A 72,089-nucleotide genomic window follows, 5' to 3' on the forward strand; every position below is an offset into this window, starting at 1 on the left:
GTGAACTAATAACAGGTTTTGACATAATCCAGGAGCATGATCTCGATATAAGTGAGGCAAAACCAACTCCCTTTAAGCCACCATCAACAATTCTGCCTATCACCATGAGCGATGCTATTGACACGTTCAAGGACTTAATTGTGGATGGAGTCAAAAAAATTAATGTAGAAGCAAATAGAAATGGCCCCAAGAAATCAGCTGCTGCCATGTAATACAAGAATTTTATAACAAAATTTCACAACAACAAGCACATTGTTGTGAGGAAATCAGAAACAAAGGAATAATGTGCTGTGGCCGATCAGCATGTACTTAAAAGAAGCTTACAATCAACTTAATGATAACAGCTGCTATTTAAGATGCAATCAGAACATATCATCCCAAGTGAAACAACAATACAAGGGTGATCTTAAAAGTTGGCGCAATGATGGCCTAATCACCCATAAAGAATATATGATCTTATGCAATGACAATTCCAAAACACCTGTGTTATACTTGATGCCGAAAGTGCATAAGAACCCAATGGCACCTCCAGGGCGGGCAATCTTATCCGCACAAGGAAGTTTACTGGAAAAGACGTCAAAATGTACTGACTACTTCTTACCGCAATGTGTAAACAAATTGCCATCCTTTGTAAAGGTATCCGTAATGGTGGACGAACAATAAAGAAATTGAAAATGCATGAGGTGTCTGCTTTAATCCTGTTGGAGGAGAGGGATTGCTCATTGATATTTATTTTTTCATTTACTTATTTTATAAAGCATGAATACAGATAAACAAGCATTTACAATGCAATTGTCTCGGCATTGTTAAAGTTAGAGCTATTGGCATTGCTCATGACATTATTTTTATTTATGTTTTTGTTTTTAAAACATAAATAAATGGCATTGTCATTTACAATGCCAATAGCTTAATCTCTCGCAAATGCGAGACCTATTGCATTTGCACCCACACACAGAGCCACACACAAGAAGCCACCCACACACACATACAGAGCCACCCACACAGAGCCACCCAAACACACACAGAGCCACCTACACACACACAGACAGAGCCACCCACACATAGAGCCACACACACAGAGAGCCACACACACACACACACAGCCACGCGCCACACACAGAGCCACACACAGAGCCACACACACACAGAGCCACACACACACACACAGAGCCACACACACACACACAGAGCCACACACACACACACACACACACATAGCCACACACACACACACAGAGAGCCACACACACACAGAGCCACACACACACACACAGAGCCACACACACACACACAGAGCCACACACATACACAGAGCCACACACACATACACAGAGCCACACATACACACAGAGCCACACACACACAGAGCCACACACACACAGAGCCACACACACACAGAGCCACATACACAAAGAGCCACACACACAGAGCCACACACACACAAACACACACAGAGCCACACACACACATACAGAGAGACACACACACAGATACACAGAGCCACACACACACATAGAGCCTCCCACACACAGAGGCCCCCACACACAGAGCCCCACACACACACACACAGAGCCCAACACACACACAGAGCCCCCCACACACACACAGACCCACCCACACACACAGAGCCACACACACACACAGAGCCCCCCCACACATGAGCCCCCCCACACACACAGAGCCCCCCACACACACACAGAGCCCTCCACACACACACACACACACACACACAGAGCCCAACACTCACACACAGACATCCCTCAGTCTAGATCAGCCACACGCCCATCTCCGCCCAGTAATGCCCCAGGGAACAGAGGCAAGAAAAAAACTATGACAAGCAGGGAACGATCAGAAGCAGGAAACAGAGGCAAGAAAAAAAACGATCAGAAGCAGGGAACAGAGGCAAGAAAAAAACGATCAGAAGCAGGGAACAGATGCAAGAAAAAAACGAGCAGAAGCAGGGAACAGAGGCAAGAAAATTGAGCACAAGCATGGAACAGAGGCAAGAAAATTTAGCAAAAGCAGGGAAGAGAGACCACAGAGCCCCACACACAGACACACAGAGCCCCCCACACACACACACAGAGACCCACACACACACCCCCACACACAGAGCCCCACCCCCACACACAGAGCCGCCCACACACAGAGCCCCCACACACAGAGCCCCACACACACAGAGCCCCCCCCACACACACACAGAGCCCCACACACACACGCACAGAGCCCCCCACACACACACAGCCCCACACACACATACACAAAGCCCAACACGCACACACAGAGCCACACACACAAACACACACAGAGCCCAACACACACACAGAGCCCAACACACACACACAGAGCCCAACACACACACAGAGCCCAACACCCACACACACAGAGCCACACACACAACCACACACAGATCCCAACACACACAGAGCCACACACACACATCCCTCAGTCTAGGTCAGCCACACGCCCATCTCTGCCCAGTAACGCCCCAGGGAACAGAGGCAAGAAAAAAACGATGACAAGCAGGAAACAATCAGAAGCAGGGAACAGAGGCAAGAAAATCGAGCACAAGCATGGAACAGAGGCAAGAAAATCGAGCAAAAGCAGGGAATAGAGGCAAGAAAAACACGAGCACAAGCAGGGAACAGAGGCAAGAAAACTTACTGGCTCAGGGGGGGGAGTCTCTCTCTGTTGCGCGGCCGGTCTCCCCTCCTCGCTGGTAGGCTCCCTCCGATACACCCCTGAAGTTCCTCAGTTCTGGAGACCGAGCTGTGCCTACCGTGGTGCTGCAGCGGCAACCCAAGTTGCTAGCAAGTGGACGCGGTGGCCTGCGAGGGATGCCATCTTGCCAGAGCAGTCCCTGCTCCTGACGAGTAGAATTAGACTGCAGATGACTTTTTCCGAGATGCGGTCCCGTTGGGTAACGGCTGCAAGGATGAAGGCAGGGAACGGGCACTTTGGGGAAAATGAGTGAGTCGTTTTGAGGCGCAGCCCGGAAACAGAAACGCTGTGCCCCTCAGCGCAGCGGAAAGTACCTCTAAAGCTGCGGTGTCGGAGTCCGTTCACCTTCCAGCGGGTTACGGGCTCTTCCGGCCGCTTTGGGAAGGCCGTTGGCACACTGACGGGGCCCGAGTCCCGGGACCTGCCCCCTGCATGAAGGCAGACACTTACCGGCGCTAGATGATCAATTGACTGACTCTAATACCAGCCTTTGCCGCCTGGCTGGTCTCACCAAGTTTATGGATTTTAAGTTATCTTTGATATATTGTGTCCGCACTAATCCGTCCACAGGGTCTAGGCACACTTCATGAACTTCATCTCGCTTAGCAAGTATTCTTGTTCCCTCTTGCTCTTCTACAGCGGCACGACAGGGATCTCTCGCCTCTGATTCGAACAGAAAGCACCTGGTGAACTCTTCAAAGCTGGCAGAAAGAACGGGAGAGGGAGGGGGAGAGGTGAGGTGAGCTCGCATGTAGAGCTGTCGCTGCAGTAGGGAGGGTAATACCGGGACCGGTGCAGGTCTCTTCTGCGTTTCGCGTTTCGCTCTGCCTCACCTTGTGTATGGTGTTGCTGCTGGACCTGGTTTATTACATCAGGAGCTCCGTAGGTGTTCTGCCATTTTCCGATTACGGCGGCCAGCTCCTCCCGCTCTGAGGTCCCTCTCCGATTTTATCACACCCTGGCGGCGCAATCCCCTCAAATTCGTCCCACTCACCACGTCGACCACTTCAGTCACCTTATTCTGTCTTTGTTTTTGAGAATCACTCGCTGCATGCTGTATTCATTAATTTGATAAACTACAAGTCTGCGAAGAAATTGTCTGTCTGACACCTTTCCAAAGCCCCCCTCGCCAGCCGGGTGCCCATCCCTGGGGCCCGCCACCTCCTGAGCGCTTCTTCAAAGCCGTCGCAAGCTGGCAGGATGCTGGAGTGGCCAGGGTCAGGGTGCTCTGGACAGGGTCGGCGGCCAGGGTGGAAAGTGAAACCACAACTGCACAGAGGTGCCGCCATTTTAAAAAATTAAAAAAGACGCTGCGAGCCAGGGCGACAACAGGCACTCACACAAAACAGTGCTTTGGCGGGCGTGCGAGGTACCCCCAGCAGAGCAGAAGGGGGGGCAACCGCCTCACTCCAAGTCTTGGTCCATCAAAACGAACGCTGACAAGCAGGGAACAGAGGCAAGAAACAGGGAACAGAGGCAAGAAAATCGAGCACAAGCACTTACCCTCGGTAGCTCCGGCAGGAAAGCGGACCACGCCATAACACCAACCATCTTTCTCCGAGGTCAAGAAGAAATGCCTCGGAGAAACCCCCGTCATTTTCAGATTCAGGTTTTTCTTCCTCTCCTGTAAAATTCCAGCCAATGGGAAGAGGAGAGAAAGAACCTAAAAAAACACGCCCCTCAATCCCAAAAACACGAGGTTTAAACGGACAGACGCCCCTCTCCTCCAATGGCTGGCCTCCGTTTAGGAAGCCAGCCAATGGAGAAGAGGGGCGGGTTCAAGCCCCACACTAAAAAGCATAAGATCTCTCCGGCGAGACTGCGCAAGCGCAGCCTACGCAGGCCGAGACCTAAAAAGGGCTTTATAGCAAAAACATATGAAAGGAAAATCAAATAAGACAAACTAAATGGAAGGTAAGGGAAACATCATGTTTATTGTATTTGTAAATTGGGGGAGGGGCGTGTGCTGGAATTATTCTGTATATTCCTAATCCTCTAAAATAGAAATATAGTGGTCATTATAATGGTAGAAGGTTACCGCCAGCAGTGCGGAGGCGGGCCTTTTTTATGGCCTGCCTTCTGCCATCGGAAAGCAATTTTCCCCCACCACATTACAATGGCGGGGGAACCTGACCATGACTGTGGCGGGTGCAAAGACCGCCCGCCACGGATCCGCCAGAGGCAAACATTACAATGGTGGCGTGCCTAGCAGGCACCGTCCGGCAGATTAGGATGCTGCCTTCAGCCAGCCTTTCCGTGGCGGGGATTGGTTTTGGGGGCCTGTTGCGAGCCCCCCATATGTTGGGGGAGGTGTCTGTGCACTGGAAAGGTGCCCATGGTACCCCCCTGCATTTCCCTGCACTGAGTGGCAGGCACCGCGTGGTGCCTGCCACATAGTGCAGGGAAAGGCATACATGCATTTTTACGATTGCAGCGTGTGCAACCGCAATGGTAAACATGGAAGATGCGACCAACACGGTGGCAGTTGCATCGTAATTTCACGTGCGGAACCACCACCAAACAGGTGGCCATTCCCACTCATCACCTCGATGGCTGGCAGATCTTGTCCGCCCGCCATTGAATGACCTCCATAGTTTGACTTTCTCGAGCCTCCTTTGAAGGACTTGCATTTGTGGAAGCTATTTTTACTTTAGTCTAATATGTTTCCATCTGGTCTTTTGTTTTTTGCCATCATTTGTTTAATCAAGCTTTTATTATGCTATGGTACAGGAATTTTTATGTTGCACAACGTACAGCATTTATACAGCCTCTTACTTTTTAGTCACAACAATTAACCCTCTTGGTGGATCAGTGTGTCTGGCCATGTCAATCTTCCACCAAAAGGGTGTGTGCATGGCCTGCTCTATAGATTAGCAAATATTCCATGAAGGCCTGGGAAAAATCTGGGTGACATGCCGAAAGGTTATACGAAATTACCAATTTTTAGCAAATTCCGGTCCAGTATGTTGAACTAATTTTTAGCATGAACTGCATCCGGGCAGATGAACTTTGTGATAAAAAAACCCTCACAATTGCATGTGACACAAAAAACAGCCACTTGCCCTGTTTCTGTTCGTTTGCATTATTTCTGTGCTCTCACAAGAGGATTTTTACATGCTTGAAATCTCAGTTATGCGGCATGGCACAATGGTGTAATCTCAGGCATTTTGCATTAGAAGCATAATGTGAAATGGGAAAAATTACACACAATTATGATGGCGTAAAAAAAAAAATTCCCTGTACTATTTTCCAAGGCAATGTTTTGCATATTCAGATGTTACGTTTAGAGGAGATTGGCAGGTCTAACAGAAAAGTGATAATGTCTCCATCATTTTGACTCATCTCTCAGAGCCCTTTGTCTCCTGGTGAGTTTGCCTCATGAACGATGGTGGAGAAGGTTAAGTCTTTCAGTCTTTCTTCTGACTCAGGTGAGCGTTGTGTGGGTCAATGGTGGTTGTCAATGGAATAGCTGTTGATTTTGTAGGTCAGTGGGACAGTGCAAGTCCCTTGTTAACAGGATGGTATGAGTGGGATATCAACACAGACTGAGGTTTAAAGATCATCCCTGCATTCTTTTAAATTACTTTGCTGCTCCATTGAGTCTGAAGCTAAGGTTTATGTGTCTAGTTTATCATTCATAAAAACACCGTGAGAAGGGGGCGTGCCTTAATCCTAAACTTTGTAAAGATATTGGTACATGGTCGGCTAGGGTAAGTTAGGTTAATATGTTTGTATATGGTATTTTTGTAGCTCAAACCCAGCCAAAGGATTGCAAAGTGCTGTACGTTATGAAAGACAAGCTTAAAGTAAAAGACTAATAGAAGAGGAAGCTAGGCTGTAAATGGTTAATGCATTGTGATATGGTGTTGTTTAAAGAGGTGATTCTTCAACTCTTTCCTAAATTAGAGCAGCTTTGGGGTAGTTGGGATGAGTACAGGGATCTTGTTCCAGATCATGGCTGCATAGATGGAAAAGGCCAGTTGTCTCCTTTTTTCTTTTTGACAGATAGTCTGGTGTGTGATGGTGTTCTGGCTGCGGGTGTTTCAAGATCCAGATAGATGGTGAGCTTGTCTGCAAGATAAACAGTTGTGAAGACTTTGTAAATGAGGCAGCTAGTTTCACTATGGAGAGGGTCAGCAAGTGAAGCCAATCTAGTTCCATTAAGATGGTGGTGATGTGATCATAATTCTTTAGGATGAAATGTGCTGCTGTGTGTTATATGACCCCATGGGCTGCCAATGTGGAGTCTGGGAGGCTATGGGGTAAGGCATTGCCATCATCCAGATGTGAGAGTAAGAAGGCTTGAACATCAGTTCTGTACTTACCTTCTGGAAAAATCGTTTTCCCTTTTTTTTAAAAGAGTGATCTGGTAACAGGCTGTATTTGTTTTCCTAGGCAAAGTATTCCTTGTGTGTGAGGATGGTGTCCAGGGTAAATCTAGGTGACTTGGCATTCATTGAGAGTTGGGGGTTGAATTAATCAAGGTTCATGTCATTGATCCTGGTTTGTACTATATCTTGTTTGTTGCTCTTATCAAATACCAGGAATTTTATCTTGAATGGTCATCCTGGTCTGGTTGATCTGCAAGCAGTGTTTGAGGCATTGGATGTCTGAAGTAGAGGACAGTTTCAAGTAGAGCTGTATATCATATGCATACTGATGAGTCTTGATGCTGTTATCTGTGATTAGAGCATCTAGCAGCTCCATATATATGTTGAAGAAGACAGGAGACATAAGGGAATAGTGAGGACTTCCACACATGATAAAGATCTTTTGTGACCTGGAGGTGCCCATGTGAACAAATGGTTAGAAAGGTAGGTGAACCAGTGAATGACATTGCTTTGAATCCTAGTTGAGGCTCGAGGGTGCGAATGAGGGTGGGATGTCGATTGTGCTGAAGACAGCTGAGGGAGCAGGCAATTTCATGTCACAGAAGCTTAGGTTAGGTTTAGTGGTTTTGTGGGGGAAAGTTAGGTTTTGGTCAGGTTAGTCTAAGCTAAGTTAGCTTATGTTAAATGATGGTAGTTTACAATATGATAGGCTTATTCCTTCCAGAATATGAGTTCAGGTTTCACATACAAGATTAGCCAAGCAAAAGTAACATAGCAATTATCCAGCTGATAAAGTTATTATGTGCAATCTTTCGTGATCAATTACCTCTTCATCAGGTTGTATGTTAATGAGATACTGAAACAATTGTTAAGAACATTTCTTTAACAAGCCTTATCTCTGTTCCCTTGAGTTCCTGTGAATTACAGTGACGAATTCTAGCCTACCAAGACTGGTTTAATAGGTTAATAGGGGGTTTATGGGAACATGTAACGTACAGCACCCACCTCTAACAGGAGACTTTGAAGAAAGCAAAATCTATTTGATACCAGATGGGTCGTAATAATTTTCAATAGTTCCTGCATCATTGGGATTTTCTTTTGGAGTGTACAAGGTTTATGTGTTCAAAGTCCGAGAATTGATATACCCACAGTTTACTACTTCCTCCACATAAATGCTCCGTCATAGTTTGTCTATGACACTGACAAAACTTTTTCATGCGTGATTGTTGCCTGGGAAAATGGATGGTCTGATTTCCTGTGAGTTAACTTTAAAACCATTTCCTTCAGGACTTTGAAACAGAAAGGATGCTGATAATAATTTTTCTCTCTAATCAACGTTACACACGTGTAAAAATTCGGGTTTTAAAATGAAAATTCACACTCAGAAAACTTTGCAAACTATGGCCAGTAATACAAGTTTCAAAGCCAGTTGGAGGGAGTTTGAAAGAGGAAAAAGGTTTCACCTTCACACCCCACCCTAGTTTTCGCATGCAATATGCACATGTCTCCAAAGAACATGTATGCATATTGCACACCAAAGCAGGTAAGGGAACATGGGGGAGATAAAAGAACAAATGAGGGCACTTTTGAGCACTAGTCTGATGGGTCTTGGGGCGCAGTCAGCTTTATAGTGTAGCCTTGGGTACAGTCATTTTGATGGTGTAGTCATCTAGATATTAAGGGTTGGAGCAAAGCAGCAAAACCATTAACATGTACATTTAACATCTGATTGGTCAGTAAGGGTGGGAAGAGTCAGTCATATGTCTTGCTGCACTGTCTGAATAGTCTGTAATTGCTAGGCCAGAGGGGATCTCTGAGGTGACACCAAGGCAAGTATCCTGTTAGCTAGTTGTAAGATTAAAAATGTGGGAGTAACTTGGATAGTACCAGTGATCAACCTGTATGATGTTTCATGAAGCTAGGACAGAATAGATGCTGCTGCTTTCGCATCACCAGTGGCGCTTTACGATCAAGTGGCAACCAACATGTAATATAATAATTTGCCAGGTCTTCTGCCTCCAGAAGGGCCAGAGTACGGTTAATGACATGTCCAGCCGGTGTCTCTTCAATGCTGGTAAGCTGTGCAAGAGCTGTTTACATGTCTTGTTGATGACTAGGCATATCCAGCAGGAGGGTAGGGAAGCGGTCAGACACGTTTCCGCCCAATTCTTGTGAACAACTGCTGAGGTTGGTCATGTGTTGATTCCTGAACCTCAGTAAGTGTTAAATGAAATCAGTTACTAATCAGGTCCATTTCTAATTAAAAGTGGCAGTTTGGGAAGGGGATCTTGGGTCCCGACAGTCACTTATTGGGTACTTGGCTCTGGTAGGCTGGAAAGGCTGCTGCACTTTTAGTTGTATTTTATGCTGGTGTCACTGGCGGGCTTGTAGGGAGGAGGTGACCCTCAATACTTGGATGTGGCAATATGCCACGTTACCTCGCATGCTTTTTTAACGCATGCCAATACAGCACAGTCATTACAACAACCACGTTGTAACAATGCATGCCATTACAACGCAAGTCAGAACAACGACTTTCTCTACCACAAATCCGCCTTTGTTCGGGTGTTGCCAGCAACCCGACAATGCAATCCGTGGTGGTGGGTGTCTTCAGTAAATGTAAAATACATTGAGAAGGACGTAAATTGTTCTTTCCCTCCATCCCGATCTTATGAAGAACCAGGGAATAACTCTGATTATGGTTTCTATTGACTCGTTCCAGTGAGCTGAACCTATGAAGACAAATTAGACTGGGCATTAGCTAATTTTGTTATGTTTACAGTTCAAGATGGGTCAATCACAGATAAATATAATTCCAATGTACACATGTAAGACCTTTCTGTCTACTTACGTCACCCCTCGCTGTAACAAAAGACAATATTTAGTCTCTTTTTTACTTCCAGGCCCAAATGATTGTTCATTTGAAGTTTCCAAGTTCTAGTAAATAGATTTTTGGGTATTGTCGAGCACTCTGGGATGCTTGCCATAGAGGGACCAGTTCTGCTGCAGAACATTCACTGCTGGAACTCCTCAATCTTCAGCGCACAGCCTGTGCCCAGACTCTGCCCAGTGAGCAAACGCAGAAGTTTATTCTGGTGCACATTTTTTCACCATGTTGTGCAGCTCGACACGTGCAAACTCTAGTGTTATATGTTTGCTTTCTTTCATTCCTTCGGCAGGGGGAAGTGGTTATTATTCACAACATCCGTCGAGAACCTCAGCTTCCTTCACGAGGTTGCAACAGGTGCGTTCGGGTCCCTGTTGTGAAGCCTCCCCCTTCCATTTCTGGCTTTGTAAAACTGGCCTACGGTTCTTTGTACACTGGGGCATTGCTGATACTGTCTTATTATACAGAACAATAGCAAGAGCAGTGTCTGCATGGCCCCGGAGAGTGAAGCACCATAGTCGGGCTACATTTCACAATGCCTCCAAATGTAAGGAGTATCCTTAATGCCCCAGCGTAGTGAAAGCACCATACCCAATCAGCAAATTCCCCAATAGGTAAAACGCATTGAGACAATACCCGACTGTCCATGGTGGTTTATATAATGCATTATTAGAGATTCTGGCTGCCTATGGTCAGATTGGGACAGAACAAACCTGGCTTTGGTGCTTTGCGATGACAGCAATACTAGCCCAGCACTGGAGCTGTGTGTTCTGAAATGCTGGACTGGCTGAGGTCTTTACATACCGGGGCATTATGAACATTGGCCTGGCCGGCTAGGATGTTCTGCATACTGGGCCTGTATGAAAAATATTCCGGCAATGGTGAGGGTCTGATTTAGAGATTGCCAGTTGGATTACTCTGTTAACAAACGTGATGGATATCCCGTCCGCCCTATTACAAGTGCATTATATCCTATGGCTCTTGTAATAAGATGCACAGGCCTCTGCCAAGTGTGTTTTAGATGTGGGACCATTGTGAAAACTCTCATGACCTTTTTGTTTTACTTATTGAGATCAGGCTGTGTGATGAAGGTGAAGAATGGTTGACCCTGAGCTCAGTTTGGCTTTTGGCACAAATCCTGCCCTTGTGCCTGGCTTTGTGCTCAAAGCTCCTACTCCAGGAGCCCACCTGGCACAGTCTTCAGCCATGTCAAATCTTTCCAGGATGCCAAGCCGGGCCCTCAGCCAAGCCTTTAGACTAATTGGTCTAAAGGCTTGGACTGCCTGCAGTGACATGTCTGAATCCGATGTAGACAGCACAATGTAATGTCATAGGGCCCAGGGCCGTCATGCATACAAGAAGACCACAGGTACACACGCATATATAATGTTGATCTGGCTACGGGCACTTGCGCCCGGCCCCTTTATTGTCAGAGCCACATGTACAGTGACGCCTGTGCTGGATGTGTGTGGGGTGAGTGTAAGCCATTACGCATGGAATGTCTGGTGCTGGCAATCACTTGAACATTGGACACCAGTGCAACGAAAACAGGAAACACATACATAACAGAGTCAACTGCTGAGCAACGTGGAGTGAGCCGGAGAAAGTCCAGAGGACAGCCAACATGCAAACAGAAGTGTCCATGAGTTGCAGTGCACTATGGTTGGGACACTAGAGATAAGCGTGCTCATGTGAAGAAAAAGTCTCGGATTGTGTCCCTTCGATATATTCCTGATGCAGATACAGTGCGGTGTGTTAGACCTGCATCATCTTTCCCATCAACGTCTCGGGGCTCCCACACTGTTCCACAATATTCCTACATTATATTATTATTTTATATTATTATTTTTGGGGAGATGTCAACACCCGCAAGACTCTGGCGAGAGCAGGAGCACCCAAACGCCTGCATCTACCCGTATACTGAGTATGACTCTAGCAAAAGTCTTGCAAGCTGAAACACTTAACATACATCTCATGGATAACAGTCCTGTATTTTTAGGTGTGGGTAGTAGAGCATGAAAACACATGAGCCTTTCTACTGAGACATCTGTCTTCAGATATATTTTCTCTATCCCTCCTTACTTTTGTATGATCCCGCGAGAGTCGTGCAAGATTGTAATTCTTTTTTAGGGGATAGAATTTACACTTTGCTTGATTGCAGTATTTATACTTTATAGTTCCCTCTACCAGGGTATAGGGAGAAAGTGCCTCTCCACTCAGAGCTTTCCAGAGTATGACAGGAATGTATAGTAGTTGCATCAAGGTGACCATTGTGCAGAGCAGGGTGTAAAGAGACCCTGCTTCTCCACTCACATCTTTCTCCAGGGTCAGCGGTATGCATAGTAGGGTGCACAAGATACTAACCTCACATGTAAGATCTCTGTATTGCATAGCAAGTATTAGAGGTACTAGCCTCTCCATTGAGAACTCCCCCAAAGGTAAACACTACTTTCTATATTAGGATGCAGGAATGGATTTGCCTGCCCAATGACATATCTCCCCAGAACGATACACATATGCAGTAGTGTGTAAGGAAACATTGCCCTTACCACTAACACCTATCTCAAGGACAACATGAATGTGCAGTACGGTGTGGACAACGAGTGGCTTCTCTGCTGACACCTCTTCCTAGAGCAATAGGGGTGCACAGTACTGTCTGTGAAGGAAGTAGCCTGTCCGTTAACACATCTCTCCAGGGGGACAAGTGTCTGTAGTACTCTTTGAGAAAAACTTACCCCTCTATTCATACCTCTTCCAATGCTGACAGGTACACTTAGTAGGCTGTAGGGACTAACTGACTTTTTTGCTGATGTATCTCTCTTGGATGATAAGTCTGCATAATAGAATGAGGAAAGACACTGGCCCCTCTCCTATGACTTGTCTCTTGGATGATGGGTGTGCAAATTAGGATATGAAAAAAGGTGCTTACCTCTCTGGTCACAGCTCTCCCCAAGATCAATCGATCAGTGGTTTGTAAAGTATGGCTACTCACCCGTGAGGCTCTCAAAGCACTGGGTGAGGGGGCTGCTGATCTGTCTGGACACTTGGGTTCAGTCGAAGAGCCAGAACTTGAGATCCTTCTTCAATTGGGTCAGCAACAGGGATTGCGTTGGGTCTTGGCAGTGAAATAGGAGAAAGATCTTCCTCCAGTTCTAGTCCTGTGGATCTGTGGGACACTGGCCAGGGCCAGTTGGGCAGAGTTGATGTGTCTGGTGGGTACGTGGAATGAGAGGCAGGGGTTCACATGTGCTGGTCCTGCGTCGTGGAGGGCTTTGTAGGTGTGTTTGAGGAGCTTGAAAGTGATTCTTTTGTTGACTGGGAATCAGTGTTGTTCTCGAAGGTTTTCAGTGATGTGGCTGAGCCGGGGATGTTGAAGACCAGTCTGGCTGTGGCATTTTGAACATACTGTAGTTCCCCGAGTTGTGTTTGCGTGACATCAGTGTACAGTGTGTTGCTGTAGTCGAGTCTGCTGCTGATGAGTGCGTGGGTGGCCGTCTTTCTGGATTCAGTCGAAATCTATCTGAATGTCTTTCAAAGTAGGCGAAGCATGTAGAAACATGAAGAGGATGTGACGTTGATCTGGTGGTTTATTGTGAGCAATGAGTCCAGTATGATGTTGTGGTTTTGTGGGAAGCCTGTGGGTGGCAGGGGGTTCCCAATGTGGCGGGCCACCAGGAGTTGTCCCAAGTTGAGGGGGTGGGTCCAAGGATGAGGACTTTGGGCTTGACAGATAACAGATGTACAAGTAAGGTGTGGGGGAGAAAGTATCTCTATGCTGAGAAGTCTATCTTGAATAACAACATTAGAGACTAAGGTATGGAGACACACTGCCCTGTCGTCAGGCATCTCCCCAGACTAACACATGTGCAAAGTAGTCTGTGGGTAGAGACTGTTCTCTCTCCTCATACCTTTCTTTATGGTGATGGATGTTATAGTTAGGGAATAAAATGGAGTTGCCTCTCTGCTGAGAACTGTCTATTGCATAACTGGTGTGTGTATTTGAATGAGAGGACACACACAGCTCTTCCTCAAACATCTCTCTATGAGGACAGGCTGTGTAGAAGGCTGCAGACAGAGATAAACCTCTCCACTGAAGCCTCTCTCTAGAGTCACAAACACATATAGTGAGATGTGCAAAGGAACTCTCCTCCCCACTATCACATCTGCAACAGCTGATAGCAATGTGCTGTACAGTATGAAGATGCACTTGCCTCTGTGCCAATACCTCTCTCGTGTATCAGAGGTCTCCATATTACAGTGAGGACAAGACCTGATCTCTCTACTGAGACCTCACTATTGCATGAAAAGTCTTCATACTATTTAAAAAAATGACTTCTTCATTACCAACTCTCTGCAGCATAAAAGATGTGCATAGTACTGTATAGAAACATATGTATGCAGGAGCCCTTTTGCGCTCTCTGAAGATGGAACTGCCAGATTTAGTCAACATTACAATACTGTAATAATAGTCAACTCTATAACAACTATTAAAGGAACAAATCCGTAGTAACTTTAAACTTTTTTTATTACAACAACATAATTTAACAACATAACAAAACTACAACTATATTCATAAAATATTTCAACAACTGTAAAACAAACAAAACAATCAACCTCAATAATTTATAATGTCTTCATCAGATTATTATGAGCAGCCTGGTGTAATTGCAGCACGTCAGCCTGCCAAAGATTCTTTGATAAGGCAGTATTTTTATATGAGGTCAGGTGGTAAAAAGAGCTCAGTACAGGTTTTCACATGTATTGTTTTTTAAAAGGAGTTCACAAAGGATAGTTCGGAGAGAGTTAGCTGATGCTGTTGAAATAGAGAGCTCTTCATGTGCTTCCACATCTTTTCAATATGGATACACTGTGCCTGCCCAGGTACTTACTGCTGAATAACACAATAATCCTGCTTCACTTATGACAAGGTTGTTATAGACCACAAATAAACCCCTGACAATAAGAACATAATCACTTCTCCAATTCATATTTTTTTCCTGATGTTCCACACAGTTATTCTTTTCTTTTTCTTCTCCTTATATTTTTGGACATGGAACTTTTCTTTTTTACAATCTGTGTATTCCATTTTCCTCCTACAAAATAACAAAATAACCAGAAAATTAAAACTTGCATACAGGTCAATTATTGATAACAGTGTTTTGTCACTACATCCTCTAAATATTTCTATATCTTTCACCTACAATCACATATTTATATTTAGTGTACCACTAAGATGTAATTCATTTCTCCTGATAACTTCCACACCCTCAACCAGTGCATTCTTTTTCCACAATTAAAATACAACATGTCATCAATGCTGGATCCATAAACGTTTATAAAGTAACACATTGCTCTTGACACACCTTTCCTAACAGTGAGCATAGGGTTGTACTCTAGAAATAGCAATTTCTCAACTCAAGCATCTCTTAGGGTGGAATATTGGTACAGTAAGGTTCATAAAACACTAGGGCTTGTTTTAACAGATTGCAGAGTATTTGTTATATAATTTGAGAAACACTACCTCTTTTACATAAAACTACATACAGATTGAACAGTTCATTTTTTAGCACAATGTGCAATACTTGCTGAAATCTCTGTACATTCTAATTTCTACTTCTTAAAAGCTATAGTTAGAAAGCTACACCTCTTCAAACAGCTTTTCACTCAGTAAACCTTCTGCACAATAAGTTTACCAACAGTAGTGTACTTACTGGCACTTCTATATAATATATATATTAATAAATACCTGAACTTGAGCAGTTTCTTAAATGCAGCTGAAAACACCAGTCTCTTTTAAGTCCATACTAAGTCAAATCTGCTGAGCACAACTCAAAGAGACCTCCTACTCCTCCAAAGCACCAAAGATAATCTGAACTATCTCTGGATCTGCAGCCAGTCACAGCACAGCATTTCTTCAACATGGAATAAGAATGTTAACTATTGGTTGATCTTGGCCCTTTTTTCTAACTTCTCCCCATGCGATCTTGCAAGACTCTTGCAAGTTCGTAAAACACCTCTTTGCAGACCCAGTAACTTTCCATGCAGGTCTCGCAAGAGTCTTGTGGGATCAAACGAGCCTCATGTAGCAAGCCCCTCCCCGAAACTTGTGTTCTACTCTTGCCACACTCGGGGACTGCGGGGGCCTGTGTTACGCCCCTGGACACCATGCCTTTCTGCAGCCCCCTTATATAGATTTTTCATTTCATTTCCACAACACCTGCAATTGTTCACAGTAAACAGTAATGGCAGACATTTCATTAAAAAAAATCCAACAGCCAGACAATCAGACTGCTCACTCTTGCAGACTCATGGGAGCCTCTTGCTCCAGCGACAGCATGAAGGCTCTTTTAAAAAAAGAGCCTCTCAACTAATCACAGGGCTCTATTTTCTCTTGCAGGATACTTGCAATCCCAAATATCTATATTTTTTTTACCTTTAATATTTCAAAAACTACTATATGGGCAGAGAAAAATGGAGTGCCAAAATGCAAAATACCCATGCATTTTCCATAGACTTCTTTAAGATGCAATACTTCAAAAATCTACTAAATGGAATTACATCACATTTGGCAGGAAGCTAGATTTTATTAAAAATGAGATGAGAGCATCGCTTCCTCCTTCCTGGAGCCATTAAAGGCCCCAGGGAGTCCGCCCCTGGGGCCAATTATTTTAAGAGAGGGGCACCGTGTGCTCCCCATCTTCCACCATTAACGGCATTGGGACCTCATCCCCTAGGTCGGCTCACTAGCTATGTTCTGGGGACCCAAACCCCAGGAAATAGCAGTTTTCCTGCCTGCACCAGAATGGGCAGGAAAGCCTGTTTTCGCTTCCTCTTGGCAGGAGCCTCCCACTTGGCACGAGAAAACACCAAGTCCTCTCCCAGAGGACTGGAGCTTAAAAAATGTTCCAGTCAGCTGGGAGACGACTTTTGATCTGTTTCCTGCAAGTACTGATGTGGGCAGAGATAAAGACCAAAATATTGTTCCCGCCTAGAAGGAGCAGCACTAATGGCTACTCCCACTGGGTGGGAGCAATGCTGGCTCCCGCTGCATGTGGGGAGCCGTCTGGGGGGCCTGGGAGCTCGCCCCACGGTACCCACAGGACATATAGTGGATGCTCTGGTTGGGCACCAGGGCACCCACCTTTAAGTGAAGCAGGCCCGGGGCGATGGCATTCCTGGGTCCGAAAAGGACTTGGGGAGGGGGCTGCACAGCCCCAATTTCCTTTTCTTGAGTTGCCATAGGGAAGGCTTTTAATTTTAGTAGCTACCCTGGAGGATGGGGTTCCCAGGGCCTAACAAGGTTCGGGAGGGGGGGCACGAGATCCCTTCCCTTCACTTTATAAAAAAGGCAAAGGGGGATGAGGTCCCCAGGGTCTAATAAGGCTCAGGGAGGGGCGCTAAGCAGGCCCCCTTCCTATTTAGAAAAATAAGTCTTTGGAGGATGGAGTTCCCAGTGTCTAATAAAGCTAATAAAGCTCCGATAGGAGGACGACATGGCCCCCTCCTCTTTAATTTAAAAAAACGGCCCTGAAAGATGGGGTCCACAGGGCCTAATGAGCCTCAGGGAAGGAGATCATGCAGCCCCTCTCTCCTTTCATAAAAAGAAATGCCCTGGGGGATGAGGTCGCCAGGGCCTAAGGCTCGAGGAGAGGGGTCACTTGGCTCCCCTTTCCTTTAAAAAACATATGTTTAATTAGGTTTGGGAAGGGGAGCCATGTGGCCTCACTCCCCTTTAAAAATCATAATTTAACGAGGAGCGCTGACACGTGCATCTCGGCCCCACACTGCCCGGGGCCTTGTCGGTGCCCTCTGTGCCGTGGACTACTCCCGCCGCTGCGATGTCTGGCAACCGAGGAGGTAAGAAAGGTGAACGCACCTTGCCTGATATGTTGAGCAGAGCGACCAACAGACAGGATAGGAACCAGCCCGCTCCGAGCCCTCCATCCAGCTCTCGAGGGGCTGAGGGAGGGGAGCCTCCAGTGACCCGATCGTTTCTGGAGTCGTTGTTCAGCACCCTCAGGGAGGACTTCCAAGCGCTGAAGCAGGAGGTGGCGGGGGAGGTCCGTGAAGTGCGAAGAGAGGTCGATTCCCTTGGTGAGCGAGTGACTGTTGTGGAGGAGGCTGGCCACACCCGAGACGATGAGATCACGCACCTGCAGCAGGAAGTTCTACGGCTCAGAGACCAGCAAATTGACCTCCAAGCCCACGCGGAAGATCTCGAGAACAGGTCCAGGCGCAACAACATTAGAGTCCGAGGCGTTCCTTCTGGAGAAGAGGGGGAGGACGTGGCTGCTTACCTGGGAGATATGTTCCGCGACATCTTAGGGGAACCTGGAGACTTCTCGTTGAGGATAGACAGAGCACACAGAGTGGGCCCGCAGCGACGGGCCTCTGCACCGGCCCCAGACATCTTGGCCTTCTTGCCGGATTTCCCCTTGAAGGAACGAATCCTATGCGAGGCTCGACGTCAGCAGCCGCTAAGTTTTCGGAATCATCAGGTAGCGCTGTTTCAGGACTTATCTACGGTCACCCTTCAGAAGCGCAAGTCCTTCAAGATTGCCACAGACTTCTTGAGGGAACAAGGCATACAGTACTCCTGGGGCCATCCTTTCCGGCTCATCTTCCGCTGGAACGGTACCCTACATCAGCTCAGGTCCCTTCAAGACACTTGCGAGGTGCTGGGGATCACGGCAACGGACGGCGACGCTCCCACACCCTCCCGCCGACGCGTCACCAGAGATGGGTGGCAGTCTGTCCGACGACGCCGGCCTACTGCCTTACCTACGCGACCGGACTCACCCACGGTTAGAGCTGAAATGGACGATGCGATAATGGTGGTGTCCAGAGACACATCATCTGGTGGTGTGGCCCTGACGGCCTGAGCACGCTCCGGGGGGAGATCTTGATGGCCTCATCTTCACAGCAGGTGCGGGAGTTCCGGGAGGGAGGGGGCGGCGGGGGGGTGCAGGAGGTGGCTGGACGTCCACTCGAATAACTTACCACAGACTTGTCCGATAAGGACCGGACTGGGACAATGTTCCTCGTTCAAGGGAAGTTGGGGAGGTGGGGACGTTGGGGTAACGGGTGGGTGGAGGGAGGTAGGGGGTTGGGATCGGGGGGGAGGTTCAGGGGGATGGCGGGTCCCGCAGTTTTGGGGTGGGGTGGTTGGGAGTTGGACTGGTTGGGGGTTGTTTGGGGGGGACTTTGGGACGTGTGCTGGGTTGTCATGTTTTACTGCTATTATTCCTATGGCTTCGCTCCGCACGTCTTGGGTTGCGGACATGGTGCTTTTGGGTCACTGCCTTTGCTCGGCTTCACGCCGTTGACCCTCACGAAGATCACTGCCGACGTAGCCTCGCTGATCGCTGTTCTTGAGACGATTATTCATGGCCCTTAAGATAGTCACCCTCAATGTGAAGGGTCTGAACAACCCGGTGAAGCGTAGAGCGATATTATCCCTCCTTGAGAACGCCCAGGCAGACATCTGTCTTTTACAGGAGACTCACCTCTTAGCCCGAGACTGCCTTAGGATGAGATCACCGAAATTCCCAGTACAGCTTTTTTCCTCAGGGCCCACTAAGACGGCAGGGGTCGCTATCTTAGTCTCTAGAAAGTTTAGGGGAGAGATCCTGCACAAGGTGGCGGAGCAGAAGGGGAGGCTCCTAGCTTACAGGGTCAAGCTGGGGGGTTTCTTGTTCACTGTGGGTTCTGTCTATAGCCCGAATGACCACCAGGACCAGTTCCTACACTCAGCCCTCGAACACATAGCGACTACACCGGACAGGCACATAGTCATTGGGGGGGACTTGAATATGGTCTTTGATTCGCTCCTGGACAGATCTGCGCAGCGACGCCCACACACCGGGGAGTTCTCGCAATTGAGTCACTCACGCCTAGGTGATCTCGATATGCATGATTTATGGAGGCGCCTGCACCCCACTACTCGGGCCTATTCCTATTACTCCCACGCGCATAGGAAATACGCGAGATTAGATCACATCCTAGTTACGGGCCCGATGGCTGCGCTTGCGACGGATTCCGACATAGGGGTTCTTACGTTGTCGGATCATGCCCCGGTGTCGGGTTCCTTTCAACTGCCGCCGGTATCACCCTCCCGGGGAGTTTGGCGCCTCAGAGACACCCTGTTGCATAAGCAAGCGGTGGTGAAGCAGATACGTGACGCGATTACTGAATATCGGTCCCATAATGATAATGGGGACACTACCCGGGCGACGCAGTGGGCCGCCTTGAAGGCAGTGCTCCGTGGGGAATTCATCGCCACCTCGTCTGCGGAGAATAGAGAGCGACAGCAAAAACGGGATGAGCTTACGACCCAGGTGAGGGAGCTGGAACAGATGCATCAGAGGACGGGAGCCCCCAGAATTTGGAGGCAGCTTAAGGCAACCTGGAAATTACTCTCCGCGCTGGACATGGACAGAGCGGAATATGCGGCGCTACGCTTGAAGCATGCATATTACACTGGCGGCGATAGGTGCGGCCGACTCCTCGCGAACAAACTCCGTATGAAACATCAGCGTCTGCGCGTCGCGGAGCTGTCGATTCCCGGCGAGGCGGTGGCTATGGAGGACCCTCAGATCGCGGAGGGATTCCGCCGATACTACGCTGACTTATACGCAGGCGAGCCTCCATCGGCGTTGGCTGAGGCTGCTTACCTCGAATCAGTCGAGCTCCCCGTTCTCGCCCCGGAGCAGGCGGAATACCTGGAGCGGGACATTCGACCGGAGGAGGTGATTGCGGCCATCTCCCGGCTTAAGCACGGGAAGGCCCCGGGACCCGACGGTTACACCCCACTTTTCTACAAGACGTTCTGCCAAGAACTGGTCCCTCTGTTGACGCGACTCTATAACTCCTTCGCGGAACCGGGAGCCATTCCTCCGGATTTGCTCTGGGCGACGGTATCGGTTATCCCCAAGCCGGGGAAAGACAAGACCGAGTGCGGCTCCTACCGGCCAATCTCGCTGTTGAACGTGGACCTCAAGCTCTACACGGGGATCCTGGCGACTTGTCTGGCGCAATATCTGCCGGGACTAGTGGACCCGGATCAAGCGGGGTTTGTCCCCGGCCGACAAACGGTAGACAACACTAAGAGAGTGGTGCACGTCCTGGAGAAAGCCTCCCGCATCCCCGGGGAACGCATGCTCTTGTCGGTCGACGCGGAGAAGGCGTTCGACCGTGTGCGTTGGTCTTACCTTGAAAGAGTGCTTTGCAAAATGGGTATAGGGGAGAAATTCCGCACCCTCGTATTTAACTGCTACAAACACCCGGCCGCGGTGGTGCGGGTGAATGGGTGCAGCTCCGACCACTTTGCAATTGAACGGGTAACCAGGCAGGGATGCCCACTGTCCCCGCTTCTTTTTGCCCTTTACATGGAGCCGTTTGCCCAGAGGATCCAACAGGACCCAAAGGTGACTGGCGTCCGAATGGGGGGCTACATTCACACCATCAGCCTGTACGCGGATGACGTGATCCTTATGCTTGAAGACCCAGGGGAGGCACTCCCGGCCTGCATCGCCGAGATGGACGCTTTCGCCACGGTAGCGGGCTTCAAAATGAATATGAGGAAATCGTCTGCCCTGGACCTTTCGCTGTCCGCTGCAACGAGACTTGAATTGCAGAGGCGCTTCCCCATGAGTTGGTCTAAAGACCTGATCCCATACTTGGGTGTCTGGTTGGCGCCCTCCTTGCCCACCATGGTGACGGCGAATTACACGGCATTGGGCAGAAAGATGAAGGAAGAATTGTCCCGCTGGAACAAGGGCACATTGTCGTTGTTGGGACGGATTGCTGCGGTAAAGATGACTCTCTTGCCGCAGGTCCTGTATTTGTTTCGGGCCCTACCGCTTCAGCCACCGAAGGGTTGGATCCGTCAGGCTCAGGCTGACATCGCCCGCTTTATCTGGCAGGGTCGCAAACCCAGGCTTAAGAGAGCCTTGTCTACTCTGGCTCCGGAATCCGGCGGCCTTGGCATACCGGATCTCCAAAAATACTTTCAAGCGGCGCAATTGCGGTACTTCGTGGAGTGGAGCAAGTGGGAATCTGACAGACATTGGCTGTTTCAGGACCAGGCTGTAGCGGGCAGGACCTTACAGGAGATACCCTTCATGCGCAGGGCTCATCGCCCCCCCCAACCTTTACGCGTCTTTGGTCACCCAAGTTCCGCTCAGAGTATGGGATTCAGTGAATGCTACACGGGAACTTACCACCTTCCCGTCGCCGCTTACGCCGTTGGTCGGGAACCCTGACTTTCAGCCCGGGATGGAACCTGGCGCGTTCTCACTCTGGCAGGCTGCCAGATGCTGCGCTTTGTTTCACATGTATGGCTCGGAAGGGACTGTGTCTTTCCAGGACCTCAGACGAGATTACCTTCTGCCTGAGACTGAACGTATGCGATATTTACAGGTTCGCCACTGGGCGCTGCAGCCGCAGGTGAGGGATCTGGCCGACCGGAAACTTACACCCTACGAGATGTGGCTAGCGACACACTCCTCGGATGCCAAGCTCGTTTCGGACCTGTACAAGCTTTTGCAGCCCCCCACCTTCCACATCCATAACCCCGGACGGGTGCGCTGGGAGCGAGAACTGGGGAGGGAATTAAGCCACAAAGAGTGGGATGACATTTCTTACCGCGCGCGTCACTCGGCTTACCACACTGGGCTCACTGAGACTTTCACTAAAATAACTACATACTGGTATTACACGCCTCAACGATTGCATGAAATGAACCATAACCTCCCAGATACCTGTTAGCGCGAGTGTGGACAGATTGGCACGCTCACACACATCCTATGGGACTGTCCGTTGCTGGGTCCCTACTGGAAGGAGGTCTTAGATGAAGTTGACCAGTGTTTTGACATTGAACTGCCTCGCTTCCCAGCTTATGTCCTGTTGGGGTTACCTAATGGGTTGATGTATCCTCTGAGGTCCAGGAGGGGTAGGCAGATAGCTATTGCATTAGGTTCAGCGATACAGAACATGCTCATATATTGGCGCACCACCACCACTCCCAACACTATAGGCTGGCTACACAGGTTATGGCACATTCTAGGTATGGAGAAATTGTCCCTTACGGTGGCGGGCGAGGTGGCAAAATTTGAAGATTTGTGGCAGCCCTTTCTCACCTTACTGCAGTCTGAATTCAAGGAAATTACTTGTCCCCGATACCTCAGGCTCATGCGATTAACATCCCTGACCGCTCCGCAGGCTTAGTCGCCCTGGCTGACATCTGTGAAGAAGAGGTGCAGTCCCATCGAAATGCTGTAGAGGGCACGTGGCATTTGCTCGGTACAACCCCGGGTGGGGGGGGAGGGCATACCGGAGGGGGGAACGGGGGGATGCAGGGGTTCGGGGGGGCGGGTAGGGGAGGGCAGTTGAGTTGAGGGGGGGTTGGTTTTGGGGTCAGTCGTCCTCGCTCTTCCGCCTGGCATGTGGCTCTATGCCGTGTTTTGAGTGTAATGTCTGAAATTCTGATGGCGCTCATGGGGTAGAGACTATGAATAGCATCTCTTTGACGACGAGTTTAAGTTGTATGTATTGTTTTCCTCCTTTATAACCTTGCAATAAAATACTTTAAACCTAAAAATCATAATTTCGTAATTGCATGTGGCCAACACACTGCTACACATGGTATAAGGCTGTGCATGGCCTGGGTTGGCTTTATGTATGGTAATAAAATATTACATTTCCTTAAAAAAAAAAGAAATTCCCTGAAAAAAATCACAAAGGTTAAAGTAACATTATAGTTAGGTGTAACAAATAGATCTGTTTTCGCTAAAAAAAAAACTTAGAAACCCACTGAAAAAACAAAGGCTAAAGTAATGTTATTATTAGATGAAGACAGCATTTAATGTTTTGAACTAAAAAAAACAACACAGAAATTATCCAGTTATAGTTAGCAGAGATCTTGCTGTATCTTGGTGTAGCACTTCATCAATCCCGGTTTTGTCGTCATACTGTTTCTTTCACTACATGCTCATCACAAGTCTTGCAATTCTCTCATTCCAGGTCTCTGTAATTCCATAGAACCTACCAAATTCCATTATTTGTGACCTCTTTCCTTTAAGGTGCAAATCCATTCTAACTATAACTGGTGTACTTGGCCCAGACAGAAATGGAATTTGTTATCCTTTGAGGACAAGCTTTGTTCTATCAAAAATAGGTAGTTGACAGTACATCTTTTCATCAATCTTGGATTGTGCAAGATAGTTGAGGGCCACTGTAAAATACAAATGTGAAAGAAGTGTAGCCCGAGGCCATGGGTCCTTCCAATAGCAACAAGGCTATGACTGTACTTAACTCAACCACTTGTAAGTTGTTCTGTTTTGTCATTCCCTGAGTATGTCATCTGGGGTCATTACAACGATCAATTTGTTGGGAACCTGCACAGTCGTGTCAGCTCAAGTCCCTTTTGAAAGAGACCATTCCCTCTCATGAGGTCTATTACAGCCTGGCTTTTACAAACTGCATACCAGTGTCACAGCCGTCTTGCTCCTCAGGATCAGGACGATACTCAACTGGGGTCCACTTCCTGACTTCCTCACACTCTGACTAATATTATACAGAGTGTAAAGGCGATCAAGCGAGGGATAGGGTAGGTGCTGCAGTCGAAAGTGGATAACCTGTAACAAAAAGCATAGCATTAATAACGTACAAATATCCTGACTACTCTCTTTTATCTCTCGCTAGAGTCAAAGCAATGCCTTAATAGGTTCTTCCCTGAAGAGTCTTCCTAAACACAGCGTAAGATACTTCTCTTACGATGAGGAAACACTATCCACCTAGAATACAAATATCTATTATGAGTAACCACCATATATCCACTCATAGATGTAAAATATCAATGCACATGCACACAATCATACTCACTTTCATTCCCCCTTGTATCCCATGAATAATAGGAGAAAAAATATGTAATCCAATAGAACAAAAACGGTAGTAAGCAAACACTGGGCAATCACAGTTTGGCAGAGGCTCCCAGCCAGGTAATAGTTTCTCTAAATCCATGAATAAAACACCAAGTTTCAAAACAAAAGAAATAGCAGGCAATCCAAGAATTGTTTCCTGATCCAATAAACAAGTTATAAGCACTCCCAAAGGACCTAATATAGTCTTGAACACAAAAAACAACAAACAAATGGATTCCCCACCCAGTTCGGGCTTTTCTTGATGTTGTAGTCACCAACGGTTAGTTAGGAGACTTCTTCAGTGCGTTCGCGCTCAGCCGAGCGAAACACTGGGGGGGACCATGCCACCGCAGCCGCGAGCGGGGAGAAAACATCGGGCAGAAGAATGAGACCCTGCCGCAGCCGTGCACGTGGAATTCTGGGTAGGAATTGGAGACGCAGCCGCGCGCGGGGAATTCCGATGTCAGGGAAAGGCGCGTCCTCACTCACCGAGTGAGACGCGGAAAACAGGAATCTCTGGGTCCGGCCAACGTCAGAGATTATCCAGGTACAGCGAAGAGGCAGAGCAGCCGCTCTGCAACCGACATCTAATCCAGAATCACGTACAGCGCTCCGAAGCGGAGTTAGCAGGGAAAGTCATAGATCCCCTATGGGTTCAGTTTGTCAGCAAATTTGCGCTAATTTGCTTACAAGAAACGTGGCTGGTGAATTGTGATGTCTCACTGGCAGGGTACAGAGCATTCTTTTGTCCCAGCGACTAGAGCTACCAGTGGCAGAGCTAAGCAAGGCCTCGCAATCTTTGTATCATTGGCTGTTCGTAGTAGTATTAAGACCATCTCCACGGCCAATAGAAATATTCAGGCTATCTCCCTGGGTCAAAAGGACAGATCCCTCCTGGTGATAAACTTTTATAACGCCATCAACAAGGAAGAAGGTTGTGGGCTAGCAAAACTGAATAGTTTTGTCAAACAAGAATGTGACCTTCATAGGAAGAATTTGCTTATTGTAGGAGATTTCAACACTCATCCGTGTGGCGACCCAAAGTTGAATGCCCGGGTGAAACTGGGTTGTCCATTTATAACGGGTCTCCACTTCGAGCACACCACACAGGGTAGTGTTCTAAATGCCATGCTCGATGAATACGATTTATTCTCTGCAATGAGCTTTGTTGCCCCATTCAGTAACTTTAGAGAGCCCACGTTTAAGGGTCGAGGCTGCGGGACTTTCATAGATCACATATTAGTATCCAGATCCATTTTACCCCTCCTTCAGGGTTTTTCCATCATTCCAAGTTCACACAGTGATCATAACCCTGTCTGTGTGACCTTAGGAGGGTGTCTGATGAAGATTAAAGAGAAAGTACGCAGCAGTAATAAACTACAACCCACAGAGGGAGGGTGTTGTATTAAATGGAGCCAGATACTCCCGTCCACCTTCCATGACTCCTTGAAGGCCGCTTGCGAGGCAGAATGTATTTGTTGCCTCAATCATGAATCCTCACCACCAGGCATTTTAAAATCATTTGAAGGTATCGCGTCCAAAGTAAGTGGCATGTTACTTGCCTATGGCAATACTAGTAGGCCCCGTGGACCGAAATGGTTCTGTCGCTTTTGTTCCAAAGCAGCGAGTGATCTTAAGGCTGGGTCGAAACAAACACCCAGAGACAGAGCTCTGATCTGTGCCCTTAAGAAAAACTACAAAATTGCCCTGGCTAATCGTAAGGCAACAGTTAAAGAAGAATTATGGAGGGAGCTCTTAGATCCTGTGACCCTATCTAGTAGTTCCAGATTTTGGAGCACCGTTAACCGATCACCTTTTTTAGCGGAAGGGGTCAGAGAAGTGGGCTCCAACATAACTGAGAATGAATGGGTGTCTCATTTTGTAGGAATATTTAAAAACACATCCAGCGAGCCAGATCCTTCTGACAGGTGCACGGACAAGGAAATACTGACGTTCTCCGTGAATGAAATTGAGGAGGGTATTGCTAACCTGACCAATATTTATTTATATATTTATTTATTTTTAACACTTGTAAAGCGCACTGTTACCGTACGGTGTCCTGGCGCTGTGGCACCAGGCCCGGATGGCATTCCCCCGGACCTTTTTAAATCAAAACCCTCGTTTTGGGCCGAGATCCTGACTGCTGTGGGCAATGCTGCAGCCAAAGGAGGATGCCCTGCCTCCTGGGGTGTTTTGACGATCGTCCCTATATACAAAAAAGGGGACCAAAACAGCACGCTGAATTACAGGCCAATCTCTTTGATTGACTCTGTTGTTAAGGTCATTGGGGGACAATCTTAAAAAGACTGTGTACCTGGGCGGAGGATAATAACATCATCTCAGATATCCAGTATGGGTTCCGCCCAGGACGCTCCACAATGGCACAGTGTTTAAACCTCTACTCTATCATAGCGAAGTGCACCAAGGCTCGCTCTGGCTCCGTCTACATGGCCTTCATGGACCTCTCATCCGCCTTCGATAGTGTCAATCGTGGAAGGCTGTGGTGGACCATGGAGGCCATGGGAGTGGATTGCGCCCTGGTTGACTTCTTGAGGGACCTCCACAGAGACACTAAGGTCAACATCAGATATTCCAATGACCTGAAGGTATCTAGGAACTTTGATATCGAAAAGGGGGTCAGGCAGGGGTGCATATTATCCCCCTTCCTTTTTAATTTATATATTAATGATTTGGAAGGTTCCTTGTTAGAAACTGGGGCCGATTTCCCGTATGTGGGAAAGCGAGGACTGTCCGTCTTGCTTTATGCGGACGACGCAGTCCTCTTGGCACGAACCCCCAAAGGGCTCCAAACCCTACTTGATGGTTTTCACGGCTTTATGGACAAGCGTGACCTGTCCATAAATAACACTAAATCTTATGTGATGCACGTAGGGCCGCGTCCTAAAAGAGAGCACTCCTTTGTGGTGAACGGAGTGAGGGTGCCGAACTGCACAACATTCTCCTTCTTGGGTGTCCTGCTAGACCATCGTCTTAACTGGGCTGCATTTTTAAACAAAAAAAAGGATCAGGTAACCAGGGCAAATGCGGCACTTTTTGGCTTTGCTGCCAAAATGGGTAATTGACCAGTGGCAGCGATGCTAAAAATTTACCGGGCAAAGTGTATATCCATAGCAAGCTATGGTAGCGATCTAGAGGGATATTGTAGCCTTGAAGGTCTTCAGGTGACAGAAAACAACTTTCTAAAACAACTATTGAGCGTCCCAAAGGGGACTGCGAATTTGTCTGTCCATGAAGAAACTGGCATGCCCTATTTAAGTGATATTTTGGCTTTACATCTGCTTACTTTTTGGTTGCAATGCTGGCTCAACAAGCACTTAAACCTTACCCATAATATCCTTAGAGAGGTCTTGAGTCTTGGCTATATGATAAACATTCCCTGATTCAAATATCTAAAAACCCGTTTTTATGAGCTGGGACGCTTGGACTTGTTTTTAAATCCTGATGCTATTAATAGATTGGACGTCACGCTCGTAAATCATTCCTTCACACAAATCAGGAAAATGGAACGAGAAGAGAAAGAACTGTTGAAATCTAGTATGAGGACACATTTGATACTCAAAACCACCCTAGATATAGAGCCGTATCTATTGTGGCCGTTGCCTGCATATGAGCGATTTCTATTAATTAGGTTTAGATTTAACCTTTTTCATTTCTTATTGGAAGTTCCAAGGGGCAGTCATAAAGGGGGTGTGTTGGCATCCTGTGGCTGCGACTCTAAGTCTCCACAGGATTTGCTTCACTTTATGTTTTTATGTAAATATTATGAAATGCCCAGGATTATCTATCTGAAATCTCTTTTAAAAAAGTAAAATTTTGTGCAAGTACGTCCCGCCTTGTTTTATTTACAACTGCTTAAACCTGACTGTATCCCGTTTGTGGCCGGTTTCCTTAAATGTGCAATGAACTACAGAAAATGTTTGGACTTTTAAAATTATTGTGTTTTAACGGTTTTTATTAATGGTCATTTTAGCTTCCTCCCATTTTCGTATTAACGCCGCCTTCAAATTGCTTCTATCATTGTTAAACACTGTATTTAATTCATTGTTTTTAAGTCATTCAATGTGCTGTATTTTAAAGTGTTACTTTTATGGTTCCTATGAAAGAATACCAAATAAAGTATTTGAACTGAACTGATTATATGTGATGACGTCATGTCCCAGAAGACCTTCTGGGTGTTATAGTTTCTTAGCGTTTCTCAGTGCATGAGGCAGGCGCCCAAGATATCAAACCCTGACAGTACGTCCTCCTCCCAACCGCCTCCTAGCACCAGGTTTTCCCGGATGGCGAGCGTGGAAAAGGCGCACAGCACGTGGAGCCTGAACACCAGAGCAAAGCTCCCAGGAATCGTCTTCACTGGAATAGCCTTTCCAGGACAAAAGATACCACAGGCATCCCCGGCGGTCCTTGGAATCAACTATATGCCGTACTTCGTATTCCTCCTGTCCATTTCGCATCACTGGAGGCGCAGCCATACGACGAGCGCACCTAGCAGGCTTCAATAGACTACAATGGAACACAGGATGTATCCTCAATGTGGCTGGAAGCTTCAGTTTGTAAGCCACAGAATTGATCCTTCGAAGAACGGGGTACGGACCGATGAACCGAGGATGGAAAATGCTGCGATAACAGAAGCATATGTGTTTAGTGCTAAGCCATAGCCTATCTCCCACTTGATACGTGGGGCCCACTTCTCGATGTAGATCAGCAAATTTTTTGTAAGATTATCTTGAATACGTTCATGTATTTTTAGAAGGTGTTTTACCTGCGCCATTACAGTAGGTTGATTCTGTACATCACTCGGGATGGATAAAGGGAGGGTGCGAGCATTAAATCCCGTATTAGCCCGGAAAGGTGTTTCTTTAATAGAGCTATGCCAAGCGTTATTGTATGAAAGTTCAGCCGGCCAAAGTAAGGACACCCAGGACTCAGACGCTTCTTTGGAGTAGCACCGCAAATACTTCTTCAGGGTTTGATTCAGCCGCTCCGTTTGCCCATCCGTCTGTGGATGGAAGCCCGTAGATAGGGCGGCTTCCACCTGTAGAGCCTTACACCAAGTATGCCAGAACCTGGTGATGAACTGTGGTCCCCTATCCGAAACGATAACCCTGGGGAGTCCGTGTAACCGCACTACATTATGCAGGAGCGATTGGACAGTATGCCTTGCTGTTGGGAGGTTTTTACAAGGGATAAAATGGCCCATTGTCATTAGACTGTAAATGACCACTAGTATGGCATCACATCCTTTGGTAAACCAAGAACAAAGTCAAGACTGATGGTTTGACACGGTTGAGATGGTGTGGGTAGTGGCATCAGTTGACCTCTGCTCTTGTTATGGTCTCCTTTTGCTCTAGCACATGTCTCACATTGCGCCACTGTGGGCTTGGGGTTTTGGCAGATCGGAATACCAGGCGTGGAGGCCGGATATAGTGTGCTATGACTTAGCGTAGTTTATTGTTTTACACAGTTAGTGGTTGGAGGGCAAGAATGTAGAGCGGAGAGATGAAGGAAAAGGATCTTTGTTTTGAGTCGTCGGGTGTCGGGTGGACGATGGTCAGCGTTGTTCTCTGGTATGCAGGATGTCTCGGGCTGTATCCTGTTCGTGGGCTGGTCCCGGTGGGTTCCTCGGAGGTATGAGGAAGAGAAAACAACAGGGCGGTTAGTCCTCGAGCGTAGGACCGATTGAGTCCTGTTACCAACACCCAGGATGTGTAGAGGGTAAAGCGAGCGTGAGGAGCGGGGCGGTAAGGAAAGGGGGATAGGAGATGAGATACGAAGAGCGGGAGGGAAGAGGGTGATAGCGGTTAGGGGTAGGTGCAAAGGTTCTCAATACAACAGTGCTCGTGACGTGATTCGGCTGTAGCGTATATACAGTGATTCGGCCATAAATACAGTGAGGTTTGCAACGTGAGGGGGCACTCTATATACACCTATGTACACCAATATACGAGTCAGCCTGGGGACAAGGACACACGGTACTCACATGCCCCACCGCAACTCTCCCGCGAGATGCGGCCACTCTCCAGCCACCTCCTGGGGACTCCTCTAGTCTTTGGTCCAGACGTCCTCCTCTTCTCCGGTCTTCCGTTCCTTGGTTTCTTCTTCGATCACGCTCCCTCCGCTCTCCGGTTCAGGTTCTCCGCACGCTGTCTCCTGCCACGAGTCTGCCGCATTGAACGCTTCTCCCCCGCTTCTGCCCGCTTTTCCGGGTTCTGGCTATGGTTGGAGGGAGGGACTTCCGGGGTCGCGGGAGGGTGCTTCCGGTTTTCTGCTAGCTGCCATAGGTTCCTGTAAGGGAGGACAGAGGGGTGGAGTCCGGGTTGCCAGGGACGCCGTAGAATCGGAATCTGGAAACCGGGATTGCATGCTATGGCGCCTCGTTGTTGAGGTAGGGGACGATTCCGTTCCACATCCCCTTCCCCTAGCTGTCCTTCTTGTGGGGGATGTTGGGGGAGGATATTGTGAGAGATAATCTGCGTTTCCCTGATCCACTCCCTTCCGGTGTAGGGTTTTGAACCTGTAGGCCTGTAGAGACAGGAACCACCGGAGTACACAGTCATTGTGGCCCTTGTTTCGGGCCATCCATTCCAATGGGGCATGGTCCGTATATAGGACAAACTCACGTCCTTGCTAAGGTCAAGGGTACTTATGTATTTGGCCTTGCCTATGCATTCCACCATCTCATCTACGCGGGGTAAGGGATAGGTGTCGAAGCTTGAGATCTTCTTGACCTCCCTGAAATCTATGCAAAATCTGATCGAACTGTTAGGTTTTGGTACCAAGAGAATGGGCGAATTCCAGCTGCTGATGGATGGCTCTATGATGCCCATGCACAGCATTTGATCCGTTTCCTCCTTGATAACGGCCCTGCGAGCCTCAGGGACCCGGTATTGGCGTTGTCTTACTATTCTGCCAGGTTCGGTTTGAATAGCATGTTCTATGATGGTGGTATGGCCGGGTAGGGACGAGAAGACCTGGTGTAGGGAAGACAAGGCATTCCGGAGGTCTTGTTTCTCTCTTTCCGTTAGATCCGGATCTAGACAGATCTCATAAGGGAGGGGGTTATGGGGTTTAATGCTGGACAGGACGGGTCGGGGTCCCTCCCACTTCTTTAGGGGGTTCACATGGTAGAGATGGGTGACGCCTCGAACGGGGTCCATTTCTACCTCATAAGTGACTGGGGTCACTTGTCGTAGGATCGTAAAGGGGCCTTGCCATTGACCCAGCAGCTTGTGGTCCGAGGACGGCATGAGCAGGAGCACGAGATCACCAGGGACAAAGGCTCGGGGTTTGGTTCCTTTGTCGTACTGACGTTTCTGGGTGGCTTGGGCGGTCACCATGTTTTGTCTCACAATCTCTCCTATCTGGCCTAGGTGGGTTTTGAGGTTGTCTATGTATTCGGGGAGGGGTTTGGTCCGATCTGGCTCAGCTTCCCAGGCCTCACGGGCAATGTCTAACAGTGTTCGGGGGGCCCTCCCATACAAGAGCTCATAGGGGGAATAGCCGGTGCTGCTTTGGACTTTGCAACGGATAGCGAATAGTGCCAGGGGTAACATGTCTTCCCACCTTTTGCTTTCTAATGCTAGTAGTTTCTTAAGGGTGGCTTTCAGGGTGGCGTTGTAGCGCTCGACCAGCCCGTCGGTTTGGGGGTGGTAAGCAGAGGTTCTTATCTGTTTGATGCCCAGTTGCGAGCATACCTGTCGCATGAGAGCGGAGACAAAAGGGGTTCCCTGATCCGTTAGAATCTCTCTGGGGAATCCTACACGTGAAAAGATTGAGATGAGTGCTTTGGCAATGTTCTGAGTGGTGGGTTGTCGCAGAGGAACAGCTTCAGGGAAGCGGGTGGCGTAGTCGACCAGGACTAGCGCGTACCTACACTCGCTTCTGGAGGGCAACATGGGGCCTCTGAGGTCCATCCCTACTCTGCTGAAGGGGACATCGATGAGGAGTAGCGGTTGAAGAGGCACTCTAGGGGGGGCGGTAACGGCTGTTTTTCTGGCAGACAGGGCATGTGCGGCAGTATTGTTTTATCTGTTGATGCACACCCGGCCAATAAAACTTGTCTAGGATGTCTTGTCCCGTTTTTTCATCACTGAAGTGGCCCCTAATAGGTGGCTATGGGCCAGGAATAGGACTTTGTCGTGAAAAGGTCCAGGGATTATCAACTGGGGGGATTGCTGTGGTCCGCCCTTTCTGTGTAACAGGCCTTTCTTTTTAAAAAAAAATAAGGACCTACTTGTAGTGGGTCTTCATTATCCAGGGCGCGACCCCATGCGTCCTGTAGGATGGGATCTTCTTGTTGGGCGATGCGGAATTCCCTATCCATTTCCCAGGGATGGTCGTCCAGCTGTACCGGAAAGGCAGTGGTGTGGTTCCTTTTCTCCTTCTTCTTTTGGGCTTTCGACTTATGGTGTGTAACGAGGGGGACCTGGACCCGCCAGGCTTACCTATGTCCTCTCTCTTTCTACAGCACACCGAGTCCTGGAAAATACCTGACGCCTCGCATATACAGGGACCTGTAGCAGTGTCGGAACCATGTTTCTTTAATTGAGCGGAGCTGGACCCGAACCACACCCTCTCGTCCATGCTAAAACCCAGCCCAGAGAACCAGCAGGTGTGTTTTACACCCGGAGGTGATTGGCGTGTGGAAGGAGCGGATTGGGAGTACGGGACAGGCGAAGAGAGCGGAGGAGAGGAGTTGAGTGGAGACCATCGGAGGGAGGAGGCGAGCGGAGGAGTGGAGTCGAGTGGAGACCATCGGAGGGAGGAGGCGAGCGGAGGAGCGGAGTTGAGTGGAGACCATCGGAGGACGGAGGAGGCGAACAGGGACAGGCGGGGAGACGAGGAGAAGAGCGGGGAAGAGCGGAGACCGGGACGAGACGTCTGCGACAAGCCAGGAGGCCAACGGAGAGGCGCTGCGCCCTGCCACACTTCCCGGGAAGTGTGGCTTGAGCAGGTACGGTCACGCTTTGAGGGCTGGGCAGTCGTAGATGGGCTAAGCCTCCCTGAAAACCGGTATATTTCCCAGTGCAAACCCCTACCCTCACATCACACTCACTGAGATCTGGGTTGTTTAATTGCACGTGTGTGTCACACCCCCTTTCCTGTGCACGAGCCACAGCCACATACTAACCCCATTCTCTTTCTTCCCCGGTACGCTGGACGGAACACCGAGATATTCGGAGGAGAGGCGGCAGTCCCAGAATCCACAGGGAACACCGAAGAGTAGGAGCACTGAAACGCCTAGATCGGCTCACGGAAGAGACGGAGACGCCACTGCCATACTACCGAAAGACAATACAGAAGAAACGTTCCTATAAGTTAATAAAGCCGTCTTTACCCCGAACTCCTGTGTCCGTGAGTCTCTTCGAAGGCCCACATGGCGTTTGGTTGGTGTATCCCAAGACTGACGGGTCTGGGAGAAAGGTGCTTCTGCCCACCACTTTTCTAGGGAGTCGGTTGTTTCATGGAGGAGGTGGGGCAATCCACTGTAATCGCTACCCAGGATCACTTGCTCTGGTAGGTTTGGTACCAGACCCACTGTCAGTAAGCTTCCTTGGTCTGTAGGGTGCTGAACATGCACCCTTGCTGTAGGATAACATTTGGTATCGCCATGCACGCACTATATAGCTACGGTACCAGTCACTGGTCCTACTGTGGTCGGCAGCTCCTGGGGTCGCAGGACGCTCTGTCGGCACCCTGTGTAGGCAAGGTCCAGTACCGGGTGTCCGTCAATCCGTACTGAACAATGAAAGGGAGGAGGGGCTGCTTCGGGATTGACACAAACGAAGTTCCTGGCCAGTCCCACCTCCATTGGCTCTTCCTATTGAGGGCATACTCGGGCGATGTGTCCATATCCTCCACAGTGGTAGCACTGATGTCCGGGAGGGGTTGGTCGGGGCATGACCGGGTAGGGCAAAAAAGGAACGGGGTCCGGTTTCCTGGGTAGGGAAGGTCTTAGTGGCCAGACGTGGCTGGCATGCTGTGATCGAGGAATGTGTTCTTCCTCCACCTTTTGGTAGTCTTGGGCTCGACTATAAGCGCTGGCAATCTCCACTGCACTTTCCAGTGTCAGTCGGGCATGTTGCCGTACCCATTTCTGTGTGGAGGGGTGTAGGGAAGCCAGGAACTGCTCTAAGTAGATCTTCGAAAGGATGTCGTCATTTGAGGATGTGGCAGGCTTCAGCCAACGGTTAGCCAAGTCTTTGATGCGGAAGGACAGAGCCTGGGGTGTCTCCTGTGGCCCTTATCGGGCTGGTCTAAGTCGCATCCTGTAGGTCTCATCAGCTATCCCCAGACGCTCGAGGATACAGGCCTTAATGTCTTCGTACGGTGTTTGATCTTGAATGTTGGCTTGTTGATAGGCCGCCTGCCATTCTCCGGTCAGGAGAGGGCCCAGATACTGACCCCATCGCTCAGGGGGCCAATTAGTGGCTTGGGCTAGCTGCTCAAAATTTGTGAAGAAGAAGTCCGGGTCTTCTCCCGGGACATACTTCTGTAGGACCACAGAGGGGAGGGAGGCTACCGGTCTTTGTTGTCCCAAGACATCCGTAAGCCTCCCCATAGCCTGGTCTTGCGCAGTGCCTTGGCCCTTAAGGATGTCATGCAATTGGCCCCGATCGTCCTCAGCCGTCTTGAGAAATTGTTCCATCAGTTTACCTAGTTGCTCCTGGGTTTCTGCCAACTTCTTAACCGCGGCCTCCATGCTTCCGAGAGATCCCACTTCTGACACCACCTGTGGGCTTGGGGTTTTGGCAGATCGGAATAACAGGCGTGGAGGCCGGATATAGTGTGCTATGACGTAGCATAGTTTATTGTTTTACACAGTTAGTGGTTGGAGGGCAAGAATGTAGAGCGGAGAAATGAAGGAAAAGGATCTTTGTTTTGAGTCGTCGGGTGTCGGGTGGACGATGGTCCGCGTTGTTCTCTGGTATGCAGGACGTCTCGGGCTGTATCCTGTTCGTGGGCTGGTCCTGGTGGTGTTCTCGGAGGTATGAGGAAGAGAAAACAACAGGGCGGTTAGTCCTCGAGCGTAGGACAGATTGAGTCCTGTTACCAACACCCGGGGTGTGTAGAGGTTAAAGCGAGCGTGAGGAGCGGGGCGGTAAGGAAAGGGGGATAGGAGATGAGATACAAAGAGCGCGAGGGAAGAGGGTGATAGCGGTGAGGGGTAGGTGCAAAGGTTCTCTATACAACAGTGCTTGTGACGTGATTCGACTGTAGCGTATATACAGTGATTTGGCTATAAATACAGTGAGGTTTGCAACGTGAGGGGGCACTCTATATACACCTATGTACACCAATATACGAGTCAGCCTGGGGACCAGGAGACAAGGAACTCACATGCCCCGCCGCAACTCTCCCATGAGTTGCAGCCGCTCTCCAGCCACCTCCTGGGGACTCCACCAGTCTTCGGTCCAGACGTCCTCCTCTTCTCCGGTCTTCCGTTCCTCGGTTTCTTCTTCGATCACGCTCCCTCCGATCTCCGGTTCAGGTTCTCCGCACGCTGTCTCCTGCCACGAGTCCGCCGCATTGAACGCTTCTCCCCCGCTTCTGCCGGCTTTTCCGGGTTCTGGCTCTGGTTGGAGGGAGGGACTTCCGGGGTCGCGGGAGGGTGCTTCCGGTCTTCTGCTAGCTGCCATAGGTTCCTGTAAGGGAGGAAAGAGGGGTGGAGTCCGGGTTGCCAGGGACGCCGTAGAATCGGGATCTGGGACCCGGGATTGCATGCTATGGCGCCTCGTTGTTGAGGTAGGGGACGATTCCATTCCAGAGCCACCCATTGACCCACATCTTTAGACATTCCATCCCACCAGAACTGTCGTTGAACCAAGTGTAATGTTTTCTTCAGTCCTGGGTGACTCGCCATCAAGGCACCATGACACCAGTTAAACGACTTCAACCGTAGAGCATGAGTTGGCAGGTCAGTTTGTTATCATACATATGTACACCATGTTTGAGATTGCGGTGAATGTCTTGACCCACCCAAAGATGCCATTGATTCGGTGTCCTATATGCTTTAACTTGATCAAGGAAATGTTCCACCGTAACCGCACATAGAACTCTTTCGGGACTCACAATGGCCTCCGAGGTTCTCTGTCGGAGTGTAGTGTCCTCTCCTTGTCTGGACAAAGAGTTGGCCTTTTTGTTGTCTGAACCAGGCCGAAAAGTAATCAAAAAGTTGTATTCCGCAAAAAACAACATCCACCGCATCTGTCTCTGTGATAGGTGTCGTGTGGTTTTCATAAACTGAAGGTTTTGGTGATCGGAGTATACAGTCACGGTGTGTAGGGCCCCGCTGAGATAGCGTCTCCACTCCTGGAAGGCTCGTTTTATGGCCAGAAGTTCTTTTTCGGCCACTGTATAATTGATCTCTGCAGGGTTCAGTTTCTTGGAAAGAAAAGCCACCGGGTGTAGTTGCCCTGTGTGTTTATCTCGTTGAGACAACACAGCTCCAATTGCTCCATCCGAGGCGTCAGCTTCAACTATGAACGGACTGTCTGTTTGAGGATGGCGCAAAAGGGGAGCAGTACAGAAAGCCTTCTTCATTAGGGTGAACGCTTTGGTGGCTTCAGGAGTCCAGAGAAAAGGAGTTCCTTTCCTCAACAACCTGGTGATGGGGAGGCCAACTGTGAGAAGTGGGAGATGAATCTTCGACAATAGTTAGAGAACCCCAAAAAACACTGCACATCCCTGACGTTCTTGGAAACAGGCCACTCTTGTACCACCTCTATTTTCCTCACAGCCATACCGAACCCCTGAGGATTCAAAATCACACCCATAAATTCAACTTCCGAAACACTGAACTCACATTTACTGAGTTTACAAAATAAGCTGTTTACCTGCAGTCTTTTAAGAACCAGAACTACATGACTTACATGTTGCTCTACTATGACTGAATAGACCAGGATATCATCGATGTACACGATAACAAACCGATCTATGTAGTCCTTCAGCACATCATTTAAAAAGTACTGGAATGCCGCTGGGGCGTTACACAAACCGAACGGCATCACCAGGTACTCGAACAGACCATACCGTGTTTTAAACGCGGTCTTCCACTCATCCCCTTCCCGAATCCGCACCAGATGATAGGCCCCTCTCAAGTGAAGACGGGTGTAGATGAGGGCCTCCCTCACCTGATCCAGTAACACAGGGATGAGTGGAAGTGGGTATTGATTCTTTATGGTATTTTTATTCAGCAAGCGGTAGTCAATGCATGTCCTCAATTCGCTATTAGCTTTCGCCGTGAAAAACAGAGGAGAAGCAGCTGGAGAACATGAAGGGCGAATTAATCAAATGGAACTGAAATGTTCCAGGTATTCCCGCAAATGCTTAGTCTCGGGGTCAGACAATGCATATAGCCTGCATGATGGAATAGAGGCCCCCTCTATCAGATCAATACGACAATCGTAGTCTCGGTGTGGGGGTAACTTTTCTGCCTTCACTTCGCTAAACAACTCACTGAACTGTCGATATTCTGTGGGTAACACTGTCTCTTTCTCAGCTGCGGTAGCAACCCGATACCCATGGGCTAGAGCCAACACGTGAGCGTTGTTGTTTTTAATACAATTAGCTACACATTCGGATGATTGAAAACAAATAGTCTTCGATCTCCAATCCATGGTTGGATTGTGTTGCCATAGCCATGGCATTCCTAATATGACCAAAAGTTATGAATGAGACTCGCACCACTATTGTATAATCTGGTTGTCCAGAATGGGTTAATTCATTTGCGTGCTTCCGGTGGAATCGCTGTCTGAACCTCACAGCGTTGATACTCAAAACAACTAATACAAAGCTCCCCCTATCCAAGGGGAAGACTCCTCTGTGCACTGCGTCAATTTTGAAGAAACATTAAGACTTTTTAGTCTCCAAAGCAGTGCACGGAGGAGTCTTCCCCTTGGATAGGGGGAGCTTTGTATTAATTCCTAATATGACCTCATATTGAGGCGCTTCGATGATGTTTAAGGTGATCTCCTCCATATGATTTTGGGGACTGCCCTCTAAAATCAGTACCAGTATCTCGGTGTGATCGGTGATGGGACCTGACTTCAATGGAGTGCCGTCTACCGCTAACACATTCTCCGGCTTGTCCCTAGGTACCCTAACCAATTCCAAGCGCTGTACCAACCCACTATCGATGAAGTTACCAGTAGCCCCCGAATCTATATTGGTCCAGACCTGATGTGTTTGCTGTCGAATTTTAAGGATCATGGACAGTACGATATGGGATTCTGTGCTTCTTATCTCCGTAAAAGCGAGGGACGAAGGTTTCCATTCCTTATTTAGGGACTTCACTCCAGGATTGTTTGTCATGGTCATCTCCCTTTTACCAGGAACCTCTACATTGGTAATAGCTACTTGTTTACCCGGGAAGAAGGCGTTCTTTCTTTTGGGTTTTACAGTACATGCCCTCACGTAATGCCCCTTCTTGCCACAATACTTGCAAAGGCCTTGGGCCCGTCGGCTCTCTCTCTCTGTCTTGGATAAAGGAGCCCTGACAGCACCTACATCCATAGGTTCCACCCCGGTTTCTTTCAAGTGAGGAGACGGACGGTGTTCGGGTTCCATTCCCCACATTGCTCTAACCCCCCTCCTACGGTCTCCTCCCCTCTCCGAGAGTCTATGGTCCATCCGTAAGGTAAGGTTTATGAGATCAGTACAGGTGGTGGGTTGCGGGTCTATTTGCGTCATTATGTCCTTCATTTCATCCTTCAGTCCCTGGTAGTAAAGAGACATACGTTTCCCTTCTGGCCAGGATGTTTCTACCACCAAACTATTGAAGGCCGTCATGTAGGTGACAAGGTCTTTCCTACCCTGACGTAATTCCAGAAGTTCCCTATCTGCACTCAGCATTGTGGCACGGCAGTCGAACACCCTTTCAAATTCCCTCCGGAATGCAGCCCAATCAGAAAGCATCTGATCGTCATTCCTCACCAGGGGGACTGCCCAGTTGGCAGCGTCTCCGGTCACCCTAGATAAATTAGTGGGGAACGATGCAGTTCGGCAGGAAAAGTGAAGCGTTATCTGTGTAGGAAAGGTCTGAATCTTTTGGGGATCACCAGCATAACTCTCCGGGCTAGCTAACGGAATCGGTGTTGGAACTGTCACTTGTATCTGAGTGGTACTAGTAGATGCATCGAAAGGGTTCCTGGTCTGCCTATCTAGCCTCTCCCTCAAGGAGGCGGTTTCTGCTCGGGAAGCAGCCAATTCTTGTTGCACTAGGACCAAAGCCTGTAAAACATCATCAAAGGACGCCATCTCCGAGGATGGTCCTGATCGGGAGGAGAATGTATTTCTTGGGTACGTGATTCTGTCACGGCCGTCTTGCTCCTCAGGATCGGGATGATGCTCAACAGGGGACCACATCCTGAATTCCTCACACTCTGAATATTATTATACAGAGTATAAAGGCGATCAAGCGAGGGATAGGGATAGGGTAGGTACAGCAGTGGAAAGGGGATAACTTGTAACAAAAAGCATAGCATTAATAACGTACAAATATCCTGACTACTCTATTTTATCTCTCGCTAGAGTCAAAGCAATACCTTAATAGGTTCTTCCCTGAAGAGTCTTCCTAAACACCGCGAAAGATACTTCTCTTACGATGAGAAAACACTATCCACCTAGAATACAAATATCTATTATGAGTAACCACCATATATCCACTCATAGATGTAAAAGATCAATACACATGCAAACAATCATACTCACTTCCATTCCCCCTTGTATCCCATGAAAAATAGGAGAAAAAATATGTAATCCAATAGAACAAAAACGGTAGTAAGCAAACACTGGGCAATCACAGTTTGGCAGAGGCTCCCAGCCAGGTAATAGTTTCTCTAAATCCAGGAGTAAAACACCAAGTTTGAATACAAAAGAAATAGCAGGCAATCCAAGAATTGTTTCCTGATCCAATGAACAAGTTATAAGCACTCCCAAAGGACCTAATATAGGGCCCGATGTAGGTCGGTCAGTAACGGCCGAAAATCGGTATTTTCGGCTGTTACCGACCGGTATTTGAGCTTTGGTATGTAGGGACACATATTTTACAGAATCGGTAAATTTACCGATCGGTAAATTTACCGATTCTGTAAAATACCGAATCAGTATTTCTACCGATTAGGTAAATTTGGTATGTAGGTGGGACTCTTCTGAGTCCCACAAGCCTTACCGATTCGGTATTTTAGCATCAAATTCAATTTGATGTTAAAATACCGATTCAGGTGTGCATGCACATGTGTGCATGCACACCTGTGCCATATGACAGGCAGACCTGCCCTTAGGGCAGGTATGCCTGCCACATGGCCCCCGAACCTTTTTTGGGGGTGCTTGTGGGTGTCAAAGTGACACCCCCTGCACCCTTGTCAAAATCGGTATTTACCGATTCGGTAAATACCGACCGGTAATGCCCCATTCATTCCTATGGGCTTCAAAGCCCATAGGAATGAATGGAGCATTACCGGTCGGTATTTACCGAATCGGTAAATACAGAATTTTACCGATTCGGTAAAAAAAACATCTGGATGGACCTACATGTCCACCCTTCATATTTACCGATTCTTAATTACCGAATCGGTAAAATTCGGTAATTAAAAATCGGTAAATGATTCCTACCTACATCGGGCCCATAGTCTCAAGCACAAAAAACAACAAACAAATGGATTCCCTACCCGTATCGGGCTTTTTTTGATGTAGTAGTCACCAACATCCAGTTCAGAGACTTCCTCAGTGCGTTCTCGCTCAGCCGAGCGAAACGCTGGGGGGGACCACGCCGCCGTGAGCAGGGAGAAAACACCGGGCAGAAGAATGAGACCCCGCCGCAGCCGCGCGTGGGGAATTCCGATGTCAGAGAAAGGCGCGTCCTCACTCGCCGAGTGAGATGCGGAAAACAGGAATCTCCGGGCCGGCCAATGTCGGAGATTATCCAGGTACAGCGAAGAGGCAGAGCAGTCGCTCTGCAACCTGCAACTAATCCAGAATCACGTACAGCGCTCCGATGCGCTGTGCGTGATTATATGGGATGGCGTCATGTCCCAGAAGGCCTTCTGGGTGTTGTTGTTTCTTAGCGTTTCTCGGTGCATGAGGCAGGTGCCCAAGATATCAAACCCTGATAAACAGTGGGGGATGGTCATATCCAAATAGTGGTAGTGGTGCACTAAGGCCACTACAGTGTTAGCCATGTCACCTGGTCTCTGAAGGAACTGGTACATATAGGTGAACACTTGAATACCTACTACAACTATATACTTTTTTATGGTGGCCCCTCTACACCTGGATCCATGCCTCTGGCTGATGGAGGTCCTGTCTCTGTCACGGTGTAAAAAATAAAACGCTCTCAATAGACGGTGTAAGAACAAAATAACTCTCCTGGGGGACTCCATAGCGTGGTGAAAAAGTGTGGTAGAGATAAGCAGGTTTCTGGGTACTATGGGTCGAAAAGAAGTCTCAATTGTGTGATCTTCTGACCTGAGAATAGTTTGGTTACAGCACAGAATCGGTGTCCTGAGTCACGGAGAAAGAACAAGTAGATAGTGCCTCCAAGGGAGTTTGTGCAGGGTTTCCTATCATGGGGTTGGATATGTCAGAAGAACATGATTCTACACAATGTTAGGCCAGCAGGGTCAAAGGAATAAGCAGACAATTGAAAAAAACACAGGATCTCAGACAGTACATGCCCTGGAAATATACCATTGGGGCAGCACAAATAGAAAACATACATGGAAAAGGCATTTAAAGAACATGAAAACGGGAAATAAAAGCAAACTTGGTTCCCTCGCAAGGAATGCAGTGCCTTTCCTTTTGTTGAGGTAAGCTGGTCATCACACTTGTGGTCTTTGCAAGAATGTAGAGAGTCCGCAGATGTGCGGTGATTCGAAGGGAGGTTGTACAGGTTGGGCCACCAGAAGTGGCTTACCTCCAGATTCATCAAGAACACATTTTGCTATTCCTTAATTGCGAAAAATACCGAATCGCTATTAAGGAATAGCAAAATGCTATTCATCAAGAAATCACTTAAAAAATAGCGATTTCTAATAATTCCTTAATTGCGACTCGCAAATTGCGAGTCGCAATTAAGGAATATCTCCCCATTCATTCCTATGGGCCTAGATGCCCATAGGAATGAATGGGAAGATAATCTCAATTTGCTAATCGCAATTAGCGATTCGCAAATTGAGGTTGCGATTTCAAGGGTGCAGGGGTGTCCAAAGGACACCCTGTTGCATCCCTGAAATTGATGTGTGCACATATGTTGTGCACACACATGCCCTTAGGGCATGTGTGTGCGCAACATGAAACTTTGAAAAATGCACTTTAGTGCGTTTTTCCAACTTTTTGCTATTTACCACGTAGTTAGACTTCGCGGTAAATAGCGGCCCCAGATTGCGAATTCGCAATTTTAAAATTGTTCATGAATTGCATTTAAGGAATCTCAAATTGAGATTCCTTAAATGCAATTAATCGCAATTTAGCGATTTCTAGAATTGCGATTTTTGCATTTGGGATGATGCATCCCAAATGCAAAAAATGCGCTTGCAAAGGGCCAGATTCTCAGAATCTGGCCCTTTGCGAGCTGATTTTAGTTTGATGAATCTGGCTGTAAGTCCCTGGGAGACATCAGCAGTGAAATGAGCAGCCAGGATGAGCTGAGGATACAGAGATGGTTCAAGGACTGGTCCAAAGCACACGATGAGGAACCAGAATGGTGGAAGTTGATGTACAAGCACAGGGAATCCTTCATCTCAGCGGGGGGGGGAAGAAAAGTCTTACTTGTCGAGTTGGTTGTAGCAGTGGTGCCTCCTGAGGTGGTGCAGGGTCATTGAATGAAGATGTCACATAATAAAGTGTGGAATTATTGATCTATGGGTCCCCAGCACTAAAATATCACAAGTACATTGAGAAATTTACTGTCAAAAGGGCCCTGTCTTCTCAAGGGTGAGAAAAGCCAAAAGGCCTCTGACTCGCCTCCGCAAATCAAAACTCGCTGTATGTTTTGGTGACTCCTGCTCTCTGCAAAAAGGCCAGTCCCAGCACCGAGGGCCAATGAAGCACCACAGACTGCTGCATGCAATGGTTTGTCTAGTGATGGCTGAGACCTCATGGCCACTTCCTCCTCCAAGTCAAGTCAAAATATATGTTTATTATGACCATAGTCTTTAAACAATGCAGTGAACATAACGCAGAATGGAGTATGTACCATAAATTCATACACTTATTTTAAAAATTGTCCATTAAAAGATTCTACACACCATTTATCAAAAATACAAAATTCAGTAAAATTTACACTTATGTTAAAACTTATTTTGTATATTTAAAACCTATTCACCTTTTTACTACTCCAATGAATTCATTCCACTAAAACCATACAGTACTACATGTTATTCTTTGGTTCTCAATGCGCTCAGGGCCGCCTTTATAAATTTCCCGAGGGCAATTACAACATCAATATAGGGGATTTCTGTTAGGAGGCTGGCTGCCTGCGATCTTGTTTTTACATCATATCTTAAAAAAATTGGGCGCAGCCAAAGTTTCCTATGTTCTAGGAGTGTCAGACAATCCAACATAATATGCAGCAGGTCTACCTTAGTTCCCAGATTGCACCTGCAGCGACCATCCAGATCTAACATTTTTAGTTTAAGGTCTCTATTTATTATCCATGGGTTTATCCCAATTCTAAGCCTCAGGATCTCTTGCCTGAGTCCACGATTGGGTAATCTATCAAGGTAGGGGAACCAGTTTTCTTGGGACCAAGCATTTAGCATATACGCAACTGATTTTTTCTTTGTTAGATAGCCTATATCAAGCACTTTGGAAACTTCTTTACCCCTTTGCTTCAGGTCACCTTTGGTACTTTGGATTTGATAGGTTCCCAAGTCCAATCCGATCTCTAACGAATTACAGATTCCCTTCAGTTTTTCCCTAGTGGCCTTTGCCCATTTTAGTTCACTTTTCTGAATTTCTTTACGACACCAGTACGCTACTTTTTTACTTTCTGGGTCTTCCAATCTCTTCCAGAATCTGATCACAGCCATCTGAGTTAGTATCGTCCAAGACTTTGTGCCTATTTCAGTTCTGATGGCTTGTATCATAGCAGATTGGGGAAGTGATAGGAGCCTTTTTATGCAGTTCCCCTCAATCACATCCCAAGATCCCTTACCGCTCAAATAAAGGATCTCAGCGCCGTATAAAACTTGGGGGGGGATCATTGCGTCAAAGGCTCTAAGCAGAGGTCGATGTGACATCTCGCCATAGTCCCCATTAAACCTTTTTAGGCCGCATATGGAAGAGAGAGCCTTTGCCTTTTGTGATTCCAAATGGGTATTCCAGTTTAGTGTCCTATCGAACCATATACCCAAATATCGGTACTCAGTAACCGTTTCCAGTTTAAGGTCACCTATGTACCAGCTGAATCTACTTAATTTTTTCCCAAAGCATAGGGTTTTAGTTTTATCCAGGTTGATAGTTAGAAATTTCCTGGCACAATATGTGTTAAAGGCATTAAGCTTCCTTTGGAGGCCCCTCTCGGTCTGGTCTACAATTACCAGGTCATCCGCGTACAATAGGCAGGGAATCTTATTTCCATCCATTTTAGGACTGGCACTGCCCTCCACCTCTAGATAGGCCGGGAGATCTGACAGGAAAATCGAAAAGAGCTGGGGGGCCAGCACACAGCCCTGTCTTAATCCATTTGCCATGGGTATTTTTAGGGTCAAGGAACCCACCGTATCTTTAATAACTTGACCCCAGTTTTCCCTATGTAGTTCTTTTATTATAGTAAGGAGGTCTTTTGGAATATTTAACCTCTTTAGAGTCTCCCATAGGCAGGCCCGATCCACAGAATCAAAGGCTGCTTTGAAGTCGACGAAACAACAGCATAACTTGCCATTTTGTTCCGTCGACTTCCTCGCCATTGCCCATAGTGCAAATCCGTGGTCTATTGTAGAGTGGCCTGCTCTAAAACCACCCTGTTCTATAGGAATTATTTGGTGCTCATCTACCCATGCATTCAGTTGTTTCAAGATAATTTTAGAGAACACTTTCTCACCTACATCTAGGAGATTTATCAGCCGGTAATTTTTTGGCTCCTCTTTGCTCCCTTTCTTATGGATCGGCCTAATTACGGCCCCTTTCCAGGTTGGGGGCATTACCCCTTCCTTTAGTACTACCTGGAACATCTTGGCAAGAAATCTCGCCCACCATTTAACATCCGTTTTCAAAATTATTGCTGGTAGGTTATCTGGGCCTGCTGCCCGTGTTAGCTTTAATTCTTTTATTGTGAGCTCAACTTGCTCTTCATTAAATTTAGGTAGAAGGTCTACTGAGATTTCTTGCCATGTTCTAATCACCATCTCCCCACTTGGGGTCCTAGCCCCGTACAGATCTCTTATGTACCCTTCCCAGGCAGCCTCACTCACCATACAATTTAGTTCACCGTCAGTTGCTCCAATTGTAGCTTTTACTAGTTGCCAAAATTGCCTTAGGATTTTGTTCTCTATGGTTTCTAGTAATTCTAACCAGCATTTTTCTTTGTATAACCTTTTTGCGGAGGTTACCGTTTGCTTGAATTCTTTTTTCAGTTTAACTAACTTTTCCTGTCTCTCTAGGGTGAAGATCTTTTTTTGTTTCCTTTGTACTGCTCTTATCTCCCTTTTCTTATTTTGGCACGCCACAGAAAACCCTTTACCACAATTTGTTTGTTTTACCCTTAAGGGATTATTCCCTTTTAATTTTATTTTTAGGCATAGAACAACTTCTTCTAATTTATTAATAAACCATTTCAAGGTTTTATTCTCACAGTTTTCAGGGGCCATTTTTAATTGCATGGCCTTCACTTTTTCTATATATTTCTCTGTTAACCGTGTTATCACGCGTTTGGGGTACTCCACCTCCTGGGTGATCACTGTTTCTCTCTGTAATTTCCTTCCCCCCGATATTACTAAGTGTAGGAGTTTGTGATCACTCACTTCTTTTAGATCTAATTTAAAATCCCTAATTTGGTGAAAGTTCCATGCCTGCAGGAACATGTAGTCGATTGGACAATTCTGATTGCCTTGGATAAACGTTTTTCCTGCCGGTGAGTCTGACTCTGTTCTCCCATTTACACAGTGGAAACCCCTTCCTCCAAGGGTGTGTATTAAATCTAGATCTTGTTTCGAAGTTTCCCCTGCTGGGAAACATGCAGGATTTATTCTGTATACCTCTAACTGTTCCTTGTTCCAGATGTCAGCCTTTTTTGGGTTTAATTTATGGTTGAAGTCACCCATTATCATTATTATATCTGCAGGATAGTTTTCTAGAGTACTGTCTACATCCTCTTTAAAACACCTCATTTCCCTTTCATACTCCTCCCCATTGTCCCACTGCATGTATACATTCATTAAAATCAGCATTCTATAGTTTAGATCCACCGTCAACAATTCAATTCTACTTAGTTGTACCCATTTACATTTTGTATTCAACAGTTTTATTTCCCTCATTACTTTTGTTGATACCAATGTCAGCAGCCCCCCCGAGGGCCTCCAACGATTTTTCTTTGTGGCGGGCTGATGTATCTGGGCATATCCATCAAGGGTTGGGGTGACATCGCATAACCAGGTCTCTTGCAGGCAGGCAATGTCCACTTTATTTATGCATTCCTTTATATATTCCCATTTTTGCTCATTGCCTAGCCCATTTACATTCCACATTATGAGACCTAGTTCTTGCGAGCCCCCTCCATCCTATTCAACGTCACTCAAACCACCATCTTCATCTGAATCCTCCAAATTACTTTCATTGTGGTTACCCATGCTGTCACTATGTGACGACCAGTTACCCCATGGGGAATCATTCTCTGTATTGTCTATTATAATGTTCAGGAAACTTCGGTCTCCTTTTGTTTCCTTATTGAGTACCACTTGTCTCTTCTGTAACCCGGCATGCTGTTTTAAGAAGTTGTTGTCATTAGGGGGTTTTATTTCTTTCTCTGGGATAATCCTTATTCCCTGTTGTGTTATCTCATTTGAGGCTTTTAGGATTGTCCATTTTACCAGGTCCGAGTGAAGGGTGATTTTTGTTATTTCCTTTCCATGTCTATTTTCTATGAAGCCAACCTGCTGGAGGTCTTTAGAACCGATCCCCCTCAAACTGCCGCATTTTGCAAATGCGGCCAAGACCAATGCCCTATTCAGGGGGTTAATTTTCCTTGTCGGCTTCTCTTTTCTCCCTGCTGGTATCAGGTCTAGAAATAACCATTTATTATCATCAGCTCTCTCGAGTAAGTTCGTGTTTATATCATATACTTGTTGACTATTGGTTGTTCTCCCTTCTTTCCGCCCTTTATCTCTCATGTTAGATTCATTCTGTATCTGTGGTCTTCCAGACCTTTGTTCGGTACCCTGTTCAACCCTTAGCCTTACTTTTTGTCTCGTCGTACGGGTAGAGGGCGGGTTCGCAGACTCTTCCCTGTGGGTCTGCCTTTTCCTTGGGGCTCTCGGGGTCTTTGGGGGCCTTGAAGTTTGTGCCTCTACCTGTGTAAGTCTCTGTGATATAAAAGTTGGGGCTGAGGCATTTAGTCCTACCTGTTCCCCCGCCTTCATTGTTTCCTTCCCTTTTCTCATTCCTCCATGTTTCTTTTGCCTCGCTTTTCCTATCCTGTTCCTGGTCCCAAGTGTATCTGACCCACCGCGCCTTTTCATCAGCATAGGTCTTTTTGATATATACACATTTTCTACAGAATCTGCAGCTTCTTTTGCTGATTGATCTACAGGTTTTGGCGGTCTTTCATGGATTATCATGCTTTCTTCATCTGGTATTATCCTGTCGCTTTTCTCATTTGGTAGGAGTATGTCCGTTGGCTTTACCCTGCTTGGCAATTGGCTCTTTATTTCTCCGAGTTCTTCTTCTATATTCTTTAGATGTTGTTTCTGAGCTTTCAACACTCCATTGTTTGAGAGGGTTACTTCCAGGATTCCTTGAAGTGCCTTCTGTAGTAGCAAGATTAAATCCATCAACGAGGATGTTGGAGTTTCAGAGAGCACCGAGTCCAGTGTAGTATTTCTGGCTGGGTTTGCTGGGTAGTTTGTCCTTAAGCTCTCTTGATTTATGGGGGAATTTTGCAGTGGTAGGAGTTGTAGGAGTAATTCCTTAATTGCGACTCGCAAATTGCGACTCGCAATTAAGGAATATCTCCCCATTCATTCCTATGGGCCTAGATGCCCATAGGAATGAATGGGAAGATAATCTCAATTTGCTAATCGCAATTAGCGATTCGCAAATTGAGGTTGCGATTTCAAGGGTGCAGGGGTGTCCAAAGGACACCCTGTTGCATCCCTGAAATTGATGTATGCACATATGTTGTGCACACACATGCTGCGCAACATGAAACTTTGAAAAATGCACTTTAGTGCATTTTTCAAACTTTTTGCTATTTACCACGTAGTTAGACTTCGCGGTAAATAGCGGCCCCAGATTGCGAATTCGCAATTTTAAAATTGTTCATGAATTGCATTTAAGGAATCTCAAATTGAGATTCCTTAAATGCAATTAATCGCAATTTAGCGATTTCTAGAATTGCGATTTTTGCATTTGGGATGATGAATCCCAAATGCAAAAAATGTGCTTGCAAAGGGCCAGATTCTCAGAATCTGATTTTAGTTTGATGAATCTGGCTGTAAGTCCCTGGGAGACATCAACAGTGAAATGAGCAGCCAGGATGAGCTGAGGATACAGAGATGGTTCAAGGACTGGTCCAAAGCACACGATGAGGAACCAGAATGGTGGAAGTTGATGTACAAGCACAGGGAATCCTTCATCTCAGCGGGGGGGGGGGGAAGAAAAGTCTTACTTTTCGAGTTGGTTGTAGCAGTGGTGCCTCCTGAGGTGGTGCAGGGTCATTGAATGAAGATGTCACATAATAAAGTGTGGAATTATTGATCTATGGGTCCCCAGCACTAAAATATCACAAGTACATTGAGAAATGTACTGTCAAAAGGGCCCTGTCTTCTCAAGGGTGAGAAAAGCCAAAAGGCCTCTGACTCGCCTCCGCAAATCAAAACTCGCTGTATGTTTTGGTGACTCCTGCTCTCTGCAAAAAGGCCAGTCCCAGCACCGAGGGCCAATGAAGCACCACAGACTGCTGCATGCCATGGTTTGTCTAGTGATGGCTGAGACCTCATGGCCACTTCCTCCTCCAATTAGGGCCCTCGTCTGCGTTTTCATCTACCCCATGACTTTTTTTTAACTTTTTTTTTTAATTGGCATGCGTTGTCACAATTTTGTTTATCTGCACCCATGCATACGGTGGTGGGAAAAAACGAATTTAGGCCTTTTTGGGATCAAGGCAAAAAAAACTGTACCCCACTGCTACTTCCATCTGTCTTCAACCATTAGCCGTTTCATGATTATGTTAAATGGAGTACCACTTTCGAAAGGACCTCAATAACCCAACAATGTCTAGCACTCTATTGCTGAGCTGTATACCGTAAACATATACAGCATTTGTCAATAGACGTGTGACATAGGTACCTTGCACACTTAAACATTCCAGGTCTTCCAATGATATAAGTAGGAGGTTGCCACAGTAATTGAGACCAGGGATTTTTTGACTGCAGCCGCTCACAAAGGTTGGCATTCATGCCAGTCTCAGCCAGTGTTAACTGCAAGAAGCGGCCACTAGTTATCTGCTTGCTACCGTGCTTACACCCACCTTACAAAACATGAGCCCTGGTCTCCAGCCCGCCCCTTCATTTATTTAACCATCCCAGCTAGGCAAGAGCCCTACGCGCATCTTTCCACGAAAAAAGTTAATAATAAAGAAGCAAAACGGTCAACACGTTATACTGTCTCTGAAAGTTCGCAAAATGTTGTGTAAATGATGTTCAAGTGATTTCAATTATTTTCCTCAGACATGTCCTTCTGCGTTATCTGACTTGATATAAACAAATTCATTGGAGCCAATAAAATCGAGGGTATCAAAAAGCTAAAAACGGGACTCAGACTGGCATAATGCCAGGACTTGCCAGAAGGCAGATATATGGTTTTGAGAGTTCTGAGCGGTGTGAGGTGGAACTCCTGTCCACAGCACAGCACGGTCTGAGCGCGCAGCACTCTGCGGGCCGCACTGCTGCGGCAGGAAACATGTGGGCTGCTGTCCAGGCGCTATCAGGAACCCGTGGGAGGTGTTTTCAGAGGCAGCCAGAGCGGAGTTTCTCACATGCAGTGAAAAGTAACCTGATGCTGCCAGCATCGCCGGAAAGTGGGGGCTGTTATTGCTAGTTTTTGCTGCATAAATAAGAAAGTACACTGCCGGAAAACTGCAAAACTGCAAAACTTTGGGTTAAATATTTTTAATTCAAATAAACCAACCTGGCTGTGGACCATTAGACATTTCAATACAGGTCTTTAGAAAATCAAACTCAAAATCGCTATTGGATTTCACTTCAAACCGATAAGAATCAGCGGCAGGTGGGAAACATTCATAACTGTGGGTCTTTTTCAGTGGCATTTCTGAACTGCAGCCACTTGAAAAAACAGAAATCTTGCTTCCTACCTGGTGTCTGTAATTGAGGCGTAGACTCTGCCACAGATACATCGACTGGTAAAAGCAATGATAGTCCTCTGACACTGAAATGCTAACGAGTATTTAAGTTTCCACTGAAGATCAGCAAAGAAGATGGATATCGTGGAAGGCCGGGGCAAAATGCATTTGTTTAAGTGCCACATTTTGAGACTTTCATAACAGTGCTCTGCTTTCTGCTTTTTCGAGAGAACTGAAAAGTCATTGAGAAAATTAAAACTCAATTAACGTCATTTTCCATGCCTAAAGGATAACTGCGAAATTCAGGGTACATTTGCGCGTCCGAAGTGGAAGGAAGCATAAGGGTGAAGAAGTGTAGACAATAAACATAGAGAAGCAAAACGCATAGACAGGTAAGGAAACTATGGGGAGTTCAATATAACAAATAAGCAGAGACAAATATAATATTAGTACTTAAAGACGAAAAACAGAAAGCAGAATTTATACTGAAATGAGAATGGTAACCAATGAAGCTGGTGCATAAAAGAGGAAGTAAAAGGAAATAATTGCAGTAAAGTGAGAATGGTGGACGATAACATGGGGAAGACAGTGGATGGCATTAAAAAGTCTGTTGCCCTCTGGAAGGAGCTTCCATTGTCCCTAATGGGAAGGGTAGCACTGATAAAAATGGTAATCCTGCCGCGATGCCTGTATACTCTACAGAATTCTCTATATAGAGTAACGCACACATGTTTTGCCAACTTGACAGCTTGATAGTGGAATTGTGGTGGGGGTCTAAAAGGAAGAGAATAAAGCTGAGCACCTTGCAGAGGAGGTGCGGGCAGGGGCGTCTGGTGGTTCCGCGATTAGACTTATACTACATGGCCGTACAACTCCAACACGCGGTACATTGGTTCGATCAACAAGACAACTGGGAGAGGAGACTGTTGGTGGGCTCACATCGGGGATTCCCCACCTGGAGCTTTCCCCTATATAATAAGGCATGTTACGTCGGTTTGGGAAATAGTAGTACAGAAGGTAGTTAAGAGAGCACCCTATGCCAGTGCTTAATTTGTAAAATATGAAGTCCAGGTGCTCAAATGTTTGTCGGAGGCCACACCTACTTTTCACAGGACCCACCCACTCTCCACGGGCTCCACCCACCTACTCTATTTGCTCCACCCACATCCTCAATTGACACTGCTAAAAGTCAAATGTAATACCCGATCTGAATATTATATGTTTTTTTCATCTTCATTGATTGATTTTACACACTACAAAGTGTTATTCATACTTTTTGAAATGTCACTCATACATTTTCATACTACTATAAAGAACCATCAGACAGCGAGTCTAAACCTGATCTAAAACTTATGGGCCCTGTCCTTTCTAGAATCATATACCCAGCTACTCCATGCATCGATCACCTGATACTGATGTGGTGGACTCCGTCTATTCAATTACTCAGTCAGTACGATGCCGTTAATGGTACAGTTGGAGACTAGGCCGCACAGCTGGGTTAATGTAAACTTAAAGGTCCTGCACGGCCCCTGCCCTTCTTCCATCCTTCTCCTCCTGGTCCGGTCTGGTCAGTGGCATTGTAGAGGTCAGGTGCCTCGTGCCTGGCGCCGGAGGTATGATTGCTCAGAGCAAGCCTTGAACTCGTCACTTGGTGATTCACTTCACAGTTCACTTCATGCATATCAAGTGAACTGACTGTGAAGTACACTGGCACAAATTAAGCACTGTTTTACTTCCTGACTCTCTCCGCTCCCAAATCTTGTCTGTCCATTATTACAAATCCCTGAATCTCACTCATTGTGGTATTAAAAGCTGTTTTCTAAAGAAAATAATTACCATCACTGTGACTATCTGTAAGTTGCTGCTATAAAATGTTGACGCAAAACTTTTCACTTTTCCTCCTGATCTACTTGTTTTTAAAGATAAGCTTCTGTCTTTTTTCAGTACATTGCCCTGAATGGCAGAGTTGGAGACACAGCCGCGCTGCTAAAGTCAGGGTTAAATTAAAGTTAAAGGCCCTGGACGGCCCCTGCCCTTTTTCCAGCCTTCTCCTCCTGGCCCGATCAGTTGCATAATTTGTAGAGGTCAGGTGCCCTGTGCCTGGTGCCGGAGGCATAATTGCTCAGGGCAGGCCTTGGACTTGTCACTCGGTTGTTCACGCACTGGAGGATCTCATGCTTTTTCGGGAAGCTATTAAAACATTTCTGTTCTAGTATTCCCGTTTAGCTGTTCTCTGTTTCTGGCTGCTTGTTGTGTTGTGCTTCGCCTTGTTGGTGGCGCCAGGACGCTCCTTTGCTGGAGCAGCTGTGCGCAAAATAAATACCTATAACATAACATAACATAACATAACTTCACATTTCACTTCATGCGTATTAAGTAAACTGTGATGAGAACCACTGAGTGACGAGTCCAATGCCTGCCCTGACTGAGCACTCATGCCTCCAGCACCAGGCATGGGGCACCTGACCTCTACAATGCCACTGCTTGACCCGGGTCAGGAGGAGAAGGCTGGAAGAAGGAGAGCAGGGGGGGGCAGTGCACTGTGTAGTGCCTAGAGTCAGTTAGCATTCTAGTGCTAACCCTGTAATTACACCGAACACCCACCCACCACTGATGTCACTGGTCAGGTGACACAGCTTCAATAAAAGAGGCCAAGCCCACGTGCTCTGGGCCAGTTGCACCATGCATCCAGTGTGTCCGTGTCGCAGTCTTTATTAGCATGAGGGCCTAAGGCCCACAAGACTTTACAATGGCGACGAGGGCGGATCTGTGCCCAGCGTGCCACAGCTAAGAAGAAAACTTCAGGCAAAAGGGGAAGAGAGAGCTGCCTGCAGCAAAGGCGCACCCCCCTACGACAATCGGCGCCGGCCGCCGAGAGGCCCGAGGGGCATGTGCTGTGCCCCGGGCCCATGCGATGATGTCGAGGTGACCGGGAGTCGACCCCGTACCTCATGCGACCGTGCCTGGTGAGGAAGTGCTGACCACGCGGAGCCCACCTGCGGTGGTCGCAACCAGGTGCCCCACGGAGATAAGCGGACCGGTCAGAGCCCACCTGTACCGGCCGCAATTGAGACTGACACAACGCGGATCGACCGGAGCCCACCCGCGTCGACCGCGACTGCCCCAACAGTGAGGCAACCTCCGTGGAGCCCACCCGCTTGTGAGGTGAAGGCCCATTGGCCGAAGGTGAGCCCAAGCGCGAAAGCAGCAGCCCCAAGTATAAGCCCCGCAGCGTGTGCCAAGCTGCCGGGCGTATATGCACCAAGCGGAGCCCACCCGCTGTGAACACTGACTTTGCCCCCAACAGAGTGAACGGCAGCAGCGATTACCCCCATAATGAAGCAAGGCCAGCGGAGCCCACCCTCGGCCTGCCTGTAGGGTCGCCCACCGCGCAGCGTGTGTGAAGTGCGGCAGCGGGGTGAATAAACTTCAAAGAAGAGCACCCGCAGCGTGAGGAGAGCTGCGGGCGCCGAGATTATGCAAGCGGTGCCCACCCGTGTTGAAGAGGACTACCGAGTGCCTGGATGTCAGGCGTGGAGTGCCTAACGACGAGGAGGCGGCAGCGGAGCCCACCCACGATGACCGCGCCACCCGACGAGCATTTGAGAGAGGCTGCGGCGGCCAAGCATTGAGAGTAGGCCGGAGCGGAAGCGAGGACAGAGTGCTTGCCAGGCCGTGGACAGAGTGTAATGCAGCCAGCCCTCCTCCCTGCGAAGGGAAACACAGCCCATAACGTGAAGACCGGCTGCGTGGGGAAGACGGAGCCAGGAAGCCGGTAAGCGCACAAAACAGGGATAGGAGTGGGCGTATGTAAACGCCCTGCCTAATGACACCTGGAGGCCAGCAGCAGTGCGGAGGAGCGCTGGGGTGAGAGCAGCGAAGAGCGCACACCGTCCGTGCCGCCCCCCCGCTGAAAGTGAACATGAATAGCCTGCGTGACTAACCCGAGTCAGGTTATCCCAGGCAGCCGTGAAACTCTCGGTGCCCCCCACAACATATGCTGCAACACCCTCAAACAACGGCCACAGAGAAAGGACAGAGACTCACCACAATGAGGGGAAGAAGTCTGCAGTGGAGTCGAGCAGCAGGTGTGTCCCAAGTGACAGGCAGAGGCTGCGCCCGCATTCCGAGAGGGACTTCGTGTTCACAAGAGACACGAGAGTGAAAGCCCATCACCGGCAACTGTGAGAAAAACAACACTGCCATCTAATGGCCACTAGGGGAAACTGCAGGGAATTAACACAAACAAGCCTACAACAAGCAAACTAAACGCGCAGCCCAGTCAAGAGTGCATAGCTCCCAAGTGATGCCCAGAGACTGGTAGAGAACCACCTGCTGGCAGGTGGCTACTCCCAAGCAGAAAGGAACTGAAGAGCACGCAAGAGACAGTCAGCAAAACTGGATGCAACGCATACACACAAGGCACTGTGAGGAGACGGCGCAGGAACGCGTCAGAAGCGCAAAGAACACTACCACACCGGAACGCCACCAGGCCATCACACAGCCTGAGAAGAGGAAAGGCGACAGCGCAGCAGCACGCCAGAAGCACAAGAACACAACAGAATCCCAGAAACGCTCCAGAAGACCCAGAAGCGCGTCAAGAGTGCAGCAACTCCACGCAGGAAATTCCAAAGGGTCGCAACCAAAACGTAAAGAAGAAGCAAGACCAGAAGAGCATCAACGGAGTGGTAACGCAACACTCCTGAAGCACCTACGCCACGCCGGAAAAGAACACAGCGATGCCTAGTGGCCACAGGCCATCGCTGCAGCAGTATGGCGAAATATGATTCCGAAACCCAGCACCAGGAAGTACAAAGCCGCATGACACAAATGCGCAGCAGTGCAGACTGCACCAGTCCAAAGCAGCAAGTCACAAGGAAGACCCGACGAGCGCACCCAGATGCACACCAAAGCAAGCCGAACTGCGACGCAAGGAAAATGGTTGCGCAGACAACCCGCAGCATTGAAGTCTCACCACAAGAGCAACCTGACCACTCAGCCTCGTCACAAAGCAAGAAGTCGACCAGCCAGATGGTCGCACCAGGAAGCCTACCTGCCAAACCTTAGCAGAAGGGACCAGCACGAAGTCCAAGAAGTTCAGCCAAGGTGCAGTCTGTGGACATGGACCAACGAACTTCAACCCCATAATTAATGGAAGCGACAGAAAGAGGAAGTGAAGGTCGCGACGCTAACCCTGGGAGTTGAGTGACAAGGAGATAGTGTCCTAGGACTAGGACAAGACCAGGAAGACACGTGCAGAGTGCGCGCACTGCACGGGGAAGCCTGGCCAGGAAAGATGAAGAAGATCGGGCCAGGTTACGTCGCGAAGAGAAGAAGAGTGGCCACTGCCACTGAGAAAAGAAGGCAGAAGAAACCAGAGTGGCACATTGCCACTGCATGAAGAAGGAAGGAGAAATCAGGGTGGCCACCGCCACTGGAAGAAGAAGGAAGGAGAAGTCAGAGTGGCACACTGCCATCTCAAGAAGAAGGAAGAAGCATCAGAGTGGCCACCACCACTGAGAAAGAAGGAAGGAGAAATCAGAGTGGCAGGCTGCCACTGCAAGAAGAAGCTGCCCCTGCGGAAAGAAGAAAGGTGACAGGCACTGGAACACCTGAGTGGGTTGGAGAACAAGACCGCACTGGAACACCGGAGTGCAGTGGAAGACAAGGCCTGGCAAGAGCACTGGCAGCGCAGACCGAAGACAGCTACCTATGAGCCATCCACATGGCGATCGCAGAAGAGAGCAAGCTAGACTGTTGGCGATATCTACCTCTGGGGTTGAACGGAAGAATGGATGGCGAGACTGCTCACTCCTCCGGAAGCCGAGGAACTGACCACCTCACACCAGCCCGTGGCAACCCAGGAAGAAGAGGCCTCAAAGGACTCTGGTGGCAGCAAGTCCCGCACGAGAGACAGGTCTACAAATGCACGTCTGCAGGGCCCTCGAGGATAAAAGCCTCGCCAGCAAGGAAAAGAGTCGACTACCCAACCTTCAGGTGGATCTAGGACACAATGGTGAGGCTCGTGGAGCGCCCTGCTCACGGCCCGAAGGCTATGGTAGAGCAACACGACCGAAACACCAGTCCAGTGGAAGCCTGGCTAAGAGGTCCTCCCGGACATCTTGTGGCAGAAGAAAACCGGCGAGAGGGGCATCATAGTGAGAGGGATGTTTGCACCTACTCTCTTCACCTGCCAAGAAACAAACTGAAGCCTGCCCGGAAACATCACACAAACAGCATGGAGAAAAGAAGCCAGAAGACAGTCAACACCCATGTCATCCATCTCTCTTTAACTATTCATCGTCACCAAGAGAGCAAAGCAAAAGGGAGGGCTGAGAACAACAACCAGACGGCACAGACAAAGAATGAACTCGCCGAACAACTGCGAACTGTGCCACAGAGAACTGTTGGTCCTGAATGCAAGAACTATACTGCCTGCGGCTTGCAAGCAGCCAAAGAGACCAGTTTGAAAACACAGGTCCAATGTTACATTTCTGTGTTTTCTTTCCCCTACAGGTTTTTGGACTTTTTCCGTTTGGTTTAGTTTTTAACCAATTTTAGGAGGGATGTAGTGCTCAGAGTCAGTTAGCATTCTAGTGCTAACCCTGTAATTACACCGAACACCCACCCACCACTGATGTCACTGGTCAGGTGACACAGCTTCAATAAAAGAGGCCGAGCCCACGTGCTCTGGGCCAGTTGCACCATGCATCCAGTGTGTCCGTGTCGCAGTCTTTATTAGCATGAGGGCCTAAGGCCCACAAGACTTTACACACTGCAGGGCCTCCTGGCCACTTTAACTTCAACACCAGATTTAATTTGGAGCCGAGCGGGAGCCGGAGCTATCACGCCAACGCCGGTGACCGTCATGTCATAATTCCGTCCACCACTCACCAAAAAAAAGCAGGGTTGATAATGGCATAATAATTATATCATTGCTGTTACTTACGGTTACTGCTATAGTGGTGGTGGGCGGACGGACACTGGCCTGCCTGCCTGCCTGCCTTTATATTGGATAGGCAGTCTAGTTGAGGCTGCTGTTGCTGCTTGCCCTACAACGTCGTCGGGGCTGGGCCATGGTTGGATTGGGATTGAAAATCGGCCCGGGCACGCAAAAAAAAATCGGCCCACATTTGCATAATGCCTTTCCCCAAATGACTGCTTCGGCGTAATCTTATTTAAAAAAAAGCGGGGGTAAAAAAAAAATGCACATGTTAGTTTACACTGCTGAAACACACCTGGAAACAAGTGAGGCCACTTCTCCTCAGGCCCCCTGCCCCTCGCTCAGTATGTGCACACGTTAATGGATCGACCAGCGAGACAAAGGGAGTGATACCTCTGCCCGTGAGCGCCCATCTGCCTATAGAAAGGCCACTCAGACACCCACTCGGCCGCTAGCTTTTTGAACAATAGAGACAGCTCCCAAATCGGCCCCCAGACTGCTCAAAAAAGCAGCCCACAGCAGGAACTCGGACACCGGCCCCTCGGGCATTGCCGAATGCCCGCGTTACCAATTCGACGCTGGGCCGGGCTACCACTTCAAATGCTGATGACTCATGGCCGGTGCGTACGTGTGTCTGGGTGGGGCATTCTGAAAACAATCTACGCATGTGCAACCGCACAGCCCTATCCCATCAGAACCAAACCCAGCCCCCTGCCCAATCTGTGTCCCGCTCCCGCCCACCTGCAACGGCTGCCGTCTAATTAAAGAAACAAATTCAAAATGCGCATTGTGACCAACACGACTGAATCAATCGAATCCAATCTCCATATTGGATTGATTCATGCAGGCTGTAAATAAATTGCGAGTCAAATGGTCTGGATCGGTATTGCGCTGAGTCAGTGAAGTGATTTATGTCGTGCAGAGTTGCAGATACCTTGGGCCTCATTTATGAAAAGTGACGCATCGCTGCGTGAAAACAGAGATGCGTCACTTTTCACTGCGCTCTCCCTGCGACATGATTGATGCATCATATTTATAATATGACGCATCATGTCGCAAGGAGTTACAGATACGTCAGTATTTCTGACGTATCTGTAGGCGCAAAAGTGACGCATTGCTGGAGTGTGTCACAAAAGTGACGCAACTCCAGCAATGCTTCCTTTCACATGGGGAAAGCCCCATGTGAAAGGGCTTGCGTCAGTCTTACGCCTGCTGTGAGGCAGGCGCAAGATTTTGACGCAACAGCATCCTAAAAGTGACGCAGTGAAATCTCATAGATTTCACTGCGTCACTATTACGAGGCTTTTTGCAGGTGAACGCCCCCTCTGCATACATTATACCTGACGCAGGTATAATGTAGCGCAGGGGTTTACAAAGTGACGCATCTGCTTAGATGCGTCACTTTGTAAATAGTGCGCATCAGGAGGCATGTTTTACGCCGCCGATGCGTCACAAAAAGTGACGCATCGGAAGCACAAAACTCACGCACGGCCTCATAAATGAGGCCCCTTGTGCTTTGTAGACACGGCCCTGATAAATATGTGCCGGTGCTAAGCACCAGAAAGCACCTGCACAAATTAAGCACTGCCCTACGCCCCGGAGACACCACTGTGGGTGGTACCACCTTTCAAACTGATAGGGCAAACAATGAACATTAATGAGTGGAAGGAGGATGCCTGTCACTTGATGGGAGATCTATACATTGCAGAGCGGTTCATGACGAGAGAGGAAGCAGAAAATGTATTTCAATTAGGCAAGGGGCAGTTCCTGCAATAGTGAAGATCTCTGCCGTGGCCAGAGAACTGTGGCCGGCATTTTCACAAGAGCAGCAGGGCACAACAGTCTTGCAGATGATAACCATCCTGGCAGGGGGACGAAGACTGGTTTCGCACATATATACAGCACTCCGGGAAGATTTCCCTACTGATCCCCTTCAATACATTCAAAATGGGATGATGCATTGGGCGTACCCCTTACAGTAACAGAATGGAAGTAAGTAAACGAAGGGGGCAAATGGATAGCTCTAACACACTTTTTAAATTAACACAATATAATGTGATACACCAGGCATATCTCACTCCCCAAGTGCTCCTCAAAATATACCCAGATCGTGCAGATTCTTGTTCCAGATGTAGACAATCAGATGCACACTTTGTCCATATGATATGGGACTGCCCCGTTCTGGCACACTATTAGGGGCAGTGATAGATACTCTGCAGGGTGTCACTGGGAGGGCCATACCAACCACTATTACAGGGGTGGTGTTGGGGATTCTACCCACGCCAAAAAACAAGAAACTCACTAGAAAATTCATTCAACTGGGCCTAGTGTTATCAAAAAGGTGAATCGCAATCCATTGGCTAAGTCCAGATCCTTCCATGGTTGAGAGGTGGGTTAGGGATATGCAGGAGTGGGCCACCGCAGAATTAGTTGGCATGAGAAAAGTCATAAGGGATGACAAATTTGAAGAAGATGCAAGGGCTTGGTATTTAATGATTACGGACCTAACCAAAGAGAAAGACCCTTCGAAGGGGGAGGTAGACCCATTACAGTCCACTCAGGGAAGGAATGACACGGTGGAGATGCCCAAGGTCCCTCCTATGCCAGATACCGCCATAGATAGATGAGGTACACCAGAGGAAAGACGGCTTTACAGTCTCCAGTGAGAACGTAGCATCCAATGCCCGAGAGGTGGGAGAGGGGACGAGTTCTAAGTTGTTGTTACTTATGGTTGAAAATAAAACAATGGCGTATGCGATTTGTGTGATAACAATTAGAGATAAGAAGAGAAATCACCAATAGTCTATGATAAGTGAATTTGTATCCTGGTTGAATGGAAGCGAGAATACTATATTTGACAATAAAAATATTACAAAAAAAGTGACAATGGTAAACAATGATGCACATAAGAGCAAGTAGAGGGAGGGGCTGCAAAAGAAACAAACATTGGCAAAGCCAATAGGCCTTGTCTATTGAAGAGCTATTGGCTTTTTCAATTTCTTTGAGCCATTTTGTACAGCATGGCTGAAAGTTACGAAACAGGCACTACGGCATGGCCAGCACTGGCTGTGATGGGCAGTGATACATTTTCTTAGTACGGGATTATTCTCTGCCTTAACAAAATGAAAGTTTAAATATTTTAGGTCAGAGCTGAAGTTTGCTGTGTTGGCCCTGCATGAAGACAGTACCACAAAGACCATACAGAGCAAGTAGCCCAGCTCAGTCACGATCTTTGTAACATCTTCAAATCTGTTGGCCTGACATTGGGAGCTTTTTCTTCTGGCATGAAGGGAGATGGGCAGCCAATGAAGGGGATGTGGGTGAGATGGACAGGGCTAGCAACATCGGGAAAAGAAAGAAGGTGGACAGGACATGCAACAATGCAGGAGGACAGTAGGGTGGCAAGGCAATCAACAATGCAAGAGGGGGAAGGGGGTGCACGTAAAAGGAGAAAAAGTACCTCTGAAAGCAGCGAACAGTGGAAGGACACCGGGCAGGAGAAGCAGTACTTGCGCCTTGCTCCAGGGTAGGGACAAACAGGAAAAGGGAGTGTAGTAGTAGTAAAAAAAATCTTTATTGTTTAGACACGTCTATAAAACAAGATACTCACACACAATAAAAACCCCAACCATACCCCCAAACCTATATACATTCATTTAAAATTAATTTAAAAACAGCCAGCTCCTTCCTCCCACACTTGATCACCCTATAAAAGTACAACATAAAATAACTGAGTGGCTGCCCTCCTCCCATTAACTCAACAAAAAATTCAACCCATATTGACCACTGTCGATCTCCACTATAATTCTAGCCCAAACTTGTTTTTAAGAAATTTGCTAATACAGAGATCACATCAAAGGACTCCAAGTCCGTGACAAGTGTCAATGCCTGACTGCGATGATGGATGTTATATATTTTTTTTTTAAAGCAACTTTAAAATCTGATGTTGTATCTTACAAAAGTGCAAGCAGTCTAATCACTGGCGTAATGAAACTTGAGAGGGCCCCCCCCTTCGGACTCAATTAGGAGCCCTCCGGCCAGAGTACCTAGCTGAGAGGGCCCCCCACACCCTGTGGGGGCAGCAGGGGCCTGTGTTACGCCACTGAGTCTAATAAAAATGAACATTTAGATTTATCCAAACCCACAGGTACGATTATTCTCAGGGTCAAAAAATGCATTTCATACCTCCACTTTTAAATGCAGGAAATTCAGTGCCACCCGAAATTTTAAAAGCAACATGTACATCTGGGGGTACGGGAATGCTGATATGTAAGGATGCCTTATTTGGTTGCCCCATGACTCTAACATGTAACCCACGAAGGGTTTTCTTGCAACATAATTAAGGTCTGTTATCCTAGATTCTCTCTTGCAGGCCTCCCTCAAATCCCCATTCGATAAGTGGGATGCATCTGATACCCTAATCAATTTCTAAGAAGTGCAGCCCATTTTAGTTCACTTCTTGAGATTTCCAGAGTGCAAAGGCTTTACACTTTTTGACCTTCCGAGGTCCAGAGCTTGTCCCAGAAGTGTAAGGTATCCTTAAAGGCTAGGAAGTTTCATGCCTGCAGATTCCCTTTCATGTGTATTCCAAGGCAAATAGTACTTTTAGGCAGCCCTAACAGAGGAAGGGAAGCCGGCACTCGCTGACAACAGAGATGCAAGAAAATGAGAGTGATGATGAAGTCAACCAATGGTAAGGAATGGGCAGGCTCTAAGCTTCCTGTAAGTGTGTAAAAAAAGGCCTTACAAGCGATAGCGCATGCACTGCCTCAGGCAAGGCCTAGAGTACAGGGTGTACAGGGAAGGTCCAAACAGGCAAAGAGTAGAAGGTACCCACCAAACATACTACAGGGCATGAAACAGCCGATAGTGCCCCCAAAATATTTAAGGGTGCTAGGGTGAACTCAGGAGGGGACAGTATGTGTCTTTTCTGAAGGGAAACAGCCTTTACTATGCAAGACCTTTACCAGATGTTCATTACATTGCAGGTAAGTAACACTTACTTGTACTGGGAGGGGGAGTATTTTGAGCTCTTTTTTGGGGTTAAGGCGTGACCATGGTGGGCAGATCCCACACCTATATATATCTTTTTACATTTCTCTGGTGTCTAGTAGGCTTTCTTGCCCTCCTTGCCCTAAAGGCCTCTATCTGCCCCACTCCCCGAGGGCCGGGAGACTGTCTGTACCTTTTTGGGGTGGGGGCCTGGCCATGCCCCCAACCCGATTTTTCTTTATAATTTTTCCAGAGGGCCAAGTGCACTTTCTGGCCACCCCTCACCCCCGATATGCTCCCTAGGGAGGCAGAAAGGATTACATTCTTAGGGTTGAGGGTTTGTGGAAGCACACGTCCTTGCCTAAGGCCTCTCCCCCATATCCCTAATGTCTAGTGGGTGGATTCCTGCTTGGGGATCGCTCTCCTGTGGTGATCCCCAAGCTGGGATCCACTGGGCAGAAAGGCTATTGGAAAGAGGAGATACTCCCCTTTCCAATGATCCATCTCCAAAAGCGATTACTGCTCGGGGCTGAGCCCCCCCCCCTTCCAAGCACTGTTGCAGTGAAAGTAAAATGAGCCCATCAGCTTGTTTTACCTTCACTTTGCAGTAATGACATCAACTGGCACCCAGGGCAGGAAAAGATTAAATTTACTACACAATATTCAGGTGGATGAATAAGCTTGCCCCTAAATATCTAGATGAACAAAATGGCAAAATCCATTGTTATCGCCATGAAAGAAACATTTGCAACAGTTGTCCTGACCACCTATTAATTGGTTGATCTAGACTTGCAAATCACTTCATCAGGCTTTATTGGGACCCCCACACTCTGCTTGGTCGGGACGCTTTGTTCTTTAAGCATTCAGACATACCTCGTGAAGAGCCTTATTGAGAACAAACATAAACCGACTGAAGCAACGGAGGGGTCTGCCATACTTCTTCTGCAAGACATATCAGCGAGAAGCAGACTTGTCTACTAGGCCCTGCAGAAGAGATGAGCAACATTCCTTCCTATGCAAACGAAGCAAACATCATGGCTGCTCCAGTGTGTACTTAGTCCTTCTATACCTAGATTGCAAGTGCATAGGTTCTCTGCAAATACTCAGCTACTATAATGCAGGGGGAAACATCCTTTACAACGCAACTTTTACCAGCAGTGCCTTTACGACGCAACTTTTACAACGCAAACCATTACAACGCATTGCGCTGGGGGGCGCTCTAGGATAGGGAATAGATTTAATTTACTATCCAACACCTTCCCTAGTGTCCACGGGGACTGGAGTTGGAATAGTAAATTAAACTATTCACTATCCAGCACCCCAAAGCGCTATGCGTTGTAATGGTATGCGATGTAAAAAACGCGTTGTAAAAGCATGCGATGTAAAAGCATGCGTTGTAATGTCATACATCCTAATGCAGGGGCATGATCAGGTAGTCTGGGCCCAGATTCATCCCAATTACTCTAAATTACAGTTCATTGTGGTCACAGTGGATACATGATTACAGATCTGTCAACGTTCCAGTTCATAAAGGATATAGAGGAAACAGGAGCAGGAATAACTCAAAATTGTATATCGGCATGGGCAAGTGGAAATGACCACTTTGGATCGAACCTCCGAAAGGGTAGTGTGCAGAGAGTTACCAGCCACTCAAGATTACCACACACAAAGGGTTTAATGACTGAAGATGTATTGATTACTCAGACTGATAGTTCACAGTGGGTACACTACATTGGATGTGATCCAGTGCTAATTTTATATAAGGACAGGTGGCAATAGTTTTTCTGAGGAAGACATCTCCCACTTCACACACTGGAGCTGCCCACTTCCCCCAATGACTCTGCCGTTGCCTGCAGGGATAATGCTGGGAGCTGGAATGCATCACCTGATGCAAGTGAGTCCACTTTTTCAGAGGATTCAAGGAATGATCTCAACCCCCACCCATGAAATGTTTAATGAATAAAGGGCAGAGTAGAGCATTTAACACCACATTTCCCAACACAAATTGTACATTAAATGTTTTGTTGTTTGAAAGACAATTCTGTCACGTTGCAAGGTATCCTACAGCTCTTTTTACTGTTTACCACTTTCGCACCATCTTTATCTTTTACTTTAACACCATATCGGTTTCTCTTCTTGAGCTGCCATTCTGTCATTTGCTTTGCTTTTTATGTCTCTTCCCCGCTCTTGTTTTTGCCACATTTGCTCTCATATTTTTGTGTCTCCCTTACTGTTTTTTTTTACTTATAAAGAGTCGGTGTGGTTTTTTACATGTTCTCTGTCTTGTCCATTGTTTCTATTTTACATGGTATTTTCTTACTTCAATGTTGTTGGACTTTTGCTCACAACATCTCTAATTCAGTATTACCCTTTAATCTTTATTACAAAATGTTGAGTAAGTTGAGGATTCACAACAAAGATCTTTGTGCCGTCTGCAGAAAAAAATAAAAATTCCACCAGAGACCATTTATACTTTCATTTTCCATAACATGTAATACCAATGAAGCAGGTAAAAACAAAGGCTACCATTCAAGCACCATATTTGTTGTTACTAGTCCTTCTTGCTTTGTCTCCATGCCCCTTTTCTCTCATTCTTCACATCTTCTTCTACACTAAGGTATTGAAATTCAATTACTTAATTTATTTCTTCCTTTATTCCACAATCTTGTTTTCATTTTGCTTCAATGTCAGTCCCTACTCTCTTTGGGGCATATTATCAAGAAGCGGCATTCAGTGTGAACATGGGCTTCTATTGGAATTCTCAAGGGCATATTATCAAGCCCAATATCGCCGCTTTAGCGGCAGTTTCCTGCCGCTAAAGCGGCGATAATTTTAATGCCGTTCTTGAAAATATGCCCCTTTGTTCCACCCTTCTTCTCTCCATTTCTCTATGCCCATTTTCCTAATTTCTTCTCATTTCCCCCCTCAATTTCCTTGGATCAATATTACATTTCTTTTCTGTCTCTCGTGGTTTGCCTCCTTTTGACTGTCTTTCTTCTTAGCCATTTTTTATTCTTATCCTGGGTTCCTGTTTCTTCACTTATATTTTACTGTCTTCTCCCGTTCTCACTTTGACTGCCTATATCTTGTCATTTTTCAATTCACCAGTCTATTAGTCTTTGCCCTTGTATGCTTATGATCCCCTTCAAGTATTTTCTGAGCTCTGTACTCAACTCTTTTTTCACTCCAATTGATGTCTTTCATGTTCTCTCTCCTGGATCTCTTCTCACTTTCATCTATGTGCATATTTTCTACTAATGCCATCAAGCTCATTTTCCTCTTTTCTTTCTTCTGCTACTACCCTCTAATTCCTCCTCTTTTTATCTACTACAATCAGCATAATTTCCGTGTCTGCCTTTGCAACTACCGTTGTCCTACCTGGACCCTTAAATCCAGCTCTTCTTTCCTTTTCATCTCTCTTCTTTTAACTTTGTATTTTTACTTCATTGGTTTCCCCCTGCCCATTCTCCAATCGTTCTCTCCTTGTTTTACTCTAATCCAATCTTATTTTTCTCCGAAAATATTCCCGAAAATTAATACATTAATTCTATATTTAAATTCAATCTTTAAAATCTGAGAATGCTTTGCTACAGCCATGTACAATAAATCACTAATCATTACCCAGAAAAAACAGCAAGTTCAGAGGCAATTAGGTGTTGCATTGAATACAAATGTATCTAATGCAAATTTTAAGATAATAAGAGAAACAAACACACCCTCTAATATGACATCTTCTTCCACTGCTGGATGGCTTCTATACTCCTTTCCATTGTTTTCCACCTTAGTCTTAAAGTGAAAGATCCTATATTGCTTCACACTTTTGCTTCTTGCTAGTGAAAACTCTGTCAATTTAGAAGACCAGTTTGCAAGGTAAAGTTAGGCCTTCATTAAATATAAGCAAAACTGCTGCCTCCTTGCAATATTTTATGTCTTCGTTTTCAACACAGGTACAAGCAACAGTGCTCTGTTCTCCTCATACCAGTCATATAATAAAAAGAACCTTAATTTACATTGCTTTTAAAGAAAAAAGCAGTGTCACACTTTTAAGTTTCGTTTTTTTATTGATATTCTGCTCACCAAAGCTAAATTCCACCAGCCTGGCTGTTGTCACCACTATGCGGTCAGCAGCACAGTGGTTTTGAGCTAAATATACTTCCATCTGTAAAAAAGGGCAGGTATTCTGCAAATGTTGCCCTGTCCATATTGTTCTTCAACCTTCCTCTTAATTTAAAGTCACCAAATATTTCTAATAACTGTATTTCGGCCAACATGACCATTCTTGCAATAAAAGCTTGACTATTTTTCTTTTTCGTCAATGCTACTGGCCCAGCTACACAGTACCATCACTAATACTGGCCTCAATTTCTTTTGTCTAAATTCTTATCCAGTGTCTTATTACTACAAGCATTTGTAAATCTCACATTCTGACATAGTTGACTATTCACTACAAAGTTGGAGGTGCTCTGTGGAACTCAGAACTAATTCAAACATAGGTTCTTGACTAATTTTAAGGATTTTTTAATTGTCTAGAAATACAATTCATTAAATACATGATTTGGGCCACTCAATTACTGAGTTCTAGATCAAGTTGAAGGGTTTTATTACAGTATTAAAAAATAAAGTGATATAGAGTCAATGCCACAAGGCTGTTAATGCAGAGATATACAGAGAATGCAAAAATCAGACATTCTTCTAAGTCCCAAGTGAGCAGCAAAATAGAGAAAGAAATGGAAAACATACCAAACAGATCTAAGTCTTCAGGAAAGTCTTTTGACTAACCCTTGAAATCGAATGTTTTTATAAATTATTTTCACATTTGCAATTACAAAATCTACTAACTGACTGTGTTGTGATCAAATGTAGCATTTCATCAGCAAATCAAAGCAGATGGGAAATAAACATCACAATACCATAGCACGTAAGCACTACCTAACTTCATGAATAATTATTCAGCACCCTCTGTTCTAATGTCATCCGAAGTTACTAGAACAAAATTAATTACATGAACAATACTGTGTAATATAAATGACTAGGTTCCGTGAACCAGTGGAAGGGCCTTGGTAATGTTTCAAGTTGTGACTGAACGTTAATTGACTGTAGAATAACAATAACAGTGGAAATAAACCAGTACATTTCAGTTAGGGTGCTGCAGAGTTTACAAGGGGAGAAGATGGGCAGGGAAGAAAGAAACATAAGTGACAGGTGTGGCTTGTATATTAGACGAGATGGTGTTTATATCTAAAATATGACTTAGTTAACATATATCAGAAAAGCGCACTTCTACACCTCATAGGTAAATCATTCCAGGAGCAACAGCACTATATACTTATTTCCGTTTAAAATTGAGTGTCAAAATACATTTTGTACATTGTTAATGAGGCACAAAAATATGAGGGCATAACATTCTTCCACACACATGACTGTTATTGAAACCCATTACCACTCTTCTTTGAGTGTTAGCATCAAAGTATTATCACTTTAAACAAACAGGCCCAGACATGTTTTACTCAATGAAAGCAGACCCTTTAAAATTCATCAGGCAAGCTTACCTCCCTTTTGTTTTAAAATGTTGTAACTTTGTGTCAGGTAAAAGCGGAACTAATCTGGAACAATTCTTTAATATATAGAAAATATACATTTGAATTTACAAAAGGCAATCATACTTTAAAATATTTCTGTGGTAATGATATCTAATAATTTGTTCTTTATGTACAGTGCTCAAATGTTCAGGAGTCTACTTCAGCGCACTAATAGAACAAGCATTTACAATGCAATAGTCTCGGCATTAATAAAGGTAGAGCTATTGGCATTGCTCATGACTTTTTTTTAAAAATCATATATAAATGGCATTGTCATTTACATTGCCAATAGCTTAATTGTTAAATAAATGGCATTGTCATTTACAATGCCAATAGCTTAATCGCTTGCAAATGCATGACCTATTGCATTTACACCCACACAGAGCCACACACACAAAGCCACCCACACACACATAGAGCCACCCACACAGAGTCATTCACATAGAGCCACCTACACAGAGCCCCCCTCACACAGACAGAGCCATCCACACATAGAGCCACCTACAAAAAAAGCTATCCACACATAGCCACCTACAAAGAAAGCTATCCACACTGAGCCACACACACACACACAGAGCCACACAAACACACACACACACAGAGCCACACACACACAGAGCCACACACACAGAGCCACACACACTCACACAGAGCCACATACACACACACAGAGCCACATACACACACACAGGAGAGCAAGCACAGCGAGAGGAGAGCCACACACACACACCGAGAGCCACACACACACACCGAGAGCCACACACACACACACCGAGAGCCACACACACACACACCGTCTGCCCAGTAATGCCCTAGGGAGCAGAGGCACGAAAAAACGGATCACAAGCAGGGCACAGAGGCAAAAGCAGGGCGCAGAGGCACAAGCAGGGAGCAGAGGCACAAGCAGGGAGCAGAGGCACAAGCAGGGAGCAGAGGCACAAGCAGGGCACAGAGGCACAAGCAGGGCGCAGAGGCACAAAACGGACGCAGAACCACAAGCAGGGAGCAGAGGCACAAGCAGGATCACAAACAAGCACAACCAACTAATACAAGAAACCTTTCATAGCTACAGTCTAACACAACATACATGGGTTTTGCTAGGATTGTCACAAGATCTCACTACCTCAATGACAATGGTTAACCTACCAACCACTACACCTGAACTTACTTTGGCCACAAACGACCATTTGAATCTTATGTACCACAGAGACCCACCATCGGATACCAAGAAGACTACTAAAGAATCTAGGAATCAGAAAAGTAATGAACATACTCCCAACCATTTTATGAAAACACAAAAAGGGAAAGACGAATAAAGGCTGGGTTTCTGGAAAGATCTAACAAATCTCTGATGGGCTTAATAAAATGTAGCCGTATTAAGCCAGCCCACAAGCCTAAAAAGGTCAAAAAATGTATCTTGTGCTTAGATACTGCTTCTTTGGCCAGTTCCCTAATACGGTGAGAAAATCTACAGTTCATCAATTCCTGGATATTAGTGTTTTGGAAAACATACAGTCAATCTCTTCTGAAATTCATAACTCATATGTTGACGACGAAGGGGGCATGGCTTGGTAACATGGTGGGCTAGACGGGTCTCAGTGAAGCTCCAGCCCCGAATAGCTGATACCCTACTGAATCCTGGCATTATGGTTCCCTCATAATGCATGCAAACAGCAGTAACCTCCCCTACCTTGGCGGTGCACGGAGAAAACAGCCTGCTGTGACGGGACGGCGGTGCAGGCCGAGAGGAACCCGGGGGAATCCTGAGGCACGTAATGGCGGCCGTCTCTCGTCTTTGAGCAGGGGTGCCTGCAGGACAGTGGTGGAGGCCCATGACACTGGGGTGTCCAGCCGAGTAGCAGAAACCGAACCTTGATCCCAGGAGGGGGAACAAAAGAACGCGGACAGGAGGCGCCAGGCAGCTGTGGCTGGAAGAAGGTCTCCGCGGGCTGGGGGAAAGTGATCAAAGGGGCCGCGGCGGCGAGGCCTCTTTCTTAGCAGAGAGCTGTGGCGGCCTTACCGGACTCCTGGTCCCAGTGTGCCGGGGACCTCCTGGTGGCGCTACGGAGGCGCACATCGGGGAAAAACAGAAGAGCCCATGAGATCGCGGTGAGTCTAGCCGTCCAACGGCGATGACGGAACGGCCCCTCCTGCGGTGTAATTGACGACGTGCAGGAGGTAGCGACTGACGGGACCTCGCGGGCTGGTGGAGTGAGTGACGCGAGGCCGCGGTGATGGCAGCCTGCATGACTTCTGGCAGGCCGCATCTCGAGACTGCAAGGAGACCGCTTGGGTGTCTGATTGCCAATGGGAGGCTGCATGTAGAACGTGGTTGCAGCAGTGTGGAGCCCCATGCCCCCAGTGACTGCCTTGCCCCCGTGGGATGCTTTCCATGATTGTCTGGGAAGGCCGGAGCAGCAAAATGGCGGCCGCAACTCTGAAAATTTCGGAATCGGGGCGTGTTTTGGCGTTCTGAGTGACGGATGACGTCACAGGGCGAAAGAACGCCAAAAACACGCCCCGAATCCAAAAGAGACGGGGCTTTATTGGAGTGACTCCCCTCTCCTCCAATGGCTGGCCTCCATTTAGGAAGCCAGCCAATGGAGGAGAGAGGCGGGTTCAAGCCCCCATACTCCAAAACATTAAATCTCCTCCCGGAGACTGCGCAAGCGCAGCCTTCGGTCCTCGACCTAAAAAGAACAATCCTCTGGGGTGTAGAAATGGAAAACTGCACTAAAGCTCATGGTGTAGACTCTTTAATCTGCACACATGCATTTGTCACAATAAGTCAACAATTTTATAAATTTGATGATAGCATAAAAGTGACTAACTTGTTAATGCAATCTTTGTATTCCTTAATGTACCCATTACATATATGGTTGAATAATTCCAAATACAGGCATTATTTTTTACATGTTGGCTTATGCACAGAGTGAAGCATTCACTGCAGAGTTGCAAAGACAGACAAACAAGTCAATAGACATGAATGGTTTGTTAGTATACTGTACAACCATGTGCATAATAGATACGTATCCAGCAAAGTATGTACTTTGGTTTGACTGTAAAGAAAGCCGATTCCCATGACAGTAAGCGTATTATGGTGTTGTGGCAGCTCATCTAGTGAAAAAGCATTTGTATTGTTTATTTCTCCACCATCTGTTTTTAGTGGTTATTAATTC

General features: G+C 47.1%; 1 protein-coding gene across 1 annotated transcript; it reads right to left on the reverse strand.

The window, feature by feature from the left end:
- Nucleotides 1-14,531: 14,531 nt before the first annotated feature.
- On the reverse strand, nucleotides 14,532-55,645 carry LOC144753606 (uncharacterized). Its single transcript, XM_078641243.1, has 3 exons — nucleotides 55,444-55,645; nucleotides 24,426-24,575; nucleotides 14,532-15,032 (listed from the first exon to the last, which is right to left on the reverse strand). Exons 1-3 carry the CDS (start codon nucleotides 55,600-55,602, stop codon nucleotides 15,006-15,008), a joined length of 336 nt encoding a protein of 111 aa, XP_078497369.1. The 5' UTR covers nucleotides 55,603-55,645; the 3' UTR covers nucleotides 14,532-15,005.
- Between the last annotated feature and the right edge of the window lie 16,444 nt (nucleotides 55,646-72,089).

The sequence above is a fragment of the Lissotriton helveticus genome, chromosome 5_1, assembly GCF_964261635.1.
Source record: "Lissotriton helveticus chromosome 5_1, aLisHel1.1, whole genome shotgun sequence".
NCBI lineage: Eukaryota > Metazoa > Chordata > Amphibia > Caudata > Salamandridae > Lissotriton > Lissotriton helveticus.

Bases quoted from the DNA above. Each gene is read 5' to 3' on its own strand.
- LOC144753606 (XM_078641243.1), bottom strand. From the start codon at position 55,602: ATGGCAGTGTTGTTTTTCTCACAGTTGCCGGTGATGGGCTTTCACTCT. The intron at 24,576-55,443 runs GTGAGTCTCTGT...TTTTTGTTACAG, and splicing joins GACTTCTTCCCCTCATTGTG to GTTATCCACTTTCGACTGCA. The intron at 15,033-24,425 runs GTATGCAGTTTG...GTTATTTTGTAG, and splicing joins GCAAGACGGCTGTGACACTG to GAGGAAAATGGAATACACAG.